General features: G+C 35.8%; 4 protein-coding genes across 29 annotated transcripts in view; 2 read left to right on the top strand and 2 right to left on the bottom strand.

The window, feature by feature from the left end:
• LOC131644355 (uncharacterized) overlaps nt 1-2480 on the bottom strand; it is a 6966-nt gene extending 4486 nt beyond the window's left edge. The window contains exons 1-4 of the mRNA XM_058914837.1: nt 2124-2480; nt 362-579; nt 160-265; nt 1-61 (exon numbers count right to left, since the gene is read on the bottom strand). The exon at nt 1-61 is cut by the window's left edge and continues 41 nt beyond it. Of these exons, the coding sequence (XP_058770820.1) occupies nt 1-61; nt 160-265; nt 362-579; nt 2124-2297 (559 nt within the window). The 5' untranslated portion in view covers nt 2298-2480. The remainder of the gene's footprint in view (nt 62-159; nt 266-361; nt 580-2123) is intronic.
• A 15121-nt stretch (nt 2481-17601) lies between these two features.
• LOC131618502 (cellulose synthase-like protein G2) lies at nt 17602-20711 on the bottom strand. The gene is made up of 6 exons (XM_058889715.1): nt 19771-20711; nt 19432-19644; nt 19245-19344; nt 18878-19047; nt 18443-18793; nt 17602-18357 (listed from the first exon to the last, which is right to left on the bottom strand). The coding sequence occupies exons 1-6, from the start codon at nt 20587-20589 to the stop codon at nt 17806-17808; spliced, it is 2205 nt and encodes a 734-aa protein (XP_058745698.1). The 5' UTR covers nt 20590-20711; the 3' UTR covers nt 17602-17805.
• A 6831-nt stretch (nt 20712-27542) lies between these two features.
• LOC131644353 (protein unc-13 homolog) lies at nt 27543-31323 on the top strand. The gene is made up of 4 exons (XM_058914835.1): nt 27543-28303; nt 28651-29988; nt 30085-30271; nt 30350-31323. Exons 1-4 carry the CDS (start codon nt 27743-27745, stop codon nt 31318-31320), a joined length of 3057 nt encoding a protein of 1018 aa, XP_058770818.1. The 5' UTR covers nt 27543-27742; the 3' UTR covers nt 31321-31323.
• A 1033-nt stretch (nt 31324-32356) lies between these two features.
• Nucleotides 32357-37931, top strand: LOC131644354 (uncharacterized). Of its 26 annotated transcripts, none has more exons than XR_009296421.1 (8): nt 32359-32689; nt 32773-32843; nt 32914-33011; nt 33215-33303; nt 33516-34616; nt 34792-35619; nt 35726-36913; nt 37012-37927. XR_009296421.1 is itself a non-coding variant. In XM_058914836.1 (2 exons), the coding sequence occupies exons 1-2, from the start codon at nt 36698-36700 to the stop codon at nt 37543-37545; spliced, it is 750 nt and encodes a 249-aa protein (XP_058770819.1). In that variant the 5' UTR covers nt 36513-36697; the 3' UTR covers nt 37546-37905. The 26 variants fall into 26 exon arrangements, 1 of the variants encoding a protein (XP_058770819.1); XR_009296423.1 differs by having other exon boundaries at nt 32359-32732; nt 32814-32843; XR_009296419.1 differs by having other exon boundaries at nt 32360-32689; nt 32814-32843; nt 37012-37925.
• The last annotated feature ends 34158 nt before the right edge of the window (nt 37932-72089 follow it).

The raw sequence follows: 72089 nt of genomic DNA, 5'->3' as shown, positions 1-72089 counted from the left end.
AAGCAGAAAAGCTCAAAACTCCTTCAGAAGAGCATGACCAAATAGAACCACAAATTGGAATCTACATGAATTTAAAGTCATAAATATACACTTTACAAAATAAAACGTATTTATATAGAAAACAAAACATCATATATATTAATCTATGATTGAACTCACAAGATACGCTTTCTGAAATAATTCTGAGTAACCCCTTGACTTGAGAAACTGCCCCAGAGACTCATTATGATCCATATCTGGATTTTTCTCAAGCATATCAATGTAACTGCAACGAGAAATGAAAAGAAAATGACGATATCGATTGATATATCTGAATTCAGGAAACCAGGAAGAGTATAGACATAGTAGGGTAAAAACTTGCCTTATAGCATCATCTTTGAACTTAATAATTTCCCTAATCATTTGCCAAAAGTAAGGATTCAACGCATTCGTCTTCTGTGCAAATAAGCCGGACAAGCCGTTTCTGCTTCCCCATTCGTAGCCGCGGCCTTTGTCTAGGCTGACAGCAAATGACATGTCTGACAGCTCCATATCAACTCCAAGACCCTCAAAGAATTCCATCATATTGGGATATGTCACCTGTGTTCATTAGTCCATTTTACGTTGTCAACATCCTCAACAATGCCGATGTTATAAATTTATAATTATTTCATAATATCTTTGATGCAGTTCAGTATTACACAAATACAATATGAAAACAATCAAGTCCTATTCAGAACCATCTTTTATCCAAATCATTAATTTCAAGATCATTCTTAATAACTTTTCTTATAGTCTTTCTAAGTCTTCCTGTTTCTTTAGTTTTTTGACTTCTCTCCATCTTAATTACTCTCCTTACCACAAAATCTACAAGTCATCTCTCTACATACCAAAACCACCTAAGTCTATTTTCCACCATCTTCTCTACTATAGACGCTACCTCAACACTCTCTCTTATATTATCATTTTTAATTTTATCCTGTCTAGACTTACCACACATTCAACGCAACATCCTCATCTCTGCTACACTTATTTTATTCTCGTATTAATTCTTAACCGCCCAATATTCTGTCCCGTACAACATTGCAAGTCTTTCACAATTACAATACTATACTACTTCCTATAACAGAGTCCAACACATATTTAGTTCCCACTCTCCACCAAGCGGAACCAAGACTCTGATACTACTTGCTGGAAGAGTTTGGAGAAAGAGTAATCAACAACAAACCCAATACTACTCACTTCTTAGACAATAGATATTTGGGTTAATCCTTTAATGTTTTTGATAAATTTTTGTTCCAAATCTTGTGGGCAATTGTTGAAATTAATCACTGTTATAGTGTCATAGTATAGTATACTATTTGATTCAAAAAGTGAAAATTCTATGAACCAAAACTATTTAATTTTACGGTTTACTTCTCCACATGAAATTTTCATGCTTAATTTATTATTTATATAGTTGTCTTAAAATTTTTTATTAACATCATCTTAACCAAAATATTTTAGCCAGAGAATGCTACATTTAGCATGAAGCAACTGTCATGTTAGGACCACTGGTGGGGCCCACATGCCAACTTTTGCTATGGATTTAAATTCTCTGGTTCTTATTGGTCCAAAAAATATCTTAATAAAATCATAATTTTAATTTGGTATATAGTGTTTAGAAGGTGAGCTAACATAATTTTGGCAAAAAGTTACACTTTTCAATTTCACTTTTTATTAGGGAATTAGGTTTCCCCAATTGTACCCAACATTAGAAATTACAAATGCTAACTAACAACAATTCTCTTTTGTTTTTATTTCGAATAAGCCTAAAAATTATTCTGTTAACAACAATCCACTAATAAAAACCGAATCAAAACTTGTCTAATTCTCATGTTAAGTGTTAAACAGCACCTACTTAAACAAGAGAACATAATAGAACTATTAAAACAATAAGCACTCTTTCCACAAATCATATATCAAGATGAACAAAGTACATCCCTTTCACTGTTTTGGATAATGTTCAAGCTAAGATTATTATTTCTAGTTCAATCTTCACTAAGGAAAATCCAAATGAATTATGAAGAATTGAAGTAGTAGAGCATTTAATTTACAAGAAGAAAGAGTAATAAAAAAGTGATGAAAATGAATTAGATTATTACCCTGTTGAAGACCATGAAACCAAGGTCCAAATCAACACCATCAGCATTAACAGTTTTTGCATGACCACCCAAGTAATCTTCCTTCTCATAGAGAACCACATTGACTCCACCTTTGGCCAATACATAAGCTGAAACCAAACCACTAATCCCAGCACCAACCACTGCAACTCTCATTCTTCTCAATAAGAACCAAACAACAACAATAAAAAATGTTCAGAGTAATTAAGAACTTTGTTCCTTCTCTTATTGTGTAGCAATGTGAAGGAAAAGAATCCAAAAAAAAAGTTTAAAAAAATGGAACCGGCATTCGTGGAACTCAATCCTCCACAAACAAGTGAGTGAACCGTGACAAGTTGAATAGAAGAAAAGTACTATAATAATAGGCTGTATTTAAAATTGGTAAACTAAAACTGCAAGATTATTATATTAATTAATTTGTCATTAATAATATTCTTGAAAAAACAAAATACTCCCTCCGTCTCATAATAAGTGTCCCATTTGCAGTTTTTCATTGTCTCAAATTAATTGTCCATTTACAATTCCAATGCATCAATCATTATTATTTTTCCACTATTATACCCCTATTTATTAACTTTCACGTTATTCAACTACTATTAATAGGGGTATTCTAGTAAATGACATTAACTTTTTTACTAAAACCAACACATCCAATCATTTTCTTAAAAACCGCGCATTACTCAAATGGGACACTTATTATGAGACGGAGGGAGTACCTTTTTAACTTGGTTAGACCCTTGACCAATTTAAGACACAGGATAACAACAACAACTGTCAGTAAATATAGGTTTTTTTGGCAAAATAATGAGAATTAATTTTTTTTAATTTTTTAAAAAGTTATGTTCTGTTATAGTATTTTTTAATTTATAAATTTGTCCTCAAGAGAACATTAATATATTGGCTAAATTACAGTTTTGGTCCTTCTATTTTGGGTTTTCCACAATTTTAGTCACTCTATTTTCTTTTTAAACAATTTTGGTCCCCCATCCCAATTTTGATGCAACTGTTCATGCACTTTTCATGTACGGACATGTACTATTCATGCACTGTTCATGGACAAAGTTGAGATAGGGGACCAAAACTGTTTAAAAAGAAAATAGTGGGACCAAAATCGTGAAAAACCTAAAATAGGGGGACCAAAACTGTAATTTAGCCTATATATTTTTATGATAAAATAAACATAAAATATTTTAATAAAAAATAATTAAGACAATTAAAACATAAAAAATCTTATAAAAAAGAGATTCATATTTAAGGGGAATGGAGTATAATATATTAAAAAATGATGATTGAATTTTTCATAGAAATAGTATGGGACTCAGAATGTGGCAGTCATTCATTTCTTGTTTTGTAGCCCCAGCAAACAGTAAAAATACAAGAAGAATTAATTAACGAGTAGAAGATAAGTTGTTTCTGGAAGCAAGTATTCAATCTAATTAGGCATTAAAATTGGTATCAACAGTTATCCATTGTAACATGTTTGGAGCTTGATGAGAAAATAAGTTTACATTTTTTTCAATTGTAAAATACAAAAATATTAGTATCCAATTTATTTAATTTTTAAAATTTTAAATATTAAGTATATCAGAAATATTTTAATTTTTTATATTATATTTTATTATTTAAAAATAATTTAATTCTATTATTTACAATATAATTTATATTTAATTTCTCATTTTAGTCAAGGATGGAGGCAAAGTACGAAAATTATTAATTGAAAATTCAAATTTAAAGAACATGCCATTGCCAACATCCAGTCAGTGCACATGAATTATGAATGCTTCCAACAAATTATTGGGAGAGAGCTGGACCTACCGACCAGTAGAAATATGTTAGGTAGGTAGGTACTCAATAGAAACCGTGTGTACTAATAGTAAAAACTACATTCTCTTAATTATATTTTTGGCTTCCTATCTCATTATAAAACAGATATAATTTTTAATTGGAGTGTTTATAATATTTAAATATTTTTAACACATAACTGTCCATTCTAATTTAAAGTATAATTTTTTTTAAAAGAATATAAGTCATGTAAAGGTGTAAAAACAATTTTTATTGATTACTACTAGTTATGAGAGGATGAGAAAGATAAATGAAATATAACTTACATTTAATTTAATTTTAAAAATAATATTTGTGACAAAAAATTGTATTGTCCTTTTAATTTAGGAGAAAATTTTTATTTTTATTTTTTTAAAATTATAAATTGAGACACTTGAACTATGTTTTGCATGAGTTGTCATTACCTACACTTCCATGCTTTACATTTTGGTGGCATTTTCTTTTAATAAGGTTTCATTGAAACAAAAGAAAACAGAACAAACAAGAGCAGGGGGACTAAACCAAAATTCTCTTAAAAAAAATAAACCTAAAGAAACTGTTCTAAATTTTTTGGAATACAACTATAGTTAGTGTATTCTGTCACCGTTAGCCCAACGTTAGCCAATGAATCCGCACAACTATTTTCTTCTCTGAAAATATGAGAAGCCACAAAATCCATACCGTCAGTGATATTAACACAATTGACCCACCGGTTCCGAACTTGCCAAGGTGCTTTGAAAGGAGGAGAGAAAGCTCAAACCACTGCCACGAAGTCAACTTCTAACCAAATCCTACGCCAACCCTTCTCATGGGCGAACTCAACCGCTATTATAGCGCAAGTGAGTTCAGCAATGAGAGAGTTAGAAACACCTAAAAAGCTAGCAAAATCCCCCAAAAACCTACCATCGAAATCTCTAGCAATGCCCCCGCAAGTAGAAGGTTCAGGATTCCCAAAAGAAGCATCATCACAATTAATCTTGATCCAATCCCAAGGGGAAGGCTTTCAAATAACTTCCACAATTCTAGGAGCACTGGGAGGCTGAATAATGACCCTAAAATTCTTCAAAATCTCAAAATCAGAAATGTTAACAAAAGACGGAGTCTTACTGTTATTACTAGCTATCCCACAGGCTGAAACAATACCTGCAATGGAAGCGGAGTGTTAAAAGTGGTGATCATTGGACCTGCAGAGTGTTTTCTAGAAAATACAGTATGCCTCCAATTTCAAACTTACCTCCTCTTGCATTGGTGCATTAAGTATGATTAAAAGTGTGGATGTTAAATAAGGAAGTGTCTAATCTAATTTTCTAATTATTGAAATTCTAATGTGATGATATTGTGACACTTCTTGAGTTTTTATTCAAACCATTCATTCATACGACTATCATTTTCTTCACAAATTTAACACAAAACGCCCCAATAAAAATCCCATTCAGAAGTTATGTGAGCAAGGTAAGACATGAAATTTAGGAAAGTGTCACATATGGTACAGAGGGTTATATTTCTTCTACTTTTTATCTTATTCATATAAGGGTATTAACCTAGCGTTGCGCAGTGCCGCCGCCGCTCCCTCTTTCTTCATGCATGATCTTTCAAAGTTTTTCTTCCCCAAATTTCTCTAGTCATGCTAATCTGATCTTTCTCATGGATTTCGATGATCTCTTTCTAGAAACTATTGATCCCTTTCCTCTGTTTTCAAACCAGATACTTCGAAGAACCCCTCTGTTGAGTATGTTCCTCATCCATTTAAATCCTTTGCCCAGGTTCTTAAAGGGGTTTGTGACATCCCTGTTTCTCAATTTCCTCCTCCGATCATCAAAGGAGATCGGCCTTCCATAACTATTCCAGTAGACAAATACAAAGAAGGGTTAATTGACTGCAAAAACAACCTTCATGGTCGTGTCCTTTGGCCTAAAGGCTCTTCACCCCTCATAGTGTTGGTAATTCAAGAAGCTTGCTTTAATCTGGACGCATGTGAAGCATTGGGGAATTCTTTCACTTGGAAAAGGATTTTATGAGCTCACTTTTTCATGTGCTGAGGATATGTGGAGAGTTTGAGCTTTTGATTCTATTAATTTGAGTCCAAGTACGCTGAAACTCTTTGCTTGGACTAAGGATTTCAGTCCTTCTGTGCAACACAACACGGTTGCTCAAGTCTGGGTCATATTTTTCGGTCTTGCGCAGGAATATTGGAGAACCTGTATTTTGTTGGTGATATCTAGTTGTGGGAGTACTCTATTGATTCTGCCTTCTACAAATCTAGAGTAGATAGGACTTTTGGTCATTTCATTTGTGTTCTTGTTGAAATGGATTTGATTCAGCCTATCCATTATAATGTTCTTGTTGAATGTGAAGGGTTTTCCTTTTTTTTTTTCCGAACATTGAATATGATAACATTCCGGTTCTTTGTACTCATTGTTAGAAATGTGGGCATGAAGTGCATGAATGCAAGCTTTTGAGGAGAATCACTTCAAATCAGATTCCCAAAACCAATGTGTCTTATGTTCCTAAGCCTATCGGGAAATCTTTTTATGCTCCGGGGATTCCTAATGAGGAAGAAGCTGCATTGGCAGAGAAAGCCAATGTTGGAATACCAGATATTCACAATGAGGTGAATAATGGGAATGAGGATTCACAGCTTAAGATGTTAGAACCTGTTGTTAATAACTCTCTTAAGATTATGGTGTCACGTCCGACCCACCATAATTCTGTAAACTTTGTCTCATAGGTACCTTTGGATTCAAACTCTCAAGTATCCTCCTTTGTTAATGCTACTCAAAGGAGGGTAGGTCTTGGCAATGAGGTTGATGCTAACTTTCTGCATAATTCTTGGGGAAACTTGGAAAACCCTGATATCGAATCCTCCTGATTGAAGTTGCTTTCTCTTCTTCCATCTCCAAACTCAACAAGACGCAGTTCAGCAAGAAAAAACAAATGTATCCCACAAGGTCCCAAGCAGTCCTCAAATCTCATTTTCCATGAAGAGTATCTTTTGGAATATCAGGGGCTTGGCTAATGCTCATTCTATATTAGCCCTGAAGAGACTTATAAAATTACATAACCCGGATTTTATCTTTATTGCTTAACCAAAAATGGATTTCTCTAAGTTTCTCAATAACTGGTTTTACATATTAGGTTTTAAACCTTCCAGTTTTAACACCGCTTCTCAACCGTCTCTATGGTGCTTCTTTTCTGATGATTTTTTCCACAATTTGATTTCTGCCTCTGATCAATTTGTCGCATTTTTGTTTGAATTGGATCACTTTAGGTTGGCTTGTGATGTGGTTTATGCTTCCATCAACCTTGTTAAAAGAAGGGAGCTATGGCTTGATCTTAATAACCTATAATCTTCTCACTCTCCCCCTTTGTCGTTTTATGGAGACTTCAATGTTGTTATTGGGGCTCATGAGCATAGAGGTAGGCTTAATCCTGCTAAAGGCCCCATGGTTGATTTCCAACAGTGGATTGATCACTCTAATCTCATTCACATCCCTACTCATGAGGATGATTTTACTTGGTCTAATAAGCGCGAGGATCCGTTCATAGTGGAGAGGCGTCTTGATATATGCATTGGAAATCAGTTGTGGTTTGACTGCTGTAGTCAAATTTCTGTGTCCACTCTTTTTAAAGTTTCCTCTGATCACTACCCTCTTTTGCTAGAGCTACAGATTAATCTGGTGTGGGTACCGTCGCAGTTTAAATGTATGAAAGCTTAGACTTTCCACAAGGGCTGCAACGACATCATTGATAAGGTTTGGGGTCAAAAATTGTTTGGTTGTAATATGTTTATTCTAACAAAAAAACTCCCATTTTTGAAAAAATAGTTGAAAGGGTGGAACAAGAATATCTTTGGTGATGTTTCGGTTAATGTCAAAGTCGCGGAGGCTAATCTTAGCACCATTCAACAGCTGATTCAACTTGATGGTTACAAGGACAATCTTAAGGAGGATGAATTATTTGCTCAAAAAGATCTTTATTTTGCGTTGGCCATAGATGAGTGTTTCTAGAGGGATAAGTCTCAGATCAAATGGCATTTGGAGGGAGACCAAAACATTGTGTTCTTTCATTGTCTTACCAAAATCAAGTGCAAGATGAAACCTATTTCTTTGCTTACTCATGAGGACTGAGTGTTAGATGATCCCAAACTTATTGCGTATTGCACCGTGGATTATTTTAAATCTCCGTTTTTGTCTAACTCTGGTTTGTTGTAGGATTTTAAAATGGCGGGGGATACCATTCCTACCTTGGTGAATGACAATATGAATATTATGCTCACGAAGCTTCCCTCTATGGACGAGATTTCCGCTGCAGTTTTTGCCTTGAATAAGGATAGTGCATCGGGTCCGGATGGATTTGGGGTTATTTTCTACCAAACTTATTGGGATATTATCAAACTCGATGTCGCAAATGTTATTCTGGATTTCTTTATTTCAGGTTGGATGCTGCCAAGGTTCAACTCCAGTACCATGGTCCTTATTCTCAAAATTAGGAGCGCGGATTCTTTGGATCTTTTCTGGCCCATTGCTATTTCTAACTTCATTTCCAAGCTGATTACTAAGATTATTTCCGATAGGCTTGCTTCTATTATGAATTTCCCGATTTCTCAAGAACAAAGGGGCTTTATCCAAAGTAGACGTATTCGCGACAATATCAGATTAGCTTCCGAAGGGATTAATTTGTTGGACACCAAAGTTTGGTGAGGTAATTTGGCATTAAAGATGGATATTAGTAAAGCTTTCGCTAATCTTAATTGGGATTTCTTCTTCAAAGTTCGACAACAATTTGGATTCTTCGTTTGACATATTTGTCCATTAATATTAATGGTGCCTCACATGGGTTTTTTTTACTTGTTCTCGTGGAGTTTGACAAGAAGATCGCGTAACACCTCAGACTACTTTTAGGATGATCAACTGACCCCATAAACCAACACGTGTCTTTTCAGCATGATTTGACCTCACTCGCACGCTTTCCGGGAAACTTTTCAGAAGGTCACCCATCCCAGAATTGCTCAAAGTTAAGCACGCTTAACTGTGAAGTTCTTATGGAACGGGCTACCGAAAAGAAGATGCATCTTGTTGGTATAGGTAGTACCCATCAATCCTTATAAGCTTTTCCTTCAACCATGTAATCCCATACCTGCGCGGCTTCAGGATCCCTCCCATTCTGATGTGGCGACCACTCCTTGCCATATTCGGCCTCGAGTGTTACATGCGGTGTAACCACTCCTCGCCTTCTTTGGCCTTGGGTGTTACATGCACACCAGCTTTCGCATGGTTCATCCTCGAACCACATCGTACTGGGATAGGACTGGCTCTAATACCATTTGTAATGCCCCAGTCTGTTTCGGGATGATCGACTGACCCCACAAGCCAACATAAGTCTTTTCAGCATGATTTATCCTCACTTACACGATTTCCGATAAACTTCCTAGAAGGTCACACATCTCAAAATTGCTCCAAGTCAAGCACGCTTAACTATGAATTTCTTATGAAACGGGCTACTGAAATGTGTGACCTTCTAGGAGCAATTTTGAGATGTGTGACCTTCTAGGAAGTTTATCGGAAAGCGTGTAAGTGAGGATAAATCATGTTGAAAAGACTTATGTTGGCTTGTGGGGTCAGTCGATCATCCCGAAATAGACTGGGGCGTTACAAATGGTATCAGAGTCATCCTCTCCGAATACGATGTGGTTCGAGGATGAACCATACGAAAGCTGGTGTGCATGTAACACTCGAGGTAGAAGAAGGCGAGGAGTGGTTACACCGCATGTAACACTCGAGGACGAATATGGCAAGGAGTTGTCGCCACATCGAAATGAGAGGGATCCTGAAGCCGTGCATGTATGAGACTGCATGGTTGAAGGAAAAACTTATAAGGATTGATGGGTACTACCTATACCAACAAGATGCATCTTCTTTTTGGTAGCTCGTTCCATAAGAACTTCACAGTTAAACATGCTTGACTTTTGAACAATTCTGGGATGGGTGACCTTCTGGGAAGTTTCCTAAAAAGCATGTGAGTGAGGTCAAAACATGTTGAAAAGACCTGTGTTGGTTTGTGGGATCAGTCGATCATCCTAAAAGTAGTCTAAGGCGTTACAAATGGTATCAGAGCTAGACCTCTCCTGGTACAATGTGGTTCGAGGATGAACTATACGGAAGCTGGTAGACATGTAAGACCCGAGGCCGAAGATGGCGAGGGGTGGTTACACCGCATGTAACACTCGAGGCGGAATATGGCACGGAGTGGTCGCCATATCAGAATGAGAGGGATCCTAAGGCTTTGAATGTATGGGACTACATGGTTGAAGGAAAGCTTATAAGGATTGATGGGTACTACCTATACCAACAAGATACATCTTTTTTTCAGTAGCCCGTTCCATAAGAACTCCACAGTAAGCGTGCTTGACTTGGAGAAATTCTGGGTGAAGAAAATGTTACATTATTGTCAGTTATCTGTGAATGGTTGAATCTAACCATGTGCAACTGGAATCCACAATTCTTTCTCTACACTAATGAGGTAGCTGTATGTCTAACAGTCTCAAGGTGTTGATAACCAAAGAAGTCTATGTCTATGACTAGTGAGTCAGAAGAGTAAGTGGGGAGTCTATTACTTGGTCCATAGGATGCTTTGTCTTAATCTTTTGAATAATCTTGAGCTATGTGCTTAAAAGGAAGAAAAGTGACAATGTCTGACAGGATGTCATGACATGTTTAAAGACATTGAATCTTCTAAGTCAAACAAGGAAATCTGTCTTGAAGTTTATCTACACACCAGTGGTCGGTGTAAAGTACAATCAATGACTATGCATGAACTGGTATTTTAAGATAACTCCGATCAGAAAAATAGTAAAAAACTGCTTTGGAAAGAGTAATTGCTTTTGGAACTGTTTCCTAATTAATTGTTTGACCGTTGAACAAGACCAAAGACCATCGTTAAATCCTATAATCTCCAATGGCTATATAATGGTGTCTCCATAGATTACAGAAATCAAACTCTCTCAAGATGTCGTTCATGTGTGTTCTTATTAGTCATGTCTGGGTTTGGTATTGTGTTGGATTGCTTTACCAAAACCTCTTCTGAAAAAGAAAAACACGGGCTGGGGATGTTGGTTGTCTCTACCATGGGTTTTTCTGCAATAACAACAAATATGTTCCATCATATACCACCTTCAGTATAGGAACCTTTTTCATTGTGATTTGTGCTCTGAGTTATGAACAAAATTATGATTTGTGTTCTGAGTTACTAGGACTGGTGGACAGTTTTCACTCAAGTCCTCTCCCAGGCTCTAAGCTAGGATTTGGTTTCTAGTTCAAGACTGAGTAAGGGTTCTCTTATGTCACAATTGGTCCTCGAAGACAAAGGCCTTCTCCCATCGTCTTCCTCGTGTACATCAGTGTTGCATGAAGATGTTCCACTATATATTATGACATTGGTCCTATCTTTTTCATATTATGACTAAAAAAGGGGAGAGGAATATCATCTTCTGATTTTGCTACTATAAAAAGAAACAAAGGATTTTGTAGCTGACTAAAGATGTTATGATGTGGTTCAAAACCTGAAGAACAAAATATGTTGATTGAAGCCCAATTCTGAGAATGTAAATTTCTGTTCTTCCTTGTTGTCTTGAAAGTTGAAGCATTTATGTTTTGCTGCATTTTTTATGAATGTATAGTTTTAGCCAAAATATGCCAAAGGGGAAGATTGTTGGTGCCTTTATTGGCTAATTGGCATCTATGTTTGGGTAAGACATAATAGCAAAAAAACATAATACAATTTGTTGAACAAATTACAATTTGGTTTTGAACCAGTTCAAAAAGTATCCTTAATTTTAAACCATTTTAAAACCAAAATTTCAAAAATAATTAATTTTCCATAGTTATAATAGACACGATTTTTCAAAAAAACTCGATTTTTTTCCGTATATTAAAAATACATGACTTTTTGTTTTTTTTCGAAAAAACTTGATTTTTAGTTTTTTCTCGAAAAAAACTTGATTTTTTACTTTTTCAGAAAAAATTAGTATTTTCATATTTCGAAAAATTCGATTTTTCATTTTTTTTTGAAAAAACCCGATTTTTTTTCGTGTTTCCGAAAAGCTCAGTTTATTGAAGGGAAGGAGATCAGAACCTTCGAAATCTGCATTTACTTTATCGGTCAGTGACAATGAAGAGTTTGGATCTATTGAAACGTCTTGGACATGAAGAATTTCAGCAACTTCAAAAGATCCATCAACATTTAATTCTTTATAAAATAAATTTCCAGGTGCCGGTGACAAAGACGGTAATAGTGAAGGTACCGATGAGATTTCCTCCCTTCCGATGATTTCAATCAGCTTATTCATAGACCCAAGTGTTTCAGCTTCTGAGCAGAGAATGGCTCTAACATGACCTTCATCCCATTGTTTCTGGGTTAAGCACAACCGGTTGAAATTCTTTTTGAGCATGCGGCAAAATCTCAACCGGAGAGAGTTTAAGTTCCCATGCATTCTTCTCACCGCCATAAACAAACAATTCGATTGTGATATCAAGAAGAGTATAAGGGGAGTAAAGAGCCATTTCACAGTACTTTCTGTTTCTGTTGCAATGATAGTTCGACCCGATTGTATGTTTTATACTATATTAATTGTTTGGTACCATTCTTAAAAACCACTTTAATAAAAAATAGTTAATCTGTTAAACCAATTACAATTCGGTTTAGAACCAGTTCAAAACCTATTCTTAATTTTAAACTATTTTAAAACCAAAATTTGAAAAAATTTGATTTTTTAAATCCAAATTTCCAAAAAATTTGATTTTTCATAGTTATAAAAGACACAATTTTTTTCATTTTTTAAAAAAACATGATTTTTTTATTTTTCTGAAAAAACTCAATTATTTAGTATTTCCGAAAAAACTTGATTATTTTGTTTTTTCAAAAGAAACTCGGTTTTACTTTTCGGATAGGACACATGTATCTTCCTCTACTACTTTGAATCTGCTAAGACCTAACATTAATTATCAGCTCGGTGTCATGCACGAGAAGATAATTGCACTTCATAATACAATTGATGATCTTAATTTTCAGATAAAGCTGGATAATGAAGCGGATGCTCGCGAGAAAGAAATTCTTTACCAGGAGATAGGACGGGTTCGACTCGAGCTCACAGAAGTTCAAGAGCTTCGACCAAGGCCGCCAGGACGGGGTCACCGTTGGCTGGTACTGGGAGCTACAAGGAGTATTCCAGCGCGTTCTCCAAACTTTCTTAACATTGCTAGTGGTTGTGAACTGGGCGTCAAGATCGCGCACGTTGTACCAGGAGGGAGACACAGTAGCTCTGTCTCTTTTATAGGGTGCAACATCCTCCAAGAAAGGATTCATGTTGCCCATGTTGTTCTTGCGCTCGGGGGAGCTGATGGTAGGTTGAACGTTGTCGACGTAACTAGCCATGATTTTGAGTCTTAAAAGCTACTTTGATATTTGATTTTCGGGGACAGAAAGATGGGGAGAACAAAAGTTCCCACAGACGGCGCCACTGATCTTACCGGCTGATCAGAACCTGAAGTGGGCGAGAGAGTTCGACTTTAATGTCGATGATGAGGAGGAGGGGGTATACCTGCAAGGCACTCCGATGCTAAAGCTGTGAATTGGTGATTTTGTGTGAACTAATTCTAATATATTATTTATCATACATTCTATTATACTGTTTGATATCTCACCCCTTCTATTTGAGTGTTACCCATATGCTGGTAACGTGCAGGTAATCCAGAATGAAGGTTGTCTACCTTCATTAGTTTGAGTCGGTGTCATTGCTCTGATACGTAACACTCGGGGGGATGAACGCTTTTGCTTGTTATCATTGTTATTTCGGTTGTCGCATTTTAAGTTGATTTATTAAAGTACTTGGTTGTTTTTAAAGTTGTTTTTGGTTGGATAAAGATGTTATATCATTTGAAGTTGAAGATTTTGATTCCGGTGCGTATTAATTTAAAAGTGTTTTATTTTGGAAAGTAAATTCAGTTGTTATCAGTTCATCCGAAAGTTAACGTGTTATGTATCTTTTTTCATGTGATAATTGTCGTTGTTTTAAGAATTAAAATGTAGCATCCTGTTTGCATGTTGAAATTTTATAACTTTGATTTTTATAACATTCGCCGGGTAGATATGGAGTGTTTCACTTGTCGAGGACGACGATGGTTCGCTGGTCATCTGGTCAGGTGGGGAGACGTCCACGACAGGGGGGCAGGAGGAAAAATGTTCCCCTTTGTCGTCAATTGATTTGGTCAAAGACTATTGGACCATTATGGATGCAGAAGCAGATTGAGTCTTATTTAGCGATTAGACCAGTCCAAAACAGTTATTGATTTTTTTTCTAGTATTACCATAAAAAAAATTCGCAAACTTTTATGAAGATTATTCTTTAAAAAGTATTTTGAAAGAATAAAAACAGAATTTGAGAAATTGAGAAAAACCAAAATATATTTGTTCCTTTAAAAAAATAAAATAAATTTTTCATCTTAAAAATCAAAGTCAGTTATGCGTTGATATGCTAAAACAATATTTTTGTCCATGGTACATACTTTTCCAATGTCTTGGCGGAAACTAAACAAAGTTTTGCATTCACCTTGACAAATCCAAAGCCCCCACCAAAACCCCACAAATTCAATCTTTCACCTTGACAAATCCAAAGCCCCCACCAAAACCCCACAAATTCAATCCTTCACAACACATGTGACACACTCATCAAAACTTGATTTTGAAGATTCCACTTTACCAAAATCGCAAAATCCCTAAATAGGTTTTCCCCTTATTCCATCACTATAGTTCCCTACTCTCTAATCTAAAAAAGTCACTTTTTTTTCAACCCAATTTTACTACTGAGGTGTGCTATGTTACACTAGTAACAAATTTGTGCGTTCACACAGGTTCTGCTACGAGACGCGCATTTGTTTCAGATGTATATTTTTTAATAGAAAATATCTAGTTACCCGTGAAAAAATAAAAATTAAGTGTATAATTAATAAAAAAAATATTTTGATCAGTAATTTCATGTCCCGTTAATAATCAATATTTTGATCGATAACTTCATGTTCCCGTGTATAAATATTAGTTTGATCAATAACTACCTTAAAAAATATTTTGATCAGTAACTTCACGTGCCGTTAATAATCAATATTTTGATCAGTAACTTCATGTCCTGTTAATAATCAATATTTTGATCAGTAACTTCATATCCCGTTAATAATCAATATTTTGATCAGTAACTTCATGTTCCGTTAATAATCAATATTTTAATCAATAACTTCATGTTCTTCATTTCTTCAACTTACTTTTCATAAATGATTAACTTAGCATTTATGAAAATAATAAATGCAGAGTGATCCCAGCTATACTAACAATGTAATGTTTCAAAGTTTAAACTCCATACATCAAATACATATAAGAAACATTAGACTTTTTTTCTAAAAATTTTAATTTTTTGTTGTTCTTTATAGTGAATTTGTTTAGGTGTTTTTTCAAAGGTGTAAACTGTGCAAGAATAAAAAAAAAACTTACAGGAAAGTTTATGTGAGTTATTGGACCCCAAAATTCGAGTGCAACTAACTTATAAGTTTTTGCTGCTTTTTCTTCCTTATCATAACCATATAATAATAATGGAAAATAAGTTATTAGTTGTCAAAAGTCATAAATAATTTTGAGAAAAATCAAACCAAACATGCCTTTCAATATATTTGATATTGAATAATGAATCTAATAAAAAACTTGGTAAAGAATTAATGAGAGGGAGTTGTGAAAAACTTACAAAGGTAAATTGTGAAAGATTATGAAGAAATCAAGAAAAGAAAAGAATTCAATAAAACCTTAGTCAATGACAACATAAACTAAAAGCATTAAAATAATAATAATAATAATAATAATAATAATAATAATATAATAATAATAATAATAATAATAATAATAATAATAATAATAATAAATATATGTTTGTTTCACATTGCTTTCCTTTCCTTGTTTGTCTTTCTTTCTATAACTATTATCCCACAAAATTCTTCATATTTCCCTGTCTATCTATACCTAAACAAATCCATCAAACCCAAAAACAAATATTAAAATAAATAAACATCTAAATCAACAAAAATAAAAATAAGAAAAAAATGAAACATAGTTATTTGTAACATAACGGTATTGAGAAGTTCTTTGTCCAAAAATATCAATAGATTTGTACAACAATAACCATAAAAATGGAAACCATAAAAATAGATTGGTCCAAATGTATCACCACATCGCAAAATCGTACACCGATATAGAAAACAAGCAAATATTAACACACAGATGAAACAAAATCAAAAAAATCAACATAAAAATCAACAAAGAAAAAACTGATTAATTTGTCCGAAATAATAATCATAAAAATGATAATTTTTTACAAACAATAACCATACAAAAAATACAAAAAACAAAAAAATCAGATCTCATGTCGTAGATTATTGCTTGTTTTTATTTGATTTCAAAAAGAAAAAGAGAAAGAATGAAAAAAATAGAAGTGGAATAGGGAAGCAATGAGTGGTGGTGATTGAGAGAGAAAGATTGAAGGAAAAATAGATGAATATTTTAGCATATGATTTATTTTTAGGAAAGACAAACTGTGTTGGGACATGTAAAATAATAAGAATTATTATATGTGCTTCCCAACAAAAGATATATTGTATTTTATTAAACAAGTTACATTGGTATTATATTTGTCTTTCTAAGAAATAGTATATTGTAGATTTGGCAAAGCATGCGATAGAATGAAACGTGATGATGATGAGTAGTGAATAGAAAGGAAAGAAAGCAAGAGTAAATAGTGGAAGATGGTGAAGGTGTTCACGTGGCACATTATAGAAACAAAAGATTGTATTTTCTAGAACAACCTTGTTTTTTATATTGTAGATTTTGTTACACCGTATATATACTGTAGCTTTTTTTAAACAATTTAATTGTGACACAGAAATCAATGTAGGAGAACAATTTTTAAAAAAATAAAGTTAAATAAGTTTTTGGCCCCTATAAATATTGTAGTTTCATTTTCAGTCTCTCTGTCTTTAGGCAATGGTTTTACTTTTAGCTGGTTTTGGCAAATTTTTTTTTTTTTGTAAAAACTGTTGCCTAAAGGCAGGGACGGAATAAAAATAAAAACTGCAATATTTATCGAGACCAAAAACTTATTTAACCCAAAGACAAATTTATATACGGTGTAAGCCTATCACTTCTCATGTTTTTATCATCGAAACAAAATGAAATATAACTCTGTTTTATGAGAAATCAATTGATAATAGTTTATGAAATTCAAACTATATTAAAAAAATGCTAACTAAACTTAAAAACAAACAAAACACAGTATTTTATACAGCTGTCATGCTTTTCTTAATATTTTGTTTTATTTTTATCTTCAAATGCATGTCAACATTGATTTGGTCTCATTAATTACTAGCATTACCCTTTTCATAATGGGAAAAAATATCTATTTGGTCTCATTGTTGTAATGGAAAAGATATCTATTTTTTGAAAAAGCATTACTTTTTTATCACGTTTAAAGATGCTCTAAAAAAGTGCTATACCTTGAAAAAACACATTATGAAAACCGAAGAAGTAGCTCAATGTTTCATTAAATATTAAATACCAACTTAATTGGTGGACTACAAATCAAGTAAATTGAAAAAAGTGATGGATAAATGAATAATTATAAGTGGGAATCAAAATTGTAAATGAGGGCCTATTTCATTTTATTTAAATTATTACAACTATAAGGCTCATAACTTACAATATACTAGTTCTGAACTCTATATCACATTATTCTTTATCAAAGTGACAAATATGATCATTATAACTTCCTTAGTAAAGGATAAAGTGCACAAGTGATAATTGTAGCCAAGACATTAGATGTCACAAATACTGAAGTAGAAATTCTTCCTTTATCTCTCCTTATAACAACCCCTTCAATGATTGGATAGTTCACAAAAATGATATAACCCATAATGAAAAGCTGTATGAACATCTTGTCCAATTCTCCCAACCACAACACTCTATAGATGCCACTTAGGAAACAAAATATGTTGATAATCATGAGTGAAACCATTGGTACAAGAAACATGTTTGATGTTCTAAAGTCATATTTGTCACTTTGATAAAGCATAGTTTGTTCCTCATCTTTCACTTTATTTGTTGGCATGAAACTAGCTTCTCTTAAACCAAATTCCTTCATTAGAAAATCTAAAAATCCATATAGATGACATGTGGTTGTTCTCATCATCCACATCCTTTGCTCTATTATAAATTTTCCGAATGTTCCTCCGCTCGAGAGGACTTCAAATAAAAATTTGACTTGAGCCGATAGATAGACAAATGCAAAAACAAAGAAAAATGGTTCCGACACCTGAAATAGTAAAAAATAGACGCGTTAATACTATCTGAATCGACTTATTTTGAACTCGCGATAATAAAGAGGCTTATGACGATACCTTAGGGTAGAGAGGAGTTCCGGAGAGTAGACAAATCTGAGGGACAAGAGCAAAACACAAAAGAGGCAAACAATATAGAGGGAACCATGTCAAGTTTGCAAGACAAAATCTATGAGCTAGAGACATTCTCCTTAAAGGACAATTTATGAGGGGGAAACTATTGACCAAACCATTTTCAAGCAATCCAGAGCTCCATCTTAAGCCTTGAATTAGTAAATCATTCAAGTTAGTGGTACTATTTCCTCGGAACTGTGGCTTTGGTGGATCACATAAAACAGAATTCCAACCATTGCAATTTAGCATGATTGCAGTGTGAACATCTTCACATACAGTACCATACAAAAATCCAACCTTCAAATAAAATTGAAGTGCATTATGTATGTTGAATAAATAGATTAGTGAAACAATTTTTTTAATCATAGAAAATTTTCTTACCTCTTTACCCCATTTAGTTGCATTTTCATAATTGCAAGAAGCCAAAACCAAAGTTTCTTCTATAGGCAATGCATTCCCAGCAGTTACTAAATTTGGAATGTTATTTTGCTTTAAGGATTTGATGAATTCATTGGATTTACCAACATATTCTTGGAGTTCCAAATCAGTGCCTGAAATTCAAAATATAGAATATGACTGAATTTTGTTACAGGCATTGTATTGGACACAACTGACATAAATTTTTTGAAAGTAACATAATTAAATATGTTGGTGTCGGGCACTGACACATATCAGACACCAGACATCAGACACACGTTCAGTCATAAGTGTCTGATGTTGGTAGCATGTAAACCATTATGCTCTATACCTTTAGTTTTGTAATTTCCATATAATGCTTCTCTTTTCATATAGAATCCTGTGCCAGACAATAAGGGTCCCTGGAGTCCGTCCATACCTTGCCATAAGACCTAAAGTTGTATGAAAAAAAACCATAATCATTTTGAAGAGATATATAGATTATATGAAACAATATCAAAATTTGAAGTGTTGATTACTTTATATGCTGATCTGTATTGACTGTCATATATGTCATTGATGCTTATGTTGTGAAATTTCTGCGGAAACTGAACAAAAGCAAGTGAAGGCGATATCTTGGGATCAAGGTGGAAACACATAGCCTGTCTCGCTGAATTTGGCTCACTGCAGAACATGTCACAATCCAACCCTAGTATATACGGAGAATTGCTGATCACTGCAGAGACGCGATACTGCAACAATACATTTATTTTATAAGTAATCAATTAGTTTATTTCAAATCTTCAAAAAGGCTCGAGACTAGCCACTCAGACTTAAACCCAACAAATGACAGTCGAGATAGAGATAGAGATACGTACGAGGACATTGAGCGCTCCGGCTTTGAAATTATGAGGACGAAAAGGCTTTTTCTCGCGGGAAACATATACAAGTAATGGCAATTTCACTTGCTCTATTTCATCACCATTATTTTCTTGTATCACCTCTATGATTGATGCATGATTTTGACCAGTTACACCAATAGTATCTCCTTTCAATCTCATTATACTTTCTTTGAAAGCCTCATATTTTTCCTTAACCATTCTCTTATCTGTAACAAACTCAACATTCTCAGAAAAATCCTCGCCATCGTTCTCCGAGTCCGTAAAGTACGCCTCAGGACACCTACACGAAATTCTGTACCTTGTGCAGTAAGGAATCCACCACTTTGCAAATTTCCAAGCCTCCTTCATACCATTCAAAGTAATAGACGAACCACCATCATCAGAAACATACACATGAAGTTTCTCATGCGGATAATCCATAGCCATAGCTGATAAAACAGTGTTCATAACATCTAAAGTAGGTTCCCTAGTTGGGTCTGCAGTGCATATGAAGACATCAATATTAGGAAGCTTACTGTTTTCTGGTAATCTTTCGGGAAAGACGGACCGTTTAATCGGGTTCCATCGAAAAGCTTGATCGAGAAACCAAATGAAGGAGAGAATGATTTCAGATGAAAAGACTAGAAAGTAAGGTAGAAATGGAGTTTGTATTGTTTTTGAGTGTTGAAAGAAGAAATTGAGTCTATAGTAAAATAAGAAAAAAAGAGCAATGGAATGGAAGAGTATGTGTGATCTGTTGATGAAAAGTAAAGATTTGTTGACATGGATGACACTTAGGGGGAGAGACTCTTCCATTGAGATCACAGTAGAACTAATGAATGGTTTAAAGGTTTATGATGGAATGTATATTAAATCTTGTTACTCTCATATTTATTTAAGTGAAATAAGAGTTAGAAAAGTTGATGTTGTGTGTGTGGTTCTCCTTGAAGCCGCCTAGGGTCATTTGGTCTTTTGAAATTATATTCTTCTTTCAAAGCGTATTCCCCAAGTCTAAGATAATGGACTTTTTTTTTTTTTTTAAATATTTTTTAATGTCACATAATTTTGTATAAATTTTTTACATAAAAATATACACCAACAGAATAAAGTAGTGAAATCATAACCGTTAATTTTTGTAAGAGTTTGACTTTTATTTTTAAATCATATATAAAGTATTTATTTTTAAGGGTTGTGATCCACTGACTATGTAAAATATTTACACTGACATTGACAACTGACAGTGCTTTAAATAAAATTTTGAATCAAATAGTTTTATATAAAAATCATTTTGAGATATAATTTTTTTTAATTGTAATTTTAATTATGTTTTAATATTATATTATAAAGTGTCTAGTATTTCAATTTAAAAAAATAACAAATATAAAAAATTTATAATATTTTAAAAATAATGAAATAAATTTAATTTTTTAAAAGCTATAAAACAAACAGATCTTTTATACTCCACCACTCTATTTATATACACAACTTTTGCTTTTCCTTTTTTTATAAAAGAAAATAATTTTAAAAAATGAGTTCATTTTATTTGTAGATATTTTTTAAAATTTTTACTTATTTATAAATTCTTTGAAAATCTAGAGTTTAATAGAGTACCAAAATTCTCTAATTAAATTCATTAAAAATTTATATTTTTTTCAAAAAAAATTCACATAACAAAGTCCACATGATATTGAATGATGTATGATGTGGATATTCACCAAAAATTTTCTTATATATGATTGTTAATAACTTCAACTCATTAAATTGATTTTTATTTTTAATAATTTTTTTTTTTTAAAAAAATCAAAATAACCACTATTTTAGAAAATGTACTTATCTAACTACGTTTCAAATAAAAAAAATTGCCAAATATTGTGGGGTTGGTTGTTGTTGTGGGGTTGGCTATTGGGGTATGATGAAGCTCTTTGGCGTAGGTCGATCAAATATGTTGGGGGAGACAAAAATAAATTTGTTGAAACGGATGTATACCAATTTATATAATGGCGAGTTGTTCTAACATCTCCCCTGCAAGATTGGTTCGTTTATTGCCTGTTCACGCCGGTGCCTCCATTAACAGCATGCATCTCTTGCGAAGTCTCTCAAATCAGCAAATCTTTATTATTGTAAGTGGAAGATAGCTCTTGAAATTAATTCTTATAGTTTTGTCGTTGTTTTTAGAAGTCTTGCTCTAGTTTTGTAACATCGGGGTTGGGAATGTTTATTTGGCTTTGTTTATCCTGAAATTTGGTAAACAAGCGCTAGTCTTCCAAAAACAACTAAGTTTTGGTTACTCGCAGGATCGACTAGATTGATCATAGGACATGTGTTTAGTTTCGAGATTTTGATGTTTGTTTGATATACATTTTTCGATTGTTGTGGCTAATTTATAAGTAAAGGTAATGTTTAAAGAAAATAAATAAAGGCAGAAATGTAAAGACTTTGACTTGAAGGTAAAAGAAATTTAAAAGACTTTGGTAAAGATAAAAACTAGTAATTGAAGTAAATGGCGGTGAATCATACATACATTCTCAGAAACTCGTTTCTCGGTATATGTTGGTACTTTGAGTATTATTGAGTATTTGTACAGAATTGAACACCCTAAATCCTAACGCTGAGATTCTAATTTATACAAATTCGACCATAACGGCCTTTTCCTAACGGAATGCCACGTTCGTTGCTTGCATGCTCCTGGATTTCTAAGGCTCCCATGTGTCCTTTTTGGATAAGACCGGTCATTTGAATTTGAATCTTCTTCCTTTCTAGGAGAAAAACCAACCAATGTGACTATCAAAGCCTTCCTTCTTGAAAGCTTTCGAAAATATTCTAAGTTTATCTGTGTCTCGAGAATAACTCTCTTCGATAACGCTCAGAAAGATAAAACCCTTCATAAGCTTGATATTTCGAACAACCTTCATAAGCTGGTTTTGATCTTCTCGTCGAAATAACTTCCTTTTTCGACAATCTTCATCTCATCTTAATACTTTCTCAATCGTCAAAATTACCAACCAACAAATTTCCCCCAATAAATGTTTATTTCGAAACCTTTGGAGAAATAGATATATTTTTGTGAACTTTCAATTTCGACACATAGACCTTTTAGTGTTATTTTATTTGTGACATCATGGCAAGGATGACCATGTCTTCCAAACGCCTCATCGAGACGTGTGTGGCCATACTAGATGATTACTCCTATTATCTAGGAGTAGGGTGGTAATTCGTGCCACCGTCTGCGCAACCTCTTATAGACTTCCACGTGCCCCACTGACTTTGAATACTTTAACTCTATAGAAGTGTAAACGGTTTTCCTCTTCTATAAATAACACACTTTCATAATTTAACACTTTTTTCCAAACTTCTGCATTCTCTTTGTCACAAAAACTTTGCTTCCTTCTTCCTCACAAACCCAAGTTTCAAATCTTCATAGAATCTTCAACAATGGCACCCAAAGAAACAAAGGTGTAGAAACAACAACAGCAAGAAGCTTCTCAACCTATTATCATAATCCCTCGACCAATATTGGTGAGGAACCAATAATACGTCCCAGAACCTCCTCTACTTGAGGAAAAATAAATGATATATGCTTCCCATGTAATGATTCCTTTAATAATTTATGGGGAGATACATGCTTTTAAGGGTCCTATTCCTAACCCTAATGCGGATGCTAGCCTCATTTCATTGTTTTTTCTCGTTTATCATAGGACTAGGCATTTAGCTAGTAAAAAGAAATTGGATGACAAGGGGGAACCTGTAATTGCTGCACCATTTGAGTCTAAGCAAGGTCAAGCAAAGTCTCTGACTGATGCTTCAATCGTACAAGATTCTATAAGCTTAGATTATATGACTAACACTGTTAAAGTGTTTCAATCTACACCTTTAGCCAAGGAACCTGAACCATATTATGCCTGGCTGGCTAAGGTTGAGGCGAAGAAGTCTAAATTCTGGAAAGACCTAGGAATTTATGACTTCATTCATCTACCGAAATCTGGTCTAGAATATAAGCAAAACATATTAGTGGCTTCTTTGTATTTCTATGATGCTTCCCACAATACTTTCCATCTCTCTTATGGGATGGTGACTCCCAACCTTTTCGATATTGCTGCTATTATTGGACTTCGACCAACATGAGGAGATTTTGACCCCAATTTTATGGACAAAGACACCATTAAGTTCAGTGATAGTAAAGCCACCTTCACTCAATATACCAATAACCATCATGATAAGACCACTAATGAAGTTTCAGACAAAGAACACATTGCCTTTCTAGCCTTTGGCCATTTTGATGTGCCTTTTGCTTGAGATCTCTTCAATTGGCAAAGAGATTCCTTACTATGGCCAACCAATTTCATGTTGGGCGAAAGCTTTGTTTGAGCATGATGATTTTAGCTCCGCTCTATGAATCCCTAGGGGAATCTGTGGATTTTCTCAGGACATACAAAATAGGAACCAACATATTTTTCGCTGGTTCTTTCTGGTTGCTCCAGTTGTGGGTGAACGCCACCTTCGAAGCTTCACTGCCTACCAAGGACACCGTTAACGAAGATGATGGAGTAATAAAGAATATGACTGTCGAAGGGAGAAGGCTGGCGCGCTTGACTCCTCTTGTCGAAGGGGTGCATCTTCCAGATTCTTTCACGTCATATGTGATAATGTTTGCAAAACAATACAATTTCACTCCTTTGATGGCCCCTTTTGCCAACAGGACTCGAGGACCCGAATGGTTTACTAGGGAATTCACTGATCTTTCACCAGATAAGAAGGATGAATCGAAGGCCATCTAGGAGGCATTCCACACCCCAAGTTGTTGGTTCATAGGCTAAGACCTTTGAAAAGTCACTATACCCTGGTCAACTATCAGCCCAATTTAGTTTCTCGATACTTTAGGCTGATCCAGATAAAACCTAAATCTTGTTAGAACGAGATTTTTTTCTACACCTCATCTCTAAGTTTTGATATAACAACACATATATTTTATATGTAAACAATTTTGTTTCTAATGTTTTCTTGAGTGTGGATATCAGTAAGCCCTGTATGATTTAGGACTATTGTCTAAAGAATCATCATAAATGCTATCATCAGAAAGACTACTCTCTTTCATTTTTGTGAGTATATCAGTAGTTCTTTGGAATGCTGAATGAATTAGAAGAAGATCTCTAGAACACTTCTCCACACGCTGTTGTTTCAGAAGTCTCAAGTGTCTCTAGAAGAAACAAAGTCTACCAAGATGTTCTTGCTCTTATAATCAAAGTCTGCATCAGATGCAAGCTGTCACGTCAAAATCAGGTGTCAAGGATATGTTCGTCAAAAGAGTTGTTGCTCATTACTCCGAAGACATATTCAAAGATCAGCTGATAAGGATCAAATCATAAATACAGTTTAGTTGATGACCCTTGTTCATATATCTAGACGTGTTCCTCAGATATGTTGTTGCACGATTATCAGAAGACATAGTTCTATTATGAAAGAACTCAAACACTATAGCTTGTATTGCTCGTGTTGTCCCACTATCAAATCAGTTATCTATTCAGATATAGATTGGATCTAGGAAGTTCAGTGTCGTACTTCAGAAAGGCCGCTGTCATTATTTCTGAAAGATAAAGTTCTGCTTCTATTAAGTTCTGATGTTCTTATGCTATCCTAACAAAGTAGTTACTGAACTACTCATTTGATACATCATTAGAAGAACAAAGAAAAGAAAGTGATCTCTTCCAAGCTTACTACTTCAGAATCAGGAGTACATCATTTGAACATAATATCAAGAAACTTTCTTTAGAAGATTCAGTATAACGGTCTGCTCAATAAATCACAAATATCAAGACGTTCATACTATTCAAAAGCTGTCTTCCATGCCATCACGTCAAAGTTGCAAGCTACGGGCTAAGGAAGTAATGTGTTCCTACATCCAACATCTACACTTATATCCGTTGGAAAGTAACCGTTAGCTTATGAAGAAAAGACTCTTCTATCTTCTCAATATCTCTTTCCCTGAAGATTATAAATGAAGATCAAGACTCCAGGAGAAATGTTTCCGAAGTCTGAATGCCAATAGCCAAAGTTGTTGGTTGCCACTGCAATAGAAAAAGCCAAAGATACTACTAGTTGCAAATGCTAAAGCCACAGATGTTGTTCGTCGCAAATGCTAAAGCTACAATGCTACAACAATGCGAAGAGGGCGAAGCTCAATCATTGAAGATCATGAAGCTGAAGAGGACAAGAAAAAGAAGAGAAGATTACTACAATGTGCAACTCAACATTCATCATAAACATATTTGTAGAATCTTGTAAATGCAAGGAGTTGTTTCTCATAACTTTCTCAACACTTTTGTGTTGCTTGTACTTAAACTTTTGTGTAATCTACTTTTAAGAAGCACTCTTGTAAACACAATTGTTAATCAATTTTTATTGATTGTTCCTTGAGTGACTAGTCTTAGTCTGTATACTCAAGAAGACCGTGACTGATTGTCATCATGGGAAATCTTCTTTAAGGGACCAGTTGGGTCAGAATTCTTAAAGGAGTCATTGATTGATATATCTCTTAAGGGACTAGGTGAGTCAGAATTCTTAAGGGATTACTAACAGGTTGATCAACGTGCTTTGGGAAATCTTCTTTAGAGGCCCAGTTGGGTCATAACTCTTAAAGAAGTCATTGATCGTTATATCTCTTAGGGGACCAGTTGGGTTAGAATTCTTAAGGGATCACTAACAGATTGATCAATGTTTTGTTGTTAGTCACTGGCAGTTAGCTTGTGCAATTGTAATCATTTCTATGATTAGTGGATTAAGTCCTTTTCTAAGTCACGATCTTTATGAGTCTGTTAGCGTCTTTTCACGACGGTAAGAAACCGATACAAACAACCAATCAAAGCTAGGCCGGAGCTCGACGCATCCAAACGACATAGATCTAGAGTTTTGGCTTCTAGAAGCTTCGATTTCTTCTCCGTAAATGCTTTCGTATTTCAGATATGAGAATCGAACGTGAGATCATGGAAATCACAAGAATTAGAAGTCAATTTTCACAAACGACGCCACTATTCTGTTGCGGAACCAAAAATGGAGAAGATTGTGCAAAATACGACGGAGCGAAGCTTCTTGAGTACTACGACAGTATGTCACCGTGGATCAAAGGTTGCGATCATAGTGCTTCTTGAATAGGGGATGTCGAACTTGAATCGGCGTTCATTATCTCCGATAGGTGGACCTAGTGGTGCCTACACGGTTTGCACTCCAACGCCAAATCACTTTAGTATTCAAGATAGTGGTAGTGAAAGTGAAGATTAGACATTGTGTACCTAAAAATCTTTTACGGATATATTTATACCATGGGCTCGATCGGTCGCGTGCGGTGGATCCCTAGTCTTTAGCCGGGCATAGAACAATTTTAAAATACATTTTTGTAAAAATTATTTTTAAAAATATAAAAGAAATCTACTTTTTTGTTAAAGATAAAACAATTAAAGAAATAATGATGTGAGTTTCTCAAAAATATTTCATATATTTTACTTTTACTTTTTTACACATTTATATATGTTACTTAAACAAAATAAAATGGTTAGATGAGCCATAACATTTCCTTATATAATACCATGATTAATTTGAATTTGAATAATTTTTTTCTTGCAAATTTGACAATATTTGTATATATTGTCCCCTAGAAAAAAGCGAAAAAAATTATAAAAAAAAAAAACACGCAAGAAATCGGTAGCTTCTGTTTTAGCAAGGAGGATTACAGTACATTACATGTCGACCACACCATCTCTCGTATTCTTCGCTAACAACAACAACGTTGGCAAACGCATGAAACTGCTGTCAACGTTAACTTTCCATCATGCATGCAACTCTCTCCCTCCTTTTTTAAACCATCACCATGCATTTCTCCCTCTCTCACTCTCTTCCCCCTGACATTCTTTGATTCCAATATCAAACTTCGCCATCATCACCTCCACCACCATCGCCGGTTATCCTGACCCTCCGGCGAATGGGTCAGCATAGCCGCCGCGAGTCCTATCCTTCCGTCTCATCGTCGCGTCTCGACTTCCTCCAACGCCGTCTCGACACGGTCACCACCGGGGACAACCTCGAATGGCCGTTCGGGAAGTTGGAGGGGTTGAACGCTGACGATGTGAGGGAGACAGCGTACGAGATTTTCTTCACGTCTTGCCGATCAACGCCGGGGTTCGGTGGACGTCACGCGCTGACGTTTCATTCGAATCATGATAATAATAATAATAATAATGGAGGAAACGGGGATGGTGGAAAATTGAACCAGGTGGTGACGAAGCCGACGAGTAGGGTGAAGAGAGCGCTTGGTTTGAGGCTTATTAAGAGGTCGCCGTCGAAGAGAATGAATAGCGGAGGTGTGTCTTCATTGCCGTCGTCTCCGGTCGGTGGAGCTGTTAGTCCTCTTTCAAATACGGTGCCTTTCTTTAGGCCAAGACGACCAATGACCGCGGCGGAGATAATGAGACAGCAGATGAGGGTCACGGAACATGATGATAATAAATTGCGCAAGACCCTCATGAGAACCGTTGTTGGTCAAGTATGTTTTTTTCTTCTTTCTATTCTCTATGCTTTATGTTCATTCATGTCATACAATTTAGATCTTACTTTTAAGAATGAAAACACATGAATGTGTTGGGAGTTATCATTATTAACCATAGCATCGACACCTCTGAAAAAATTTGTGTATTTGTATTTATGCTCTCTTTGTATTTCTGGTGTATGCGACAATGTTGTGTTTCTGGTGTCCGTGTTTATGAAGTTTGTGCTTAGAAAATTACAAAAACATCATTAAATGTGCGTCTCTTGTTTGGTTCTTGAATGAATTTCCATTTGTTAATTTGGATCTAAATTCTAATCACTAGCTTAATGCATGAAAATTTTCAGGTGGGAAAGAGAGCAGAAACTATAATCCTACCATTGGAACTGCTTCGACATCTAAAGCCGTCAGAATTCAGTGATTCAACTGAGTATCATATGTGGCAAAAGAGACAGCTCAAAATCCTTGAGGCAGGACTCCTCTTACACCCATCACTCCCTTTAGAAGACAACAATACATTTGCCTTGCGTCTTAGAGACATCATAAACAACAGCGAGTCCAAACCGATAGACATTGGCAAAAACTCGGACACAATGAGAACTCTTTGTAATTCTGTTGTTTCTTTGTCGTGGAGAAGTAACAATGGTACTCCCACCGATGTTTGTCATTGGGCGGATGGATTCCCTTTCAATATTCACCTCTATACTTCTCTTCTTCACTCGATTTTTGATATCCGAGACGAAACATTAGTCCTTGATGAAGTTGATGAGCTTCTTGAACTCATAAAGAAAACATGGTCAACATTAGGGATCACATTGCCTATTCATAACATATGCTTCACTTGGGTTCTGTTTCAGCAGTATATAGCTACTGGACAGGTTGAACCTGATCTTCTTTCTGCATCCTATGTAATGTTGAATGAGGTTGCGAATGATGCTAAGAGGGAGAAGGAGTCTTTGTATGTTAAGATTCTTTCTTCGGTGTTGGTTTCGATGCAGAGTTGGACTGAGAAGAGGTTGCTTAACTATCATGAATATTTCCAAAGAGGGAACGCTGCTCAAATCGAACACCTTGTTCCTGTCGTATTGTTGGTCTCAAAGATTTCAGGAGAAGATCTTACAATCACAGATGGAGAAAAGGGAGAGGGAAGAGACATTACTATTGTGGATTCATCCGGTGACCGTGTTGATAACTATATCCGTTCGTCCATGAAAAACGCATTTGAAAAGGTATTGGAGGCAGTGAATGCAAAATGTAGTGAATATAAAAGAAAGAAAGAACTGAGCGATGTGCTGCTACATTTAGCTCTCGAGACGGAAGTTTTGGTGATGAAAGAAAGGCAACATTTCAGTCCAATACTAAGGAAATGGCATCCAACATCAGGTGCAGTTGCAGCAATGATGCTGCACACATGCTATGGCCAAGTTCTGAGGCAGTATGTAGGTGAAGTGACCTCATTGACATCTGAATCAGTCCAAGTATTGCAAAGGGCAGCTAAGCTAGAAAAGCTAATTGTCCAAATAGTTGTCGAAGATTCTAACGAATGTGACGACGGTGGAAAAACAGTTGTGAGACAGATGGCTCCCTTTGATGTTGATTCAGTCATGTTAAGTCTTCTTGGAAAATGGATTGATGATTCACTCAAGAAAGGCAAAGAGAGTTTGCAAAGGGCAAAAGAGACCGAAGTAAGTTTCGGCTGTATGATGATGACACTTTATTTGTGTTTAATTATTGTTATATTTTACCATAAAATATATAGTTACAATTCATTTTTGTTGCAGACATGGAATCCAAAATCTAAAACAGAACTATATGCACAATCGGCTTCTGAGCTAATGAAATTGGCCGCGACCACCGTGGACGAATTCTTCCAAGTTCCAATAGCAATTACAGAAGATTTAGTTCAAGATCTTGTTGATGGATTGGAAAGCCTCTTCATGGACTACATGAAATTTGTTGCAGCATGTGGTAAGAAATTGATTTTGGATTCATCAAAAGTGTGCTATGGTCATGGCTTTTGTTTTGACCTCGATTTATTTTTTTCAGGTTCAAAACAAAGTTACATTCCTTTACTTCCTCCATTGACAAGATGCAACCGGGACTCGAAATTCATCAAGATGTGGAAGAAAGCTTCTCCATGCAGCTCTGGTTTTGATGATGCATATCAAATCAACGGAGCAAACGAAGGTCACAATCCTCGTCCTTCAACTAGCCGAGGAACACAGCGTCTCTATGTTCGTCTCAACACCTTGCATTATCTCCTCATCACCATCCACTCCCTTGAAAAATCACTCTCATCAAACCCCGGTGTTATACCATCTAACCGCCTTCGGTTCGCAAATAACCGAAGGGCACAAACCAGCTATTTTGAAACCGTAAACATGTCCATTCTAGCATCATGCCAACACGTCTCAGAAGTTGCTGCATACCGTCTTGTATTCCTCGACTCGAGTTCCGTCTTCTACGACAGGCTCTACGTCGGCGGCGTAACAAGAGGTCACATTAGGCCTGTATTGAGAATCCTGAAACAGAATGTGATACTAATGTCAACAATTCTAACAGATAGAGCTCAACCAATGGCAATGAAGGAAGTAATGAAGTCTTCGTTCGACGCATTCCTTATGGTTCTCCTTGCAGGCGGAAGTACAAGGGTGTTTCACAGGAACGATCACGACGCACTCCAAGAGGATTTTATGAACTTGAAGAGAGTTTTCAGCAACAATGTGGAAGGTTTGATAGGCGAAAACGTTGTGGATGCAGAGGCTGCAGTGGTGGAAGGAGTGATTGCATTGATGGGACAAAGTACTGAACAGTTGATAGAAGATTTCAGCATTGTTACATGTGAATCAAGTGGGATAGGTGTGATGGGAAATGGACAAAAGTTACCAATGCCTCCTACTACATGCAAGTGGAATAGAGCAGATCCTAATACAGTGTTGAGGGTATTGTGCTATAGAAATGATAGTTCTGCAAATCAGTTCTTGAAGAGAACATTTCAGTTAGCTAAGAGAAGGTAATAATCATAATAATACTAATAACAAGATAACCAAAAATGAAGGACAAGATAGAGATCTGATTTGTGAATGAAATTTTGTTGTATGATTCTTATGATATTGAGACAAAGAAGAAGTGCAGAAGTTGTGGTGGGAAAGGGTTGTGTGTATTTATTCATTTTTTATGGTAATGGTAGAGGGAGGGAGCACATGTGTATTTGAAAAAGAACATGAGTTATGGAATGAAGAAAGAAAAAAGAAAAAAATAAAGAATCAAGAAAGCAATTGTTTTCTTTCATTATTTGATTTGTACAGACTGCAGAAAAGTGGTGAATTGTATTTATTCAAGTAATATAAAAAAAGTATATAAAAAAAAGTTATTTACAAACATGCTCACCACTGTATTTATTCAAGTAATATAAAAAAAGTATATAAAAAAAAGTTATTTACAAACATGCTCATACTTTTAATTCATTTTAAGTGTTTTCACCATTTTAGAATAAAAAACACACTAAATCAACCTAACAATTATGCATGATACTTAGAATTGTAGCAAAACATAAAATCCCTCCATCAAGTGACTCATTGGAAAGGGGAAACAGAACTTGTAAATTGCTAGAATATAGCTACCTTACCAAAAGAGTAGCTGCTGAAAAATAGTATCATCAAGTATGTAAGTAACTAGAATTTGTGTTTCAGGATGCCAAGGAATAGAATAAGAGTGAAGAAGATGATTGTTTTTGCACAAATATTTTAAAGCGTGGCCAGAAAGGAATAGTTGCCCTCTAAGTCCTTGTTGATATTTGGTGAAGCGAAGATTGACATTGTCGGGCCGCCCTTTGATGTCGTCGTGTTCTTCCTGGGCTAACCTTTGGTTCTCGGGCCCCAACTTTTTGTATTTTACGCCTCTATATCTGACTCTATTTATTGAGTTAACTTCATCCCTTTTATTTTGGAGAATTTTCAAAATATATTTGGAAAGTTGTAATGATTAAAGAAGATTTCTTTAGAGAATTTGTCTAATCTTTTACAATTGAACTATTCATGAACAAACTCTTTTGAAGGGTTGTTTTCCTTCACCAAGTGACATGAATCTACAATATAAGAAAGTTCAATGCTCTGGAAAAGACCGAACTGCCCTTTTGCTTTCTTAATGAGCCACGTGGCTGCCTTATTTGCTTTCCTTTTTACTTGCTTCATTTTCCTTTCCTTTACTACTTCCTATGCTACGTGTGAAAACCTTCCCCTCTTTGTCTCTTTCTTCTTCTTTCTCTCTCCGAGTCTTCTTTCTCTCTCAGAGCGACATCTTCTACTTTCTGCTTTCTTCCTCTTCATTTCCTCTTTTCTTCTTCATCTTCTTCATTTCCCAAAACGAAATCGACACGGTTATCAGGTTTTTTTGGATTTCTGTTTAAAGTTACTGTTTAGATATTGTGGTTAGTGTTTTTGTGGTTTGTATGATGATTTTGTGGTTAGGGTTTTCGTGATTGTGGTTGATATCATGATTTTGTGGTTAGGGTTTTGATGCGGCTATTGGCCAAATGGAGGTATGTTGTTCTTTTCATCTTTCTAACATAAATATGAATAATGTTTTCACCAGTTGCTTTTAACATTCAGATCTGTGGTGGCAACAAGAGGTTACCGGCGATTAGTGTGGTGGTGGTGGTGGAAACGGATTTCCGCCGATAAGTGTGGTGGTGGCCGAAATCAGAAAGGTTTATCTATGACATTTTCAACTTATGTTTCGTTATTAACTCATTCTATTGTAGAAAGTGCAAGATCTGAACTAATTATTATTGATCTAAAATTATTATTATTATAGATCTGAAATTATTATCGGTCTTTATGGTATATTGGTTTTGTCGATCTTTATGATACAATATTTCTCAACTTTGATATTTCTTTTTGGAATGGTCAGAGATGAATGGTTGGAGCAGCTGTTGCAGAACAATCCATTGTACACACAGAACTTCGTCCATTGCTTGCTTGATGTGGTTGATGACTGAGGTGTGTTTGCTATGCGATAATGCTCATTTCAATTTGGGGTTTTTTGGCTACTTTGTTTTATTTATAGTTTTGACATGATTATATAGTTTTGAAAAGTGGTTTATTATTAACTCCACAAAGGATTAGACACACCTCTTTATTTGAAGCTTCATATGAATTAACAATTTGGAATTTGTTGAATCTGTTGCACAATACCATCAACGACAAACCAGAAGACGACATGAGTTACAATACCATCACCGACAAATCAGAAGACAACACGAGTTACACTACCATCGTCGACAAGGAAATACAATACTATCGCATGAATCACAGTGTCGTCACCGCCACCTAAAGATAAGTTACTCTTACATATTCTATTGATTGATTTCAATCTTCTATATTTGTTATGTTGATTTGCATTATTTACTCAAAGGGATTGAATGTGAGAATTGAAGCTTTATAGGTTGGTTGGAGCTGCAGAATTTATGTTTGATTCATGATGAGTTTACAAAATCACGACGTGTTGCGATGATATCTGCTAAAGCTATAATTCTGGAAAAAATTGAATGTTCGGATCTCACCGGGTATGCGTTTAACTTTAAGGTTTTCGTGTAACATTGAAAATTTTTTTTACTGCATTTTTAATCTTAAATTTTTGGATTGCTGCTATTGTTACATGTAAAGGTCTATGCCTTAGACTCAACACTATGGTAACATAATTAGTTTGTGTTTTATTTTGGTTTACTGCTAATGTTTCATGTTGATAGGGTTGTGGATCAGTTATTTAACATGAACATCTAAGTTGGTTTATGTTGTGAATGGTGTCAAGGCGGGGCTGATTCACTTTTTTTGGTTTGGGACTGCTATGTTGTAGTGTCAGTTTAAATTTGCAGGTGTATATTGGTTCATTGAATCAGTTTTGGACTGGTTTTTGGGCACTTGTTCGGACAGATTTTGAACATGATTTTGGTGAGTTTTTTGAAACAAGTATTTAAGTTTATTTTACTACCCTTGGGTTTAATAATATATTAAGCAAGGAATTGAGTTGAACTGTCGAGGATGATAATAACTTTGATAAGTAGGTTGTGAAACAGTTGTATTATATGATCTGGGACCTAAAGGTCTTTGAGGTACATCAATCCCAGCTTGACGAGCCTTCCATTCAGACGCTGTCGTGGATTGGCTACGACCGTATAATGGAACTAGCGATGATTGAGATGAGACAGTTCTGATTTGCATACTGGACATTGTGGCTTCTGTTTCTCCTCATATTCGAAAGAGATAGCTGTTTGTATATGAATCCATTTGTAAATGCAAGGCCAGTAGTAAAGGTGACCATAAGGATGTATAATTATTGTAATATGGATTTCCTCTTTCTCAACTTTCCACTTTCAAAGGACTAGATTTATGTTTTTATATATACTATTATATTGTTATTATAGTAGTATAAATGAAAATGCAAAGTTGAATTGGTATTCCTCATACAATTTCCTATGATCCGATCAGGTGAGTTACTTCCTTTCAATTTACATGGGGTTGAAATGGTCTGAGTTCAAACCTGGTCTCTGCATCGGGGAAGGAGTTAAGTTAGAGACTTGTGGACTGCTGAAGTTACTCATAATGTGGTGAGATGCATCTGAATCTTCCCTGCTTGCTTGACTGGGAGGGTACAAGCTCTTGGAAGGAGATAGCCTTGATGTCCCTGCTGCATCATATTTGTTATGAAAGCCTTGGTTGCTATTTGGGGTGCTTCTTCCACTCACATTGCTACTTGATAAATGATCTGCATCATATGCATGTGATCGGGAACTAATTGGACATAGCACAGATGATGATGCTTCTCACCGTTATTTCATTTGTTTGTCTTTACAACTTTTAGTATATAATTGTTCTATTTATGACATATGAAGTTTGGTTGGAGTTGGAACTATTGTTTTAGCATGCCTTCTATTGTAAAATACCTTGAAATATTTTTCAGGTCATGTGCCCATGAATATGAAAGTCGTCAAGAAATGGCATCTTTGGCATATAAATGCATGGAGGTGGCATACATGAGAGTGGTTTACTGCAAACATTCTGGTACAAATCAAACTCTGTGTGAGTTGCAATCAACTCTTCAAGTAGTTTCTCAATGTAACAAAACACAGTGATGTCAATATTTACACCTGGAGGTTTATCTGGATGCATTGTGTTTGGTCATCTTCACCTTTACTTGCACACTTCTTCAAGCAATGGGGTTGGCTCGGATAATTCGACAGTACCTGAAGTTTTAAATATTGGGGCTCTCCCTGCAAGAAGATTCAAAATACCGAGGCTTTTTGACCATTGCTGAAGGTACTTTTTTATGTTTGATATGTGGCTTTGTTTTTGGGTATAAAACTTACTTCAAGTCTTACAGATCATGATTATTGTATTGAATACACTGTAAACAACATTGCAGCTCATGGCAACACATAATGTGGCCATTATCGGTCCGCAGACATCTACGACAGCTCATGTCATTTCTCATATAGCAAATGAGCTACATAATTCCGGGCATTTCAGCAAAGGATTGGTGAACCCTTAAGGCTCCTAAAATAATGGAGCTCTGTGAGTCATGAAAAGGAGCTTGGATGGAACTGATGGAAGGAACTGAATCATCAAATTTTCTTGAACAGTGCAGAAAGCATTTTTCTAGGATGAAGCATTGTCGGGTTGATACTTCTCAGGCTTTGAAATCCTCTCCATGGTTTAGATTTCCCTATCCATTGCAATGTGCTATTCAGCTATGACTATTCTATCTATTCACGACTTCATCATTTTTGGTGCAAGATTTATCAGTGTGTGGAACAGAAGCAACTGTGAATTTTTCAAGCATGTGAGTTCTTAGTATAAACCTTCAATATTTTTTATCAAACCTGTGACATGTAATTATAAAAAAAACAAGCCAGTGTTATAGAATATTGACAGCACTATGGCAAACATATGTGGTGGGTTTTGGGCTTGCCGCAATGGTAAATATCAACTGCTCTTGCGGATTTTTCCGCCATAATGTGCTATGACAGCGTCACCAAGCGGGATTTAGACTCTCCGCCATAGTACAATCTGCCATAGACAACACTCCCACTAGCTTGCAAATATTAGAAGAAATATTAGCTACTGTAATACATTAGTGCAAATGGCATCTTTGCTGAGGTTTTCGGCCATTTAAGTCGTTTTGGAGGAATGGGAATGAGCGGCGGCGGCTGCGGAGGCACGAGGGGTCGGACGTGGGTGTCAAAACTTACGAGGAGAAGCGCCTTTTGGGGTAACACCATGTTGGCTGAACTTACCATCAAGGCTGAAAAAAGTGAGCCCGGTGCAATCTTCACATGTAGAATATATTTGTCTCAAGAAATGCAAACTTTCAGATGGGTATTTGTCAACTGGTCTCATGTTGTTTGCTAATGTGAAAGAATTATATTTAGCTGAATGTCAATTCACAGTGCTTCCTAAATCTATTGAAAAATGTCACTTTTTATGGAGGCTTGTCTTGGATGATTGTGAGGAACTTCAGGAAATTAAAGGGATTCCACCAGGCTTAAAAGAATTATCTGCATTAAACTGCAAATCGTTGACTTCGTCGTGTAAAAGAAAATTACTAAATCAGGTTTTGATTTATTTGGTATTTTTTGATAATGTATTTGATATAATATCTGATATTCTTATTGATATAGTTAAACTTACAATATTATTTTTGCCTAACAGGAATTGCATGAGTATGGAAACACCCGGTTCTGTTTGCCACGAGCAAAGATTCCAGAGTGGTTCGACCACCAATGCTCGGCAGGATTGTCAACTTCTTTCTGGTTTCGTAATAAGTTTCCTGCCATAGTTCTCTGCGTTGTTTCTCCATTGACATGGGTAGATGATATTCGACATCGTGTAAGAGTGACCATTAATGGAATTACATTTCTCCGTACGCATGGTTTGAAGACACGTACGTCACGGGCCAAAATGTATACTTTAAATCTTTTTCATATGCAAATGAAAAACTTCAATGATAATATGGACAGAGCACTTTTAGAAAATAAATGGAACCATTCAGAGGTTGACTTTGGATTCCCATTCTTGAATAGCGGAATTCATGTATTGAAAGAGAAAAGTAGCATGAAGGATATTCGATTCACCAACCCAGAGAATGATGCTAATATTGAGTTCACTCAGAATGTTGAAGTAAGTATACAATTGGTTTTACCCAATTGTCATAAATTATCTTCCTGTAGTGTTTTAGTATGTTAATTTGTTTCATAATTTGATGATGTATTTTTCCATGTATTCACTAAATCACAGTTATAGGTTGGTGGCTCTGTTTAAGGAGTGTTGTTTAAATGAAGGTGGTATATTACCAAGTTACTGCTAAGAAACTAATACGGTGTCTTACATTAGTGTATTATTTGATTTGAATGAAATCAAGTCATACATTAGTGTGTTAGGAATTCCATAAAACATTTTATAAAAGGAAAATTCAAGTTCTTCAAAATCTCCATCACCTTAATAAATTTTTCATTTTCAAAAAAACATAAATATAATATACTTAAATTATTTATCTTTTATTTAAGTTAAGAACAAAACTATAATTTATTTTTTATAAACCAACTAAAAAATTGTTTATTTTTAATTTTTTTTATTTTAAAAAATATTAGCATAAAAAACATTAGTAGATAGGACTCAACAGTTATCCAATTTATTTCAGTTTTACGGATACCAGACATTTTTCTATACATTTAATTGTTTTTTTTACGGGTATCAAACATTTTTCTATATATTAAAATTATTATTTTTTCACGGGTACCAGACGTTTTTCTAAATATTCAATTATTTTTTCACTGGTAACAAACATTTTTCTATATATTCAATTATTATTTTTTCACGGGTACCAGATTTCATTCTAAACATTCAATTATTATTTTTTTCACGGGTACCGAACATTTTTTTATACATTCAATTATTACTTTTTCACGGGTACCAGACATTTTTTTAAATATTTAATTAATATTTTTTTACGGGTATCAGACATTTTTCTAAACATTCAATTATTATTTTTTCAAAGGTATAGAAATTTTTTCAACGCATTCAATTATTATTTTTTTCACAGGTACCATATATTTTTCTATACATTCAATTATTATTTTTTCACGAATATCAGACATTTTTCTATATATTTAATTATTATTTTTTCACAGATATTTTTCTAATAAAGAATATACATTTGGAACAAATGCGCGTCCCACACAAGAACCCGTGCGAACGCACGGGTTTGTTACTAGTTTCTCTATAAATAGAGATAATTTCAAACCTAAAAGGACACAAAAATAACGTATTTCAAGAGCCAAATATCATATTCAAGTCATTTCTTTATTTTTCTAGTGCACGAGAATAAATGAGGAAATTTTATTTGGTAAAATATCGTTGGTCGATATGCTTAATGTGAATGGGCGATTCATGTTAAGGTTTCCAAAGTATCATGAAGGGGATTCTCCGATTAAACCATTTACATCCAATTTAGATAAATTGGTGGGGCGAATCGAACCTAAAGCTTAGTGTAAACACATGCTTTGGAATTTATTTTGTGTAACTTTCCTTCGTATTGTGATTTTATTTGAACTAGTACTTCTACCCGTGCGATGCACGGGACAAAGTGTGAATAGATACTGTATTTCTTATAGAAAAATATGAATGTGTGAAAATAACAAAAAAATTATATCTTCATATTATGAAACAAAAAATTACATGCTACTTGTACAATAAGAACACATCCAAAAAAAAATCTCAAAATGTGAATAGGATATGAAACATAAATTGCTCTTCTCTGGCTTTTTTTGCAATTGAACAAAAATATAGAGTAAATTCATCTTTGAACATTGAAAGAAAAAAAATAAATATGAAAGAGAATGTAAAACTTTTTATAATACTAATTATGACATATAACTCAATATATTATACATATGTTAAAAGTGAATTAAAATAGCAATTTGAACAAACTTACACAAAATGTATTGTGCAGCAAAACCTTTCAAATTTGTAATTCGCATTATCCACCTAGATGGAGTCATCATATGAGAATAATATCATAATATAATAATTAACAATTAAATCACAATTTATTGGAAAGAGAATAAGAATAAATGATTAAAAAATATATATTTTATTCAAAATCTTATTTTATTTTTTTGTTTTAGATTATCGTTTATTTTTTCTTAACTAAAGATACATTTGTTCAAAATGTTGATACTGAGTTGATTGATCCTTCCATTTTAAAATGTGTTTAGTATATAATTCAATAAAAACTTTTTTTTTAATCTCAATAATAACTTTATATTACTGCCTTCACAAAATTAATGTTTTTTTTTTTAAATTATACTTAATAACGTAGTTTTTTTAAAATTTTATTATAATATTGTGATTATGTATAGAAATTATAACATTTAAAAATTATTTTTTGACAATGATTTTGCATATAGAGTAAAATTAATGGAAATGTGCTTTTTATTATTGGTTGAATGAGTGTGGCTGAAAAGAAGTTGCAATAAATCACAATTTATTATTATAATTAAGTGGAAGTAAAACTTCAAATTCAAAAGGTTAGCAAATGAAGAATGACATAAAATTTGTGTATATGACAAAATAAATGACAAAAGTGTCATGGTGTCGCCCTCGGTTTTTTACCGTACCTCTCGTGGAGAGATATACGAACTGACACTCTTCTCTTTGCTTTTGTGTTTTTGAAAAATCAGAGAGTCGCCACCGACTTTTATTTTATCCAATTAAGGAAAGGTTTATAAAAGAAACAGAAAAAGACCTTTAAGAAATTCTGGGTAAGGGGGTTGGTTATACAAAGGGAAGGTGTTAGCACCTTTTGTATCAATGGTTATCCATGGGCTCTTAGATTGCTTAGCTCACTTATTTTGAATCATTTTTCTCTTGCCTTGAAATGCTTGTATATGGTTTCAAAAATACCTTTGTAAATTGATTTTGTAATGATCCTTGTGCGGATGTATACAAAATGTTTTATCTTTCGAAAGATGTTTTGAAAGAAAGAACGTTAACTTCGTAATGATCCTTGTTTGGATATATACCAAGTATGGTCTTTTTTGAAAGTTTTATTTTGAAAAACAACGGTATATGAGACATTTGTTTGTTTTGATTTGAGCAAGCAAATTAGGAGGTCTACCCTAAGTTATAAGGTCTTTTCCTATTTCCTTTAGAAAATTCTCCTTTCACCGGATGTAAACGAAAGTTCAATTTTTTGCATTTGAAACAGTAGAATTTGATTTTGATTTTGAAAAGAGTAAAAGAGGGATTACCCTAAGAGGTGCAAATGTGATTGTGTTTTGATTCAGATATTTTATCTTTGAAGTTAGTAATCTAACGCTTCAGTTTCTATTCTTGACATACACGTAGTTTTATATGTGCTGGAATTAAAATGTGGAATGTAAAATGCGGAAAGTAAATCTACGCTATTACATCGATTGTGCGGGAAATGTAAACTACGCTATTTACATGAATTTGACAACCTATTCACTTTATCTAGGAATTTAAATTGCAATAAGATAAAAGAAATATTTTTGGATTTTTTTGTTGATTGATTTTAATTAGAATTAATGCATCATTAATTTAATTAGAATGAGAAAAAGGTAGAAATAAAATTTAAACCTAAAAATTAAGTTTAAAATATGTTCAAAATACTTGTCAATTAATTTTAAAACAAAACTAGTTTTTTTGGAGTTTTTGAAATTGATTTGAAAACTATTAAGTTAAATAATATATAATTATACAAATAATTATACAAATAATTAAAACTTAAAGAGAAAATTATACTAAATATGTGCAAAATTAGTCTATAATATATAAACTAAATTTAATATAAAGAACAATTTTTTTCTGATTTTTTGATTGGTTGAAATAATTAAGAAGCAAATATATAAATATATACTAATTAATTAAGCAAAATATTTTAATTATTAAGAAAAATAAAATATTTTTTATGTAAAAAATTAATAGATTATTTTAGAAACCTAAAAATATTTTTATTATATATTTTTTTTATTTTTTAAACTATTTTAAATTAATTTTGTAAAGAAAATAAAATAAAATAGAAAATATATAAAACAATAATCATGTGTGGCAAACCCCTAGGGTCTATGGTGAACCTGCAAGACAAGGAGCGTTAGATAAGAGAATTAAAATGATCTAATGGACAAGGACGTGTGGCGCATGGCAATAGTCTAGTCAGCGAAGCATCAGATCCGAGAATAAGACAAAACGCGCGCTTTTTCAAACTGGCCAATCAGATGGCGCCACGCCTTCGTCTTCAACTTAAATGTAATAAAATTAAACCAAAAAAAGAAATAAAATGTTATGCGCCTTTGGTTGATCATGGGAGGCCCTTAGCATTGTTAGAAACATGTTTGGATCATGGAAATTTGGTCTCTTTTGGAAAAAAAACATTTTTGATCAATGTTGATTTCATGCATTTTCCCAAAAAAAGGCCAACTTCAACAAGGCACAAATCCCTCAATTTTTATCATATGAAGGAGTTCTTGTACTTTTTGGAAACCTCAAGATGTCCTCTACAAGCCACTTTGGAAACTTTTTTTCATTTGGAGAAGTTATCTTGATGTTATGGCCTTTGACAAAAAACCACTTTTTGTTGACTTTGAAAATGACCTGTAATGTCTTGGTTCATATTTTTCAAATGGTGAATCTAATGACCATGGGACCAATTGCATTTGAAATATAATTGAATTTCCTTCAAAATGAGCTTTGGTTTGAATTTTTTGGATGAAGGATGAGAGAGTTATGACCAGTCAAAGTTCAGTTGACATTTTAGGAGAAAACCCTAATTTTGAAACTTAGGGTTTTGTTGATTTTTGATCTTTCCTTGATGAATTATGATCAACCAATGATCAAATGATGAATCTTTTGACAAGATATGGATGTTGACAAAAAATTTCATTTTTGACTGTCTGTTGACTTTTTTGGTCAAACGGGTCGTCTGTTGACTGTTTGAGCTGCTGACTGTGCGTCTGAGCGAATTGAAGTTTGAAAATTTGTATGGTGGTACTTTGAGATATATGGAGGTCCATGAAATCCATTTGAGGTCTCAAAAACTTGTTCTCTTGAAAAAAAAACAAGAAACCCTAGTTAGGGACTGTTTGTATAGGAGACAGTTAAGCGTACCTGATTTTTGTGCAGTGATGAGTCTCTGCTAATCATGTGATATTCAGAAGACTTCTAGAACAAAAATCTTGGAATTTTGAAATGCAAAAGTTGAACTTGATTGATGGTACAAAACACGGAGAATTGCACTGTCAGCGGGTCTGACTGTCAACTGACTGTTCAGGTATTAATGTAGCAGTTAAAGTGAATTTTTCTTTTTGTTTTTTTGATTGTGTTAATGGTGGAAATTTATTTACATGAGTTGTTAGAAAAACACAGACATACTAAATAAATAATATATACTGTATGCGAGCAAAATTATCGATAATAACCCTGAAAAACATTTAATGCACAGAAAAATAAATATTTAACTGGCAGAAAACACACAAAATATTATCTTAATAATTAAACAACAGTACGACATTTAATACTGACAGTACGAATATTACATAATTTAATGAACAGTGCGACAAATAAACAGTACATTAAAAAATAAAAGATACGACAAACTTTAAGAATGACGATTAATAACCCATGCTACAAATAATAACATATAGATGATTGGGAGTGTAAACAACCCAGGTCCACATTTTTCAGGATTATGCAGACAGAAGAAGGACATGATTACCACCACGACGGTGATGACCATAAGAAAACACGTTTCCATCCGCTTCGCCATTTTTGCCGGGGAAGAAGAGAGAATGAATATGAAGTAGAAATTTGAGAGATGAGTTAGAATTTGATGTGAGATTTTATGGACAAAATGAGAGGTATTTATAGAGTGAAAAGAAGGATAGAGACGTTGGGGAATGAAGTGATTTCGTACAAAAAAGGAAAATTTGAGTGGTAGTAGGATTTGAAAGAAGAGATATATAGAATAAAGTTAGGATTTGATTTTGAAAGAAAGAGATTTGAAAAGAAAGGAAAAGATTTTTTTGAAAATAATAGAATATAGTACAAAAATTAGTGGGAAACAAAAACTAATAATAATTTACTTGTTACCAGTACAGTCTGAATCCCCGGACTCTGCGCCTGCAAAAAGATTTAATTCTTTACCAATTGCGTCAGTACTATTTATCTGCAAATAAATCTCAAATAAACAGCGTGTGTGAAATGATAAACAGTAATTGGCGTTTGCGTAAGAATAAATTCAACAGCGAACCAAAATACTGTATAAGAAAAATTCTGAAAACCGAGTATTCATAAAATCAGGATATTTATGAAATAAAATCCAAGATTATATGAAACTCTCAATTTTTAGACAGAAGTCTGTTGCCTACTTTCTGAAAAAAGATGCGGGCAAATTTTGGGGTATAACAGTTGCCCCTATTCAATATTCTTAAACCTGAAGAAACTGTTTGGAATCTGAAGGTAGAAGATGATTGAATATTTTAGATGCCCTGAAAATTTGCACTTACCTCCATCGAAGTGACGTTGGAAATTGCATTTGACTATTGTCTGAGAGATGTTGTTGGCAGATCATAACATTTACCTGAGATGGGCTTTCAGATGCCATCTATTGAATGTATTGATGGTTTGCTCATCAGAATGAATCCTTTGATTATATCTTGATGAAGGATTTGAAAACCTCTGCGTTGACCGTTTCGGAACCGTCCAAGGTTACCGCTTTAAGTCTGGGAGGCTGATCGTTACGGAACTGTCCAAAGTTTCCGCTTTAGATTTTGAAAGTTGATCTATGGGGAACCGTCTGAGGTATCAGCTTTAGATCTTTGAAGATTGATCGTTGTGAAACCGTCTGAGGTATCAGCTTTAGATCTTTGAAGGTTGATCTTTCTGAAACCGTCTGAGGTATCAGCTTTAGATCTTTGATGGTAGATCGTTCTGGAACCGTCTGAGGTATCAGCTTTAGATCTTTGATGGTAGATCGTTGTGGAACCGTCTGAGGTATCGACTTAGATCTATGTTGCTTGTTTTTGAGTTGATAGGTGATTTTGAAAGAGAGATCTCTTCAGAATGAACCTTCGGCTTGATTATATCTGAGAGGAATGTTTGTCTGAATAGAATTCAGGGGAACACTGTATGTGATCAAGAACAACTTTGCTGAGGATATTCGTCCACCTGGAAAAAAATCAAGTTAGTGACATGCAATGTTATGATGCATGTAATGTATGAGATTCTCGAACTAAAGGAGAAATATGCATGTTATGTATGCGTCTGTCATGAAACATTATATGTTGTGTATGAATATGTGTATGATGTATGATGTATGATGCATGATGTATGCTGTTTTGAGCGTATCAAGCTTCTGTTTGGGAAAATAAATCCCTGCTAGCCATTTGGAAATGAAGGCATTGTGATCGTTGATAATTTCTGTCGTCTTGCTCGAGTATACTCGGCTGGGGACCTTCTTTGAGAACCAGGGTGCTCTGTTGAAGGATCTTTGACTACCGCTTAGGGATGAGAGGTAATTTGAAAGTTCCGACTTTGATGCCCCTTGAATGGGAATGAGAAAGATGCATAATCCTCCGATGCACTATTTGACCAAGCCTTGGTGTGGAGACCACACCTTCTGGGGATAGTGATCTTGAACAGCCCTGCTGGGGAATAAGATTTCTCGAATCATTTTGTTGGAGAGAAAAATCTCATAGAGGAATTTGCTGAGAAATACGTCTCTGTTGGGGGAATTTTCCTCTGAAACTGGTTTCGGGATGATGTCCAGATGATTGGGACACTACCTGAATGCTATTCCTATTTTTCTTATAAACATCAATCATATTCAAATGCATATGTTCATTCAAAATTATCATTGGGACGTTTACGTATTCAAAACAGAAAAAGTGAAAACGTTGATTTTAAGCATGTGCTGCATTGATTTTTGAAAAAGAGCCATAATAGGCGGATTAGTACAAGGAGACAAAAATCCTAGTAGTAGGAAATTGTCATAAAACTTTGAAAAGTACTTATAAAGAGAGATAGCTATGTGAAAACAATCCAGTCAAGTTTCAATTCTGCTATTGCCAATCTGTCTTTGAGTATCTCATCCCTCACTTGTTGGAAGAAAGTGATTAGACTGCTCGGTGCCTTTGATGTGTTGAACCTTGAAGGTGAGTAGGTAGCTGAACGGAACATAGTTGTACGCTTTATTCCCTAACTTTTGCCTAGGCTTCCTTTTCAGGTTTTCAACCTACCGGGATAATATTTATTTAGTCTCTAATTTTTGCCTGGATCGCCTTTTCAGGTTTTCAATCCACCGAGACGCTCATTTTTGCCTAAGTTGCCCTTTCAGGTTTTCAACTTAGCGAGCTTTTCTTTAAGCGAAGTACTTTTTGACTATGTCCGCATTTACAGGGTGTGGGAAATCCTCGCCATCCATAGTGGAAAGCAACATGGCACCGCCGGAGAATATTTTCTTGATTACAAATGGTCCCTCATAAGTGGGAGTCCACTTGCCCCTGTGGTCACCTTGTGGTAGGATGATGCGTTTAACAACCAAACCACCAGTTTGGTATGCTTGACTTTTGACTTTCTTGTTGAAGGCTTTGATCATACGCTTTTGGTACAACTGACCATGACAAATAGCTGCGAGCCTCTTCTCATCAATCAAGTTTATTTGGTCCAACTGAGTCTGAATCAAATTGTCTTCGTCTAGATCAGCTTCTTTCATAATCCTTAGGGAAGGAATCTGAGTTTCAATTGGAAGAACTGCCTCCATACCATAGACTAAGGAGAATGGAGTCGCCCCTGTTGAAGTACGTGCTGATGTGCGATAACCATGAAGAGCAAAAGGTAACATCTCATGCCAGTCTTTGTAGGTTACTGTCATCTTTTGTATGATTTTCTTGATGTTCTTGTTGGCAGCTTCCACTGCGCCATTCATCTTTGGTCGATATGGAGAGGAATTATGATGTTTGATCTGGAAATGTGTGCAGAGTTCAGTAATCATTCTGTTGTTTAAATTTGTGCCATTGTCTGTGATGATCCTTTCAGGGATGCCATACCAACAAATGAGATTATGCTTGATAAATCGGGTCACAACATTTTTTGTGACAGAAGCAAATGAAGCTGCTTCTACCCATTTTGCGAAGTAGTCAATAGCGACTAGGATAAAACGATGTCCGTTGGAGGCAGTAGGCTTGATTTCTCCGATCATATCAATACCCCACATTGCAAAAGGCCAAGGAGCCGTCAGGGCGTTTAATGGGACCGGAGGTACATGTACTTTGTCGACATATATCTGGCATTTGTGACAGGTTCTGGAGTGATGATGGCAGTCTGTCTCCATGGTAGACCAATAATAACCTGCTTTTAGGATCTTTTTAGCCATTGTATGTCCACTTGAATGAGTACCAAAAGCACCATCGTGTATGTCTTCCATAATCTGTTTTGCTTCCTTCTTGTTTACACAACGAAGTAAAGTCGAGTCATGGTTGCGTTTGTATAGGGTTCCATTACTTAGGAAGAATTTGGCAGCAAATCTTCTTAGAAACTTTCTATCGTTAATGGATGCCCCTTCAAGGTACTCCTGAGTTTCGAGATATCTTTTTACTTCATGGAACCATGGTTTTTCTTCCGTTCCTTCGGCATTGATCTCATTGCAATAGGCTGGTTCATCCTGTCTGTAAATGGTGATCATCGGCGCCTCGTTGTCCCACCTGACTTTGAACATGGATGACATGGTAGCTAAGGCATCAGCTAGTTGATTTTCTTCGCGCGGGATATGTTCAAAAGTGATTTCTTCAAAGTAAGGAATCAAACTCAGCACATATTCTTTGTAAGGAATTAGATTCGGGTGCTTCGTGTCCCATTCCTCTTTGACTTGATAAATCACAAGCGCCAAGTCTCCGTAGACCTCCAGGAACTTGATTCTTAGATCGATTGCAGCTTTGAGACCCAGAATACATGCTTCATACTCGGCTATATTGTTAGTGCAGTTGAAGCATAACCTGGCAGTGAATGGTGTATAACCTCCTGCAGGGGAAATGATCACAGTTCTGATGCCATTGCCGAGTGCATTAGAAGCTCCATCAAAAACCATAGTCCATCGGGATCCTGGCTTGGGTCCTTCTTCCGGTCCTGGTTGCTCGTAATCAGTGACTTGCATAATGTCTTCATCTGGGAAGTCAAAGTTCAATGCTTGATAATCATCCACTGCTTGATGAGCCAGATGATCAGCTACCACACTTCCTTTGATTGCTTTTTGTGAAGTGTACTAAGATCATTTGCATCTTGCTATTCTTCCAGAGAGAGCAGGTTTTTCGAACACATACTTGATAGGATCCATTTTGGAGATTAGGAAAGTGGTATGGTTTAGCATATACTGTCTTAGTCGGCGAGCCGCCCATGCTAAGGCACAACAAGTTTTATCGAGCAGTGAGTATCTTGTTTCACAATCGGTAAACTTTTTGCTAAGATAGTAGATTGCATGCTCCTTTCGGCCGGACTCGTCATGTTGCCCCAGTACACACCCCATTGAATCTTCTAACACTGTTAGGTACATTATCAGAGGTCTTCCTTCCACTGGTGGTAACAAGATTGGCGGTTTTTGAAGATATTCTTTGATCTTATCAAAGGCTAACTGGCATTTGTCATTCCATCTTTCCACTTGATCTTTCTTCAACAGTTTGAAGATCGGCACACAAGTAGTAGTCATATGGGCAATAAATCTGGCTATGTAATTCAGACGTCCCAAGAATCCTCTGACTTGTTTCTCGGTACGGGGTATAGGCATTTCTTGAATGGCTTTGACCTTGGCAGGATCAACCTCAATACCTTTGCTGCTGACGATGAAACCTAAGAGTTTGCCGGATCTTACTCCAAAGGTACACTTGTTCGGATTCAGTCGCAACCTGTATTTCTTGAGTCTGTCAAACAGCTTGTGCAGATGACCCAGATGTTCTTCTTCGGTGTTGGACTTTGCAATCATATCATCGACATAAACCTCTATCTCCTGATGAATCATATCATGGAACAGCGCCACCATTGCGCGCTGATCTGTTGCTCCTGCATTCTTTAAACCAAAGGGCATTACTTTGTAACAAAAGGTTCCCCAAGGTGTTGTGAAGGTTGTTTTTTCCATTTCTTCAGGCGCCATCTTGATTTGATTGTACCCTGAGTATCCATCCATAAAGGAGAATATCTTGCATTGTGCAGTATTGTCAACTAGTACATCGATGTGAGGTAAAGGGAAATCGTCTTTGGGGCTTGCCCGATTCAGATCTCTGTAGTCTACACACATTCTGACTTTCCCGTCTTTTTTAGGCACAGGCACGATGTTAGCTATCCAAGGAGGATAACTCACAACTTTCAGAAATCCAGCATTGAATTGCTTTTCAACCTCGTCTTTGATCTTCTTTGACATATCGGGCCTACTCCTCCGCAGTTTCTGCTTAACTGGAGTGCTATCTTCTTTGATTGGCAGGCGATGAACCACAATGTCCGTGTCAAGGCCAGGCATATCTTCATAGGACCAGGCGAATATCTCAACGTAGTTGTCATACCCCAATTTTTTACCCTAAGGTCCTATATCATTCATATCCCAATCATTAATCAAGAGCTTCACTTGGAATTTTTGTTTGTGGTGTTGCACTCAACTCATCAATGAGAGGGACCATCAAGCACCAATGATTGTTTATCTTGTATGCATATTGTACTAACCCAAATACCAAAAATATTGCTTTGTTTCTTTGCAGGCTTTTGTTTTGTAGGTACCAAGCCAAGACATGCAATAAACAAGGCATTTTTCATATTTTGGACTGATAAAATCGATTTCCCTACTGGGTAAATCGATTTCCCTGCAGCAATTTTCAACAAAATCACATTCTGGACAGCATGAAATCGATTTCCCTCCTGGGTAAATCGATTTCCCTAGTGTATTTTGCGCCAAATTCTCTTCTGGAACAGTGTGAAATCGATTTCGCTCTTGGGGAAATCGATTTCCTTGGGGCGAAATTCAAAAAATAATAGAGAGGGAAGCTTGACATCATTTTGGCACCTTTTTCTTTGATCATTTTTGTTATTTCACCAATTTTCCACCTCATCAAAATTAATTCCTTTCATTTTACCATATAAATACCATTTAAATACCATTTAAACACCAATTAAACACAAGTTAATTACCAAATGCAAAAAGAACAAACTACCACTACTCTTGCTCCCATCCTATAAATAGAGGTCTCTACTCCCTCATTTCTGAAGCTTTTGATAGCCAAAAAAGTTCTTGCAAATTCATTTCTCAAGCTTGGAAAGCCAACAAACCCCTTGCAATTTCTCTCCTCATCCCTACCAAATTCACCAAATCTCTTTTTTCTTTCATAAAGTTTGTGAGTCACACCTTGAACCTCACAAACTTTGAGCTAAACCACCATCCATTTCACTCTTTTTTCTTCAATTGTTGAGAGATCAAGATTTGTGTTGGTGATTCTTGAAGTAGATCTAAGTTTTGTTCAAGATTTGGTAATTTTCTTCACCCTTATTCATCCATCATAATGTGATTCTTTTGTGCTTGTATGTGATGCATCTTTGATGCTATATTGGTCCTATTTGATGGTGAATTGATGGAAAATTCGTGCTCCAATTGATATGTGATCATAAGGTGTTTGTATGTTTGCTTAAGTCAAGTTTTATGCTTCCTAATGCTGATTTTTTGAAAACTGCACAGAGGAAATCGATTTCCTCCTTAGGGAAATCGATTTCCATTCCGTTTCTGCGCCAGGTTTGAAAACCTGCACTATGGAAATCGATTTCCCCCTGCATGAAATCGATTTCCCCTGGGACAAAATGTGTTTTTTGCCTTTTTTATGCTTGTTTTGGCTTCCTTCTTCCTCCACTTCATTAATATCATTGGATCTAGGATGTTGATAGGTTTGAAAGGACCAAATCCATAATATTAGATGAATGATATTAATGATAGTGTGAGTTGATTATCTTTATGCATTTTATTTTCATCTTCTCCTTTTTTTTCTTTTGATCGATGAAAGTCTTAACACCTTGAGAATTCTTATGGATTCTTGGTAAAGACTAGATCGTTACCTATTTTCTTTTCGTGCGGTATTGCTTTCGGAGAGTGATCTACATATCACTTCTCTCGCATGCATAAGCACATAAAGTTTTGACCGGCCTCGTTGTAGGGTGATTTCTACATAAATCACTTGGCGATCTGCTTAACATAGCGCAATATTTCGTGTCCCGAATAAAAAAATATCAAATATGGAAGAGAATTGTATGCGGTTGATTTAAGACTTATGGAGGTTTATCTTGTAGTCGCTATGATTTTATCAAGCTTCTGATAAATTTCCATTGAATTTAAATCCGAGAACATCCTTCACTCACCATCGATCTTCATTACTAACTTTGATAACATACTTGACAAGTTTCAAGATGGTTATCTTTAACATCTAACAACTAACTTTAATTTCCGCAATTTATTATATTGCTCTCTTTATATTTCTCGCTTTATCGCTTTATTTTATCATTTCATCATATTTACATTCCGCTATTTTTCCTTTGTCCATTTGGACATTTATATTCCGCTATTTTCTCTTTGTCCATTTGGACACTATGTTTATGTTTCCGCCATTTTCTTTTTGTCCACTTGGACCATACTTTACTTTTATGCTAAAACACTAATAAATAACAAAAATCTAAAAAAACACTTAAGGCTCTCTTTTGGACTATTGGTTACTATCCCTAGCATTTTGGAGATTTGGACTTATGGACTTAGTACCTCTGGACCCTTGTTCTATTATTACTCTGTTGTTATTCTGTCTGTCTGGCATTGGATTGTTGTCTGTTTGTGTATCCAGGTATTTCCTTGAAAGTCCTTGATGGTTAATTCCAAGGCATTGAGATAAAGATTTTACTCGAAAACAGCCGTTACTCTGCCCGATTTTCGTTAGAATTTTAATGTGCTTAATGCAAAGTGGTGCTAAGATAATAAATTCATTTGGATCCCTAAGTGATAATGTTGGTTTAGTATTGATATTCCAAAGGATGGGAAATCTACCTTGACTCACAATGTCAAGTGTTGGCTTCTTATTTCGGTTAGACCGTTTCTTTCCTTAGCTTTTATTTTACGCAATAGGATAGCCTCTTCATCTCCTCCCCTTCTTTAATTTTCAAAATCTTCTCCCTTTTTCAAAAACCTTCTTATGTTTGCAATCTTTTCAAAACCTTTCTCTAAAAACATCTTTTGCCCTTAGTGGCCTTTTCTTCAAAAGTTTAGACACGACTAATCGTTGAAACGAGTAGCGATACCCCACGATTTTGAAATTGATTGATATAATGAGATCTTTTCCGCGTGAGAGAGCTAGTGGCATACTCGTTGATTTTATCCGAGTTGGAGCCCTTCTTTCATTTGCGATGCAAAGAACTCATTTGTTCTCATGCTCAAGATCAATGGCTGAGTATTTCTCTCCGACGACGATAAAGTGTTTATTCATTTTTAAAACATTTTCCCTTTAAGCGGAACTACATTAGCTCTGACTTCTCCATTGCACCGAGGAGGTATGTAGGCACAAGGCTTCACGTCTTGCCGAGCTTATTTTAAAAATAAAATAAACCATTTTTTTAGCACACACACAACACAGATTTTCAAAAAGGTTCTTGTGGAGTACCACAGATATGAGGGGTGCTTAAAACCTTCCCCTTGTATAAACAACACCCGTACCTAAGATCTCTTCTTTTTTGTTTTAAAAACAAACTTTGGGTTTTATTCGTTCTTTTCCCTTTTCCTTTGGAAACAATAAAGCGCGGTGGCGACTTTCACTAAAATATTGAGTCGAGTCAATATAATGGCTTCGATCTCAGATTTTCCCCGCTACAGAAAAAATGGCGACTTCACTGGGGACCCAGTTTTAAGTGTGTTAAGCCTATTTTTGTTTATCTGTGTGTTTTATTTGTATATATTATTGCGTGCTTTGTTTGTTTTTTTTCTTTTTTTTCTTTTTGGTGCTCGATGGTTCCTCTGTGATGAGATAAAGTCCTAACCCGGACTTTGGTGAGTAACTTGAGATAGGAGGTGGTAAGACCAATAGTTGCATGTCAGGAGCAATCCTTAACATGAGCATCATATGGTGGAACCCCAATCAGTGGAGGCCTCGTGGAAGGTAGTAGATGTTGTTACGAACTATCGTAAGAACGCTATTACTTTCAATAGTGAGTGTCCGTAGAAGCTGAATGGCCTAGAACCCTTTTAACCCATCTAAGCCTTTTTAGGATGTAGCGCAGACACAAGTTCGAGTACCAATTTGAGCTTGTTGTCATGCGATGCTACGCTCAGACGAGGTCTTTTTAGGCATATTATTGGCGCCCATGAGCAATTGTGCGAGCCGGTAGTATCCGATAGAAGATTGAAAACTCTGGGAACCTTTGTAGAACCCGTTCGGCAGGTACAAAATTCCCTAGTACATACCTTTGTGGGTGGTTCTTAACTTTGACTCCATGCTCGTGACGTCGAACCTTTGAACTTTGTTTGTGCGGCCATGTGTGATCTTGATTGTGATTGATGCATAAACCATGCATCCATGCATTCATTTGATTTCCAAGGAACTCATAGGTCTTTCTTTGTAAACATCATAAGTTTCATCAAACTCAATGGATCTTGGGTGTCGATGAGGTGAAAACTCTAATCCACCAAAATGGATGGTTGATCTTGATGATAACTTGATCAAAGCTTTGATCCAGTATAGGATTTACCTCCTTCATGTTTTGATGTTTACAAATTAATAACTTGAATTCCTTGAAAATCAAATAAATAAAAAGCGACAACAATAAATGCATCATTTGCATACATACATCTAGGTTGTCCAGAAAACTTATCCTTGTCTGTCTCCATCTTCAGAGTTTGTCTGTCTACCGTCAAGCTGATTCCTCCACACAAGTACGAAACTAGAGCCAACGTTAGATTGAGAATGGAATACCAAGAGCAACACAATGCAGAGGTCAGGATGGAAATTGATGAGTTGAAGTCAGGCATGACCAAGCTAACTGAGATGCTGCAAGTTTTGATTGCTAGAGGAGAACCGCCTCAGAAGACTGTCATTGTTGAAGTCTCAAGTGCTGATGTTGACCCTCAACCTACTCAACAACCACCTTCTACATGGCCTGAGTTTGGTTTGCCACCTGGTTACATTCCCCCCTATGAGAAGACTCCTGGTATTGGTCAATCTTCACAACTTGTGATTGGTCAAGCTTCAAATCCAATGTTTCATGCTCCTGTCTTCACTGAATATCAGCCTATTGTGCACACTGTTGCTCAGCCTACTTATGTGAATCCTCTGTTTGAATATCAAGCTGCCCGTTCCCAAAATGGAAGTCAAGGAGATGCTGGAGACATTGAAGATGTCAAAGAGCAGTATCATACTTTAGAAAAACGCCTGAGAGCCTTGGAAGGAAATGATTACTTTGGGGTTGCTGCTGAGAATATGTGTTTGGTTTCCGACTTTGTCATGCCCGCAAAATTCAAGACTCCTGAGTTTGAGAAATATAAAGGGAACACTTGCCCAAGAATCCATTTGACCATGTACTATCGCAAGATGGCTGCTTATACCCAGAATGATAAATTGCTTATCCATTGCTTTCAAGATAGTTTGAGTGGAGCTTCGCTGAAATGGTATATGGGACTTGAGAAGAGTCGCAATCACTGCTTCTAAGATCTGACTGATGCTTTCATGAAGCAATATAAGTATAATCTGGACATGGCACCTGATCGCCGACAACTGCAAAACATGTCTCAAAAAGAGAAAGAATCTTTCAAGGAGTGAGCTCAACGCTGGAGAGAGCTAGCTTCTCAAGTGGAGCCACCTTTAGCTGAAAAGGAACTGACTGGCATGTTTATGGACACTCTCTCACCTTTCTTTTGGGAGAAAATGATGGGTAGTGTATCTTCGAACTTCACAGACTTGGTTACCATTGGTCAGAGACTTGAAGAAGGAATCAAGAATGGGAAAGTTACTCATGTTGCTGAATCTTCTGGTGGATCGAAGAAACCTTATGGAAACTTCCACAAGAAGAAGGAGAATGAGACTAATGTTGTGTCAGATGACAGAAGGGGATCTCGTCGTAGACCTCAAAATGGTGATCAACCTTATGTAGCCACTGTCGCTCCTGTGCGAGTTCAAGTTCCTCAACCTCAAGCTGTTAAATAGATTCAGATTCGTAATAGGGTCGACTTTGATCCTATCCCCATGACTTATACGGAACTGTATCCTGCTTTGGTCCAGAAAGGGTTGATTACAACAAGAGCTATGCCGCCTCCTCGAAATCCTCTCCCTGATGGTTTCAGATCTGATCTTCATTGTCCTTTCCATCAAGGTGCAGCAGGCCATGATTTAGAAAGATGTTTCCCTCTGAAGGAAAGAGTTCAAGAGTTGGTGAGATCAAATATGCTCTCTTTCAAGGATGTTGGTCCCAATGTTGTCACTAATCCTTTGCCAGATCAAAGTGGCTGAAGACAAGTAAAGCCAGATAGTCTCCTAAAGCCAAGTGTTTCAGACGAGATAGCTCATCTTTGTTGCTGATTAGTCACTAGGCCTTGTTTCTATACTGTTTGTATTTCCTTCATTGTATTGTTTGCTTTCAAACTTTGATTGTTTCTGAATGGTGATTTTAATTAAATGAGCATTGCATATTTTGAATTCATTCATATCTACTATGTTTATACCTTCTTTTACAAAACTTTTTCTTCCATTTTCTTTCTCAATCAAACTTGTGTTTTATGCAAAGATTGGAGGGAGGATGATGACAACGAAATACCCAAGTTGTTGAACTGTATGCTTTCGAATAAACCTTTGCTGATGATGTACAGGCATTGCTTCAATTCCCAAACACTGGAGAAATAAGGAAGTTAATCCCTTGTCAACCCCTCTGAGCCTTCGAAGTAGGAGTTTCTTTCTGTATGAAAAAACCCGCATTTTTAACCTGGGGCAGGGGAGTTCTCATTTAATTTGGCTGTGCATTCTATTTTAAGAGAATCATTCAGTACACCTTTCAACAAGGGTTTCAATCAAAAGCTTTCCTCCGCATACATCAAATAAATGTGGGAGATGTCAATCAAAAGCCAATGATGGTTCATCTTAATCATTAAGCAAGGCAGCCACTATCTTTCAAAAAAAAATGTATCAAAAAAAATATATATATACAAAGAAAAGCCTGCTAAGTCAAAACCAAAAACGACTTAGGCAAAAATCAAGGCATCCCGCTGATTGTAAGTTCAAAATAAACAGTTCAGGCAAAAGTTAGGGATATCAAAAGAAAGATGAAAAAAGAGAAGTCAATAAATTCCTCAAACAACAAAATGTTGTGATATCAAAAGGAAGAAGTGACTGCCATTTCAAAGGTTCTCTTTGCTTGTGAACTATCATTATCGAAGGTGCAATTCCATAAGTCTCTTGGAACCTGAACGCATGAGTTGAATTAACTGAGTTTTAGGACTGGAGATCATCACGAAGATGGGATGGGTACAATCAAATTTTGAGCCTTATATCCTTTATTTCTGAAACCGTGAACCTGACCATGTTACAACCTATGAAAGACCTAATTGAAGTAAGGTTTGTTTGAAAGCATACTACAACAAGGTTGCGTAAGCTGACTCCCATGAGATTTGCCAATCATTTGTTTTGATACCATATCTTTGCTTTATCTTTCACTTTGAATGTCTTAACCTTTATGTTTTGACCAGTGATTCCATTTGCTTTACATCAATAACATCTTTCCAAAAATGATTTTGATTTCAAAAATATTCTTTGAGCATTGCATTAAAATTGCCATTCTTGAATGAACATTTTATTTGCAAGTAAGCACTCATCTTTCAGGAAGTTCAAACAGTCGAGAAACTTGATCAGTGATCCTATCAGGGGCACGTTACTTCAAGATCCTGTTGTTCAGATGTTCAGTTAAGTTTTGTTGATCAGAATATCATTTTAAAACTTATACTGGGGCAAGCCATCCCAACATACAGTTCAACTAAAGCCATGATCAGTTCATCCCCAGTACAGTTCAGCTGAAGCCATGATCGGTTAACTTACAACAATCACTCAATCAGGGGCAATCTTCTTCAGCAATGCCCAAGCAGTTTTATCAGCCCTTCTCAAAGGATCATCGTTTTGATACAGTTACCGGTGTAATAGAAGTGTGTTTAAGCATCTTCTTCCCAAGCAGAGTTGGCAGAGTTCTCGTGTTGAGGAATCAGGGTTTTAATCTTGCCTCACAAAAGAGTCTCCCTCAGTTGTCACAGACAATTGCATTGCATTGATCATATATCATGCATAGAAAAATTCAACATCATGCATTGAAACAAATTTCATACTCATTTTCATTTTCCGAGGTCCTGTTGCTATCAACATCTTCACCTTGAGATCAAAGTCCAACTTACTTGGCACCTATCCAAAACAGATACTTGTTTGTCTTGTCCGTCTATTATTGTTCCTCGATGTATCCTTTCTTCATTTAGGGCCATTCCTGGATGTTTTGATTTCTCTCTCTTCTTTCAGTGTCATTCCTGAAAGATTTACACCATGTTTTATCTTGGTTCCCTTCAATCATGTTTTATCTTGATTGTCTCTGATCATGCTTTATCTCGATCGCCACCATGTTTTATCTTGGTTCCCTTCAATCATGTTTTATCTTGATTGTCTCTGATCATGCTTTATCCCGATCGCCACCATGTTTTATCTTGGTTCCCTTCAATCATGTTTTATCTTGATTGTCTCTAATCATGCTTTATCCTGATCACTTTCGACCATGTTTTATCTTGGTTACCTTCCATCATGTTTTATCTTGATTGTCATTTGATGTTATCCAATCATGTTTTACCTTGATTATCCCTTAATGACATCCAATCATGTTTTACCTTGATGGACCTGTGATGATTATCTAATCATGTTTTACCTTGATTGTTCGTTGATGATTATCCAATCATGTTTTACCTTGATTATCCTTTGACGATATCCAATCATGTTTTACCTTGATTATCATTCGATGTTGCTCAATCACGTTTTACCTTGGTTGTCATTTGATGTTGTCCAATCATGTTTTACCTTGATATTCATTTGATATAGCCACATTCATGTAGGCCTCAGATATTCTCTTCTCGAAGTCCAATCATGTTTTATCTTGAAAGCTTATGTGGACTGTTTCTTTCTTTTGTGAAGTCCGATTCTATTCATAGATGACGTATACCTTTTCCCCCAGTGGAATCCTTTCTTATCTCCCCAGTGGTATTATACTCCTCTCTATTCTATAATCATACTTGATGCATCCATTAACATCGCATCATACCTTAGGTTCAAAAATTGTGTGTTTTATATTTAAGTCTCTTCAATTACGTCGAGCTGAGGATTTTAAACCTCACATCTCCGGATAGAAGAAACTTAAATAGGGGCATCTGTCATACCCCAATTTTTGACCCTAAGGTCCTATATCATTCATATCGCAATCATTAATCAAGAGCTTCACTTGGAAGTTTTGTTTGTGGTGTTGCACTCACCTCATCAATGAGAGGGACCATCAAGCACCAATGATTGTTTATCTTGTATGCATATTGTACTAACCCAAATACCAAAAATATTGCTTTGTTTCTTTGCAGGCTTTTGTTTTGTAGGTACCAAGCCAAGACATGCAATAAACAAGGCATTTTTCATATTTTGGATTGATGAAATCGATTTCCCTACTGGGTAAATCGATTTCCCTGCAGCAATTTTCAACAAAATCACATTCTGGACAGCATGAAATCGATTTCCCTCCTGGGTAAATCGATTTCCCTAGTGTATTTTGCGCCAAATTCTCTTCTGGAACAGTGTGAAATCGATTTCACTCCTGGGGAAATCGATTTTCTTGGGGCGAAATTCAAAAAAAATAGAGAGGGAAGCTTGACATCATTTTGGCACCTTTTTCTTTGAGCATTTTTGTTATTTTACCAATTTTCCACCTCATCAAAATTAATTCCTTTCATTTTACCATATAAATACCATTTAAATACCATTTAAACACCAATTAAACACAAGTTAATTACCAAATGCAAAAAGACCAAACTACCACTACTCTTGCTCCCATCCTATAAATAGAGGTCTCTACTCCCTCATTTCTGAAGCTTTTGATAGCCAAAAAAGTTCTTGAAAATTCATTTCTCAAGCTTGGAAAGCCAATAAACCCCTTGCAATTTCTCTCCTCATCCCTACCAAATTCACCAAAGCTCTTTTTTCTTTCATAAAGTTTGTGAGTCACACCTTGAACCTCACAAACTTTGAGCTAAACCACCATCCATTTCACTCTTTTTTCTTCAATTGTTGAGAGATCAAGATTTGTGTTGGTGATTCTTGAAGTAGATCTAAGTTTTGTTCAAGATTTGGTAATTTTCTTCACCCTTATTCATCCATCATAATGTGATTCTTTTGTGCTTGTATGTGATGCATCTTTGATGCTATATTGGTCCTATTTGATGGTGAATTGATGGAAAATTCGTGCTCCAATTGATATGTGATCATAAGGTGTTTGTATGTTTGCTTAAGTCAAGTTTTATGCTTCCTAATGCTGATTTTTTGAAAACTGCACAGAGGAAATCGATTTCCTCCTTAGGGAAATCGATTTCCATTCCGTTTCTGCGCCAGGTTTGAAAACCTGCACTATGGAAATCGATTTCCCCTTGCATGAAATCGATTTCCCCTGGGACAAAATGTGTTTTTTGCCTTTTTTATGCTTGTTTTGGCTTCCTTCTTCCTCCACTTCATTAATATCATTGGATCTAGGATGTTGATAGGTTTGAAAGGACCAAATCCATAATATTAGATGAATGATATTAATGATAGTGTGAGTTGATTATCTTTCTACGGACACTCACTATTGAAAGTAATAGCGTTCTTACGATGATTCGTAACAACATCTACTACCTTCCATGAGGCCTCCACTGATTGGGGTTCCACCATATAACGCTCATGCTAAGGATTGCTCCTGACATACGACTATTGGTCTTACCACCTCCTATCTCAAGTTACTCACCAAAGTCCGGGTTAGAACTTTTTCTCATCACATAGGAACCATCGAGCACCAAAAAGAAAAAAAAAATAAACAAACAAAGCACACAATAGTATATACAGGTAAAACACACAGATAAACAAAAATAGGCTTAACACACTTAAAACTGGATCCCCAGTGAAGTCGCCATTTTTTCTGTAGCGGGGAAAATCTGATATCGAAGCCATGGGATTGACTCGAATCAATATTTCAGTGAAAGTCGCCACCGCGCTTTATTGTTTCCAAAGGAAAAGGGAAAAGAACGAATAAAACCCAAAGTTTGTTTTTAAAACAAAAAGAAGAGATCTTAGGTACGGGTGTTGTTTATACAAGGGGAAGGTTTTAAGCACCCCTCATATCTGTGGTATTCCACAGGAACCTTTTTGAAAATCTGTGTTGTGTGTGTTCTAGAAAACAATTTATTTTATTTTAAAATAAACTCGGCAAGACATTAAGCCTTGGGCCTACATACCTCCTCGGTGCAATGGAGAAATCAGAGCTAATGTAGTTCCGCTTAAAGGGAAAACGTTTTATAACGAATAAACACTTTATCGTCGTCGGAGAGAAATACTCAGCCATTGATCTTGAGCATGAGAACAAACGAGTTCTTTGCATCGCAAATGAAAGAAGGGCTCCAACTCAGATAAAATCAACGAGTATGCCACTAGCTCTCTCACGCGGAAAAGATCTCATTATATCAATCAATTTCAAAATCGTGGGCTATAACCACTCTTTTCGACAATTAACAGTGTCTAAACTTTGAAGAAAAAGCCACTAAGGGCAAAAGATATTTTTAAAGAAAAGGTTTTGAAAAGATTGCAAACATAAGAGGGTTTTTGAAAAAGGGAGAAGATTTTGAAAATTTAAGAAGTGGGAGGAGATGAAGAGGCTATCCTATTGCGTAAAATAAAAGCTAAGGAAAGAAACGGTCTAACCGAAATAAGAAGCCAACACTTGACATTATGAGTCAAGGTAGATTTCCCATCCTTTGGACTATCAATACTAAACCAACATTATCATTTGGGGATCCAGATGAATTTATTATCTTAGCACCACTTTGCATTAAGCACATTAAAAATTCTGACGAAAATCGGGCAGAGTAACGACTGTTTTCGGGTAAAATCCTTATATCAATGCCTTGGAATTAACCATCAAGGGATTTCAAGGAAATACCTGCACACATAAACAGACAACAATCCAATGCCAGACAGACAAAATAACAGCAGAGTAACAATATCATAAGGGTCCAGAGGTACTAAGTCCATAAGTCCGAATCTCCAAAATGCTAGGGATAGTAACCAATAGTCCAAAAGAGAGCCTTAGGTGTTTTTTTAGATTTTGTTATTTATTAGTGTTTTAGCATAAAAGTAAAGTATGGTCCAAGTGGACAAAAGAAAAATAGCGGAAGCATAAACATATGTCCAAATGGACAAAAGGAAAATGGCGGAATGTAAATATGATGAAATGATAAAATAAAGCGATAAAGCGAGAAATATAAAGAGCGGTATAGTAAATTGCGGAAATTAAAGTCAATTGTTAGATGTTAAAGATAACCATCTTGAAACTTGTCAAGTATGTTATCAAAGTTAGTAATAAAGATCGATGGTGAGTGAATGATGTTCTCGGATTTAAATTCAATGGGGTTTATCAGAAGCTTGATAAAATCATAGCGACTACACGATAAAAACCTCCACAAGTCTTAAATCAACCGCATACAATTCTCTTCCATATTTGATCCTTTTTTTAATTCGGGACACGAAATATTGCGCTATGTTAAGCAGATCGCCAAGTGATTTATGTAGAAATCACCCTACAACGAGGCCGGTCAAAACTTTATGTGCTAATGCATGCGAGAGAAGCGATATGTAGATCACTCTCCGAAAGCAATACCGCACGAAAAGAAAAATGGTGAGTGATCTAGTCTTTACCAAGAATCCATAAGAATTCTCAAGGTATTAAGACTTTCATCGATCAAAATAAAGAGAAACAAAAGATGGAACCACATTAAAAGCTCCTTTCATCCATAATTTCAATCACTTAATTTTGCGGATTTGGATTCTCATCCTATCGACGCCCTAAGTCCATTGAAATTAGAGAGAAATTAGGCCTCTAACTTGTGATTCAAAGAAAATATCAAAAGAATGGAGTAGAAGATGAGTTAGAACCAAAAACAAGTCAAAAAAGGCAAAAAACACATTCTGCTCAGATGTAAATCGATTTGCACAGAGTGTAAATCGATTTGCATAGCTCTGTTTTCAAATCTGCGCAGTTTTTCAGTTATGTAAATCGATTTGCACCAGATGCAAATCGATTTGCACAACACAGTTTTTCAAAAAAACAGCAAATCAAGAGAAGAAAACTTGTTTAAACATAAAACCAAACACCTTGTGATCTTGGATCAATTTGTGCACGAAAATGTATCAAGTAAGCAAGCAAAACTCATCAATGTAGCACCAAAGGTGCATCAAACATAAACAACAATGGATCACATCTTGAATTATGGAAAGGATCTAGAATTTTACCAAATCTTCCACAAACTTTGAATCTCCTTCAAGAACACACAACCACAAGCCTTGATCTCTCATAATTGATGAAGAAAGTAGTGTTTAGGTTGAGGTTTAGCTCTACATTAGTGAGGTTCAAGGTGTAACTCACTAATTTTTATGGAAGAAACAAGAGCTTTGAGTGAGGGGTTTGGAAGAGGTGAGAAGAGAAAGAGCAAGAGTTTTCTTGGCTATCAAAGCTTGAAAAATGAAGAGGGGAATGGCTCAATTTATAGGAGCTAGGCTTGGGAATTTTTGTGGTTTGGAGTTAGGATTGGAAAATAGAATTAGGCTTGGGAAAAGGATTTGGAGCCAAAAATGAGATCCAATGGTCTTGATGCAATCACATGAGGGTTTATGATAAAATGATGTAGGTAATCAAATACAAGAGCTAAGTCATGCTTCCCATGCTTGCAAATGATGTCAACACTTTCAAAATCTGAAATTTGCCTTCATTTTTCCAAATTCGCACAGGTGCAATCGATTTACACTTTATGCAAATCTATTTACATTGCTGAAAAAGGCAAAATCTGGGGCAAAAACAGTTATGTAAATCGATTTGCACATTATGCAAATCGATTTGCACTGATGGCAGAAGCAGAATCTGGGCAAAATCAGTTGTGTAAATCGATTTACACCTTATGCAAATCGATTTGCACAGTGAAATTGTAACACCCGGAAAATCGATTATTCGCTTAATTTAGACGTTTGGACTATTTAGTGAAATTTTCGTATTTTGGGACAATTTAGTCGGAATGGGTTCGGGATAGCGGATCGATAATTAATTAAGATTTTTGATATTTTTAGTATTAGAAATATTATTAGAGTGTCGTGTATCATTTTGGGAATTTTTAGAGCAAATTAAATTAGACCGTAAAATACGAGGTGATAAGTAAATAGGGAGTTTTAATAAAATAAAATTTATTGGGCTATAAGTGTTGCACGTGTGTTTTGAGTGGAGGCCCAAATAGTGAGGTAAAAGTATAGGGTTTAGAAACACTAGATCAATAACATAATTGGTAGAAGAGCGAGCTAGCAAGAGAAGAAAAATAAGGTTTTGGTGCCGTAGCAGTGAACGTGAGGAAGAGGATTCTTGGGGTTTTTCGGTCGGAACGATTAAGAGCAACCTTCGATCCAAAAGGTAAGGGTGGGGTTTTTGCTCTATAAATAGGGGAACATGATAGATTTATATAGGTTAGGTTGCTAAAATTATTGCCTTTGTCTTGTACTGTGTTGTTACGATGTCTCTGAAATTGATAAATAAATTGACTCTGTGATGCTGTTATATATTTGTTGCTGCAAAAGAAAAATATAAATTGTTATGCATAACATGGGTGGTGCGGTATTACGGAAGGATTTTGAGAGAAGGAAGGGTTGTGACCGTCGTCACACCATGTTACTTGTGTTTTATTGTTTTTTTCTTTTCTCTTGTATTCCTTTGCCTTACGTGATTATAATTGGTGGGTTGGGTACTATATCATTGCCAATAGTTATTTAGTGTGGACAGAAGTATATGTATGCTTCATTATAAGTAGAAAGTTTAGAATTGAATTAGCTTATTTTCAATTAATTAAGTTAGAAGACTATATAATTAGTAGTGTATATTATTAGCATAATAATTTCTGGAGCCTTGATTTTAGAAACACAGGGGCTGGATTTAATTAAATTAATAGAATTAGTGTATACTTGCAGGTTAGTAGAGACATAATGTTCTTTAGTATTTAATTAGTTTAATTAATATAATTGAGTTGATGAACTTATATCATTAGCAGGATTAATTGTTGTAGCAGTTGTTTAATTCACAGTGTGGTTTCTATGATAGGATAAAATAGCATGAAGTAATTTATTTGATGAAGTGTTTTTGAGGATTAAATTAATGTTATATATGTTCGCTTTCATTTAAGTGCTATGTATCTACGTGGAGACATAATTGTCGTATGTGAATTAAATGACGAATGTGACATCCTATTTCATCGTATGAAAATTTTAAAATACTCTGATTTTGTTTATAATTACCGGGTAGATTTGGGGTGTTACAGAAATTGTTGAAAAATGCCCTTCTTGAAGGATACTTTGACTTGGTACCTACTAAACACAAACATACAAAAGCACAAGGCAATATTTTTGGTATTTTGGTTAGTAAAACAACATATACAAAAAACATTGGTGCTTGATGATTCTCCTTACAGATGAAGTGAGCATAACACCGAGAGCAGAGCTTTAAGATGAAACTCTTGATTGATGATTGATATGCAAATGATGTATGATCTCAGGGTCAAAAATTGGGGTATGACAGATGCCCCTATTTAAGTTTCTTCTATCCAGAGATGTGAGGGTTAAAATCCTCGGCTCGACGTAATTGAAGAGACTTAAATATAAAACACACAATTTTTGAACATAAGGTATGATGTGATGCTAATTGATGCATCAAGTATGATTATGGAATAGAGAGAAATATAACACCACTGGGGAGATAAGAAAGGATTCCACTGGGGGAAAAGGTATACGTCATCTAGGAATAGAATCGGACTTCACAAAAGAAAGAAACAGTCGACAGAAGCTTTCAAGATAAAACATGATTGAACTTCGAGAAGAGAATATCTGAGGCCTACATGAATGTGACTACATCAAATGAATATCAAGGTAAAACATGATTGGACAACATCAAATGACAACCAAGGTAAAACGTGATTGGGCAACATCGAATGACAATCAAGGTAAAACATGATTGGGCAACACCAACTTACAATCAAGGTAAAACGTGATTGGATATCGTCAAAGGATAATCAAGGTAAAACATGATTAGATAATCATCAACGGACAATCAAGGTAAAACATGATTAGATAATCATCACAGGTCCATCAAGGTAAAACATGATTGGATATCATTAAGGGATAATCAAGGTAAAACATGATTGGATAACATCAAATGACAATCAAGGTAAAACATGATTGAAGGTAACCAAGATAAAACACAGTTGAAAGCGATCAAGATAAAGCATGACTGGAGGCAATCAAGATAAAACACGATTGAAGGGAACCAAGATAAAACATGATTGAAAGCGATCAGGATAAAGCATGATTAGAGACAATCAAGATAAAACATGTTTGAAGGGAACCAAGATAAAACATGATTGAAATCTTTCAGGAATGACACTGAAAGAAGAAAAGATACATCTAAGAACAACACTAGACAGACAAGACAAACAAGTATCTGTTTTGATCTCAAGGTGAAGATGTTGATAGCAACAGGACCTCGAAAAATGAAAATGAGTATGAAATTTGTTTCAATGCATGATGTTGAATTTTTCTATGCATGATATATGATCAATGCAATGCAATTGTTTGTGACAACTGAGGGAGACTCTTTTGTGAGGCAAGATTAAAACTCTGATTCCTCAACACGAGAACTCTGCCAACTCTGCTTGGGAAGAAGATGCTTAAACAAACTTCTATTACACCGGTAACTGTATCAAAACGATGATCCTTTGAGAGGGGCTGATAAAACTGCTTGGGGATTACTGAAGAAGATTACCCCTGATTGACCAATTGTTGTAAGTTAACTGATCATGGCTTCAGTTGAACTGTATTTGGGATGAACTGATTATGGCTCCAATTCTTTAAATGCATGTTGGGATGGCTTGCCCCAGTACAAGTCTTGAAATGATATTATGATCAACAAATCTTGAATGAACATCTGAACAACAGGATCTTGAAGTAACGTGCCCCTGATAGGATCACTGATCAAGTTTCTCGACTGTTTGAACTTCCTGAAAGATGAGTGCTTACTTGCAAATAAAATGTTCATTCGAGAATGGTAATTTTAATGCAATGCTCAAAACATATTTTTGAAATCAAAATCATTATTGGAATGATGTTATTGATGTAAAGCAAATGGAATCATTGGTCAAAACATAAAAGGTTAAGACATTCAAAGTGAAAGATAAAGCAAAGGCATGATATCAAAACAAATGATTGGAAAATCTCATGGGAGTCAGCTTACGCAACCTTGTTGTAGTATGCTTTCAAACAAACCTTGCTTCAATTAGGTCTTTTAAAGGTTGTAACGTGGCTAGGTTCATGGTTTCAAAAACAAAGGATATAAGGCTCAAAATTTTTTATTGTACCCACCCCTTCTTCGTGATGATCTCCAGTCCTAAAACTCAGTTAATTCAACTCACGCATTCAGGTTCCAAAAGACTTCTGGATTGCACCTTTGTAATGATGATAGCTCACAAGCAAAGAGAACTTTTGAGATGGCAGTCACTTCTTCCTTTTTGTTGTCACAACATTTTGTTGCTTGAGGAACTTATTGACTTCTCTTTTTTTGTTCTTTTGATATCCCTAACTTTTGCCTGAACTGTTTATTTTGAACTTACAGTCAGCGGGATGCCTTTATTTTTGCCTAAGTCGTTTTTGGTTTTGACTTAGCAGGCTTTTCTTTGTATATATATATATATTTTTTTTTGATACATATATTTTTTTGAAAGATAGTGACTGCCTTGCTTAATGATTGATGAACCATCATTGGCTTTTGATTGGCATCTCCAACATTTCCTTGATGTATGCGGAGGAAAGCTTGTGATTGAAACCTTTGTGGAAAGGTGTACTGAATGATTCTCTTAAAATAGAATGCACAGCCAAATTAATTGAGAACTACCCTGCCCCAGGTTTAAAATGCGGGTTTTTTCATACAGAAAGAAACACCAACTTCGAAGGCTCAGAGGGGTTGACAAGGGATTAACTTCCTTATTTCTCCAGTGTTTGGGAATTGAAACAATGCCTGTACATCATCAGCAAAGTTTTATTCAAAAGCATACAGTTCAACAACTTGGGTATTTCGTTGTCATCATCCTCCCTCTAATCTTTGCATAAAACACAAGTTTGATAGAGAAAGCAAATGGAAGAAAAAGTTTTGTAAAAGAAAGCATAAGCATAAACATAGCAGATGTGAATGAATTCAAAATATGCAATGCTCATTTCATTAAAATCACCATTCAGAAACAAACAAAGTCTAAAAGTAAACAGTACCATAAAGGAAATAGAAACAGTACAGAATCAAGGCCTAGTGACTAATCAGCAACCAATATGAGCTATCTCGTCTGAAACACTCGGCTTTAGGAAAATTGGGCTTTGACTTGTCTTCAGCCACTCTGATCTGGTAAAGGATTGGTGACAACATTGGGACCCATATCCTTGAAAGAAAACATCTTTGATCTCACCAACTCTTGAACTCTAGTCTTCAAAGCATAACAACCTTCTAAATCATGGCCAGCACCACCCTGATGAAATTCACAATGAAGATCAGGTCAGAATCCTTTTGAGGGGGGATTTCGAGGAGGCGGCATAGCTCTTGTTGTGATCAACCCTTTATGGACCAATGTAGGATACAATTCAGTGTATGACATAGGAATATGATCAAAATGAGTCCTATCGCGATTCTGATCTTGTTTCTGCTTTTTGTTACCTTGAGAAGGAACAGACAATGGATGTTGATGCAGAGTCCTACGAAGCACTGATCGAGGAAAGCAAACAGGCGTTTCCTTCTCTACTCCAAAATATGAATCACATGACATAACATATGGTTTCCCCTGTGTTGGAGTAGCAACAGAAAAGGCTAAAGGAGTATTCACTTGCTTTGTGATAATCGGAGGAATGTTGTATTCTTTCTTCAACAAGACTTGCAGGATTTCCATAATTTGATTCATCTGAATTTTCAACTCGCTGACTGATCGGTCACCATTTCTAGTAAGTTTCCGCACCTTTTTCCGACCAAAAGTCATAATCTTGGTAATACTAAGTGGCATTGTTATAGGTTTTATTATAAGTTTCTTAATTTGTCGGTTGTTTGAATTTTGCATATTAGTGTGTCTTAAGTTTTATAAAAGTGCCATTTTATGCGTTGGTTGTTAGTTTGTTGTTGGCCAGGTTGACCCAGGAATGAGATAGGAACTTAGGACACTCCGAGGCGAAAAAAGAAGCTGAAAGAGCCAAATAGAAGGTTCACACGGGCACCAGTGTGCATGCACACGGGCCGTGTCAAAAGATGGCTGGAAAGATGTTTTTGAAGGCTAGGCAGAGGTTTCACACGGGCACCCGTGTTCCTGCACACGGTCCGTGTGAAAAGCTGAGCAGAAAATGATTTTTTGGCAAAGGAGCAGTTAACCAACACGGGCACCCGTGTTCCTGCACACGGTCCGTGTTGGCAGGCGCGGGAAGATTTCCAACTTGTGATATTTTGAAAGCCTTTTACTCATTAAGGGTATTTTGGACCTTTCGGATACGAGGGATGACTACCAACACTACTAAAACCTAACAGGAAGAAGGAACCAGGCATCTTGGATCATTGAGCATAGAGAATTACAGAGAAAAAGCAATCAAGGGTTTTGGAAGAGATCTTCAAGAGCACTCGCGATTGGAGATCATATCGACCGATAATTTCTTGTAATGACTTCATTTACTCTTGTTATTTTCTTAAACACTATGAGTAGCTAAACTATTTTATGCTAGGGTGATGTCCCTAAATCTTTTCATGTAATGACTTGTTAAAACCGTTGTGATGAATTTGATGTTTTTATAATTTGAGTTTATGATTCAAAGATTTTCATGCTTCATCATATTGGAAAATATTTTGTTGATCTATGATTAGGGTTAGGCGTGACACACCACTCTAATGCGTTTTGAATCAAAACATTACCGGTAAATCGCTTAGGAATAAGGATTTCACCATAGTGATCATTCATTCTAGATTACGATGCATAATGCCTTAATACTAAATTCAATTATTGAGGAATTGAAATTGACTTTTAAGTATTAATAAGTTCTCCACTAAGGAATTAGGGAAAACCATTTTATGGAATTGATACTCAATTGTAGTCACATCTTTTCATGAACAACGGTGTTCTCAAGGAGTTACATAAGATTTATACATCAACCTTAGCATGCCTTCTCATTTGTGTACCAAATCATCATTTACTTATCGTTTTTAATTATAAACAGTTAGTAGTTTTATCAAGCAAATCAAAAACCAACCATAGCTTTTTGTTCAATTGAAAATTTAGTCCTGGTTTATATTTTATCCGCAGTCCTTGTGATCGATACTTGGATTCTACTCCATTTTAATAACTACATCGGTAACAAAAGTAGTACACTTGCTATTTTCCGATCACGTTTTTGGCGCCGTTGCCGGGGACTGCCAAACTATAAGCCGAACTTTAAGTCAATTGAAATTTTGTTGCTCTGCGACCAAAATTTTACTTTTATCCGTTATTTTAATTTCATTGCAGTTGTATCTGTTCTAACTGTTGTCTAACTGTTTATGCGAGGTCAGACCTCAGCTAAATTTTCCTTTGACACAGAACCAGAAAGAGCTCTGCACGAGAGACGCCGCAAGGCAAGAATTGAAAGACTGGCAGCACCAAGTGCAAGTCTCAGTGTTCCACATCAGGAAAGCGACGACGAAGTGTCTGTGCATTCGGAGCACAGCGACTCTGACTTTGACAGGGAGGTAGTTCAGGAACCAGTTAACATGGCTGGAAATCAACCTCCTGCGGAGAGATTGTTAGGGGACTATGGAGGGGCAAATGCTCACCCCAACCGGATGACTATTGTTAATCAACCCGTGAATGTGGCACATTTTCAATTGCATCCATCCACCATTCGCCAGCTAGAGAGCAAGCCGTTCTCCGGAAGAATAAACGAGGATGCAAATAAGCATCTTCAGAGATTTCTCACTACGACAACTTCGTTGAAGATCGAAGGTCATTCAGAGGAGGCCAAGAGACTTGTTATGTTTCCGTTTACACTTACTGATGACGCAGAGGAGTGGTTTTACTCACTTCCGGCTGCAAGTATCACGACATGGCAAGAGATGGAAACGGCATTCCTCAATGAATATTTTCCTGCGTCGGTGTTCATCCGAAAAAGATACGACATTGTAAATTTCAAACAAAAAGAGGGGGAATCATTGGGGGATGCATACAAGAGGTTCAAAAGATGTTTGACTGCATGTCCTACTCATAACATGGACGCTACCGAGCAAATGCAGAATTTCGTGAATGGGTTGCGACTTAAGACAAAGCAGCTTATTGATACCGCTGCTGGTGGTTCAACAAATTTTGCTACAGCCACAGTTATGAAAAGGATCATAGAGGCAATTGCTACTATGAGCATCTTGAGTTGTATGATCGAACCATGAGCCAACCGGAGGGCAAAATTGATTTGAAGTTGCCAGAGCAGGTTGTTAAGATGGAGGATCAGATTGCTGCAGAGGTAGAGAGAAGGTTAAAAAAGATGAATATTGGAACTCAGACAGTGGCACAGGTGGAACCAGTTAAAGCGGTTCTTTGTGAAATATGTGGTGGACCGCACTTTGCTATGCATTGTGTGGCAACGCAAGAACAGGTTGAGCAGATTCATATGTTGAGGCAGAATAATCCTTATGCCAACACATATAATCCGGGGTGGAAAAATCATCCGAACTTCTCATGGAAAGACCAGCAAGGAAACGTCCAGAAGCCGGTTCAAGGACAACAATTATATCAACCTCAGACTCAACAATACCAACCACAGGGACAACAATATCGTCCGCAACAACAACCATACCAGCAACCTCAACAACAATACCAACCACAGGGTCCAAGAAAGGCGGATTGGGAAATTGCCATTGAAAAGATGGCCGCTCAAAGCTCCCAATTCCAAGAAGAGACACGTAGCAATTTAAGGAACACTGGAGCCTCAATCAAGAACCTTGAAGTACAAATGAGTCAAATTGCTCAACACCTTGCAATTCCGCAAGCACCAGGAGCCCTCCCAAGCGCAACTGTTACTAATCCTAAAGACAATCAAAAAATCAATGCCGTCACTACACGGAGAGGGAAACCACGTGAAGTGGTGGAAAAGGATTCGGAGAGTGAGGATCAATTGCTTGAGGTGGAGCTGGACATAAGAGAGAATGAGCAAGTGGAAGAAGAAGTGGTAACACCAGCACCGGTTACGAAAGAAAAAGTGTTAACACCAACACCAAAAGTCAAGCTGCCTTACCCTCAAAGAAACAAGAAAAAGGGGCAGCAAGAAAAGAATTTTGAGAAGTTCCTGGAATTATTCAAAAAGCTGGAGCTGAATATTCCGTTGTTGGAAGCACTTGAGCAAATGCCCACCTATGCCAAATTCATGAAGGACATCATCACTAAAAAGCGAACCATTGCAGACCATCCCATTATTCTAACAGAAACTTGTAGTGCTATTTTGCAGGGCCTGAAGATTCCAGTGAAAAAGAAGGATAGAGGAGCAGTAACTATCCCTTGCACTATTGGAGATAGATCTTTCAAGAGAGCTCTAATTGATCTGGGGGCAAGTATCAGTCTCATGCCTCTATCCATCTACAAAAAGTTGGGAATTGGTGCAATCCAAGACACTCTGATGACTCTCCAATTTGCAGATCATTCGGTCAAGCAACCTTACGGAGTAGTCCAAGACGTCCTTGTGAAAGTGGATAAGTTTGTGTTTCCGGTAGATTTTGTAATTCTTGAAATGCCAGAAGATGAAGAGATGCCGATAATTCTGGGACGACCATTCTTGGAAACAGGGAGAGTCATGATAGATATGGATGGGGGCACTCTGACTTTGAAGGTTTATGATGAAGAGTTAAAAATCAATGTTCATAATACCATGAAGCATAAAGAGGATATTGGCACTAGTAGCAATATACAAGTGCTCCAACAAGTGGTAGAAAGTGATCATGTGGAGAGTGTATCGCAATTACCTCTTGAAAGAGTTTTGAGCATGTCAATTTTTGGAGAAAATGAAGAAGCCAATGATAATGACTTGGAGGTGGTATCAATGTTGGAAACTCAACCTATCTTTAAAGGTTCTCGAACACATAGGTGGGAAGATCTAAGGCAACCAATAGCATTGGGTTGCAATGAAGAAAAGCCAAAAAGTTCAGAATTGAAACAGCTTCCGGAGAATCTTAAATATGTTTTCCTTGATTCTGAAGAAAAATGTCCCGCCATCATTAGCTCTAGTTTGAAAAATATACAAGAGGACAAGTTAATTGAAGTTCTGAAAAAGTTCAAGGGAGCTATGGGTTGGAAAATTGAAGACCTCAAGGGAATA

This window comes from Vicia villosa, linkage group LG1, assembly GCF_029867415.1.
Source record: "Vicia villosa cultivar HV-30 ecotype Madison, WI linkage group LG1, Vvil1.0, whole genome shotgun sequence".
NCBI classification, from domain to species: domain Eukaryota; kingdom Viridiplantae; phylum Streptophyta; class Magnoliopsida; order Fabales; family Fabaceae; genus Vicia; species Vicia villosa.
The sequence above is the reverse complement of the archived record's forward strand: the minus strand, read 5'-3'. Positions and strand labels throughout refer to the sequence as shown.

Coding starts and splice junctions, on each gene's coding strand:
- LOC131618502 (XM_058889715.1), bottom strand. CDS start 20,589: ATGGAAGAGTCTCTCCCCCTAAGTGTCATCCATGTCAACAAATCTTTA. Junction 19,645..19,770: donor CCGGAGCGCTCAATGTCCTC/GTACGTATCTCT, acceptor GTATTGTTGCAG/TATCGCGTCTCTGCAGTGAT. Junction 19,048..19,244: donor TGGAAATTACAAAACTAAAG/GTATAGAGCATA, acceptor TTTGAATTTCAG/GCACTGATTTGGAACTCCAA.
- LOC131644353 (XM_058914835.1), top strand. CDS start 27,743: ATGGGTCAGCATAGCCGCCGCGAGTCCTATCCTTCCGTCTCATCGTCG. Junction 28,304..28,650: donor TGAGAACCGTTGTTGGTCAA/GTATGTTTTTTT, acceptor GAAAATTTTCAG/GTGGGAAAGAGAGCAGAAAC. Junction 29,989..30,084: donor AAAGGGCAAAAGAGACCGAA/GTAAGTTTCGGC, acceptor TTTTTGTTGCAG/ACATGGAATCCAAAATCTAA.
- LOC131644354 (XM_058914836.1), top strand. CDS start 36,698: ATGTTGTTTGCTAATGTGAAAGAATTATATTTAGCTGAATGTCAATTC. Junction 36,914..37,011: donor AAAGAAAATTACTAAATCAG/GTTTTGATTTAT, acceptor TTTGCCTAACAG/GAATTGCATGAGTATGGAAA.